The 60,948-nt window shown below is 50.4% G+C and overlaps 3 protein-coding genes and 1 long non-coding RNA gene across 4 annotated transcripts; 1 reads left to right on the forward strand and 3 right to left on the reverse strand.

Moving 5' to 3' along the window:
• Positions 1–5,864: 5,864 nt before the first annotated feature.
• Positions 5,865–36,649, reverse strand: LOC126022750 (uncharacterized). The gene is made up of 3 exons (XR_007500275.1): positions 36,567–36,649; positions 6,107–6,150; positions 5,865–5,894 (listed from the first exon to the last, which is right to left on the reverse strand). It is a non-coding gene; the product is annotated as an uncharacterized LOC126022750 (long non-coding RNA).
• Positions 11,753–15,376, reverse strand: LOC126022749 (vitamin D3 hydroxylase-associated protein-like). The gene is made up of 5 exons (XM_049783742.1): positions 15,060–15,376; positions 14,166–14,279; positions 13,717–13,860; positions 12,207–12,340; positions 11,753–12,052 (listed from the first exon to the last, which is right to left on the reverse strand). The coding sequence occupies exons 1-5, from the start codon at positions 15,246–15,248 to the stop codon at positions 11,842–11,844; spliced, it is 792 nt and encodes a 263-aa protein (XP_049639699.1). The 5' UTR covers positions 15,249–15,376; the 3' UTR covers positions 11,753–11,841.
• A 1,475-nt stretch (positions 36,650–38,124) lies between the features above and the next one.
• On the reverse strand, positions 38,125–55,758 carry LOC126021986 (vitamin D3 hydroxylase-associated protein-like). Its single transcript, XM_049782872.1, has 13 exons — positions 55,456–55,758; positions 55,208–55,328; positions 49,392–49,470; positions 49,017–49,119; positions 48,348–48,362; positions 48,127–48,267; positions 47,686–47,829; positions 46,066–46,199; positions 45,707–45,913; positions 44,111–44,151; positions 43,562–43,686; positions 38,660–38,785; positions 38,125–38,226 (listed from the first exon to the last, which is right to left on the reverse strand). Exons 1-13 carry the CDS (start codon positions 55,756–55,758, stop codon positions 38,125–38,127), a joined length of 1,641 nt encoding a protein of 546 aa, XP_049638829.1.
• On the forward strand, positions 55,742–58,480 carry ALG10 (ALG10 alpha-1,2-glucosyltransferase). The gene is made up of 3 exons (XM_049783739.1): positions 55,742–55,939; positions 56,510–56,707; positions 57,371–58,480. Exons 1-3 carry the CDS (start codon positions 55,757–55,759, stop codon positions 58,406–58,408), a joined length of 1,419 nt encoding a protein of 472 aa, XP_049639696.1. The 5' UTR covers positions 55,742–55,756; the 3' UTR covers positions 58,409–58,480.
• The last annotated feature ends 2,468 nt before the right edge of the window (positions 58,481–60,948 follow it).

Consider the following 60,948-nt stretch of genomic DNA (forward strand, 5'->3'; position numbering starts at 1 on the left):
TGAGCACTCAGAGAATGCTAAGGGTTGTGTGAGCAACGTGTGAGGAAATGTGTGCTCTGAGGTCTTTAGGCATTGCTGCCTTCTCTATGTCAGATCTGCATATGCCATAAATGTTTGTGTACAAGGAGAAACAGAAGAACGACCCTGGGGTTACAATCTGGCAGAGGGCAGGAGGCTTCCCTAGTTGCTGACAGAGGCTGCCACCACAGATTCTGCGACTGTCTCCCAATTGCCTCCCATGTGCCACAATGCAGTTCCAGAGCCTGCAGGTCATTCCCAAAACCCACACATTTCTCGATGGCTCAGGAGCACCTCTGTGTGGGGAGATGAGGTACTGGAGCCACAAGCTGCTGGCCTGGCCAGTTCTGGCTCTGAGGCGAAGGAGAGAAGCGCCTGCCAAGACTTATTTTCCTCTCGCTTGACCCCTAGGCCACAAATCACACAAGTCTGAGGAGACCAGCAGGGAGTGAGTCCTCAAACAGGGTCTCAGGAAGTGGGCAGGGATGTTGAAAAAGGCCCCAAATGGTAGTTTAAGAAATCACCGGTTATGGGGTCAGAGAGATAGCACAGCGGCATTTGCCTTGCAAGTAGCCAACCCAGGGCCTGAGGTGGTTGGTTCGAATCCCGGAGTCCCCTATGGAGCTATTTCTGAGCAGATAGCCAGGAGTAACCCCTGAGCACTGCCAGGTGTGGCCCCAAAACAAAAAAAAAACAAACAAAAACAAACTAATCACGATATGGTGCAATTAGGGAAATAACTACACTAACAACTATCATGACAATCTTAATATGTGAGAGAAGTAGAATGCCTGTCTCAAATACAGTCAAGGGTTGGGAAGGAGGGAGGGGGACATTGGTGGTGGGAATGGTGCACTGGTGAAGGGGGGGTTCTGTTTATGACTGAAAATATTAAACAAAAACAACAATCAAAACCAAAAAGAAGGGCCCGGAGAGATAGCACAGTGGCGTTTGCCTTGCAAGCAGCCGATCCAGGACCAAAGGTGATTGGTTCGAATCCCGGTGTCCCATATGGTCCCCCGTGCCTGCCAGGAGCTATTTCTGAGCAGACAGCCAGGAGTAACCCCTGAGCACTGCCGGGTGTGGCCCAAAAACCAAAAAAAAAAAAAAAAAAAACCCATATGATCATATCAATAACAAAAAAAAAAGAAAGAAAGAAATGACTGTAGTTAGAGCCTGTCATCCAATAAACAAAGAGGAAACGAGTTTCTTAGATTTCACCTTCCTTGACTTTGAAAAGAAGGTTCTGGAACACTGAGAGTGTGTGATGCTATGAACACCAGTTCTAGAAGGTGAGGAGGAGTAGCCAGGATTCTAGCCCCTCTCTCCTGCTGGCCTCTGAGGCCTGTCCAGACCTGCTCCTGCTCCTGGGCCACCTGGCTCCTGGGGACTCCCAGATCCTCACAGACACCCCACTCCTCAAAGACCTTTTCCTCAGGGACCTCTCTCTTCAGGGACTCACCTGAAGTATTTCCTGAGAGTCGCAGAACTGCTGCTGCAGTTCCGCCTCGTCGTCCTCTGTCACAGTGCTCACAGGGACCGTTCCCGCCGGGAAATCCAGCACATTGTAGAGACACGTGTAAGAGCTCAGCCCTAGAAAGATCAATCTCATCAGATTTGGGGAGCTGCCACCCCACCCTACTGCTCTCTGCCTTTTGCGGCCAAGTGACCAGGCTCTGGGGGCCCTTCCTTGGAGACAAGAAGTTGATTTCAGAGAAGCCCCCTAACACAAGTGGGGGCAGGCGCAGCTGGTCCTTAAGCCTCACAGCCCCCAAGGACAGAGTGATATGGCCCTTCATGCCTTCGGAGACCCGGGACCTCCAGGGTCTTCAAATGTTCCTCTCAAATCCACAGAAGTTAGTACCAAATATATATATGGAGGACACAGAGGGGGTATGCACAACACTGAGTTCCAGAAAGTTCTCATGGCAATAAAAGCACAGTGTGGGGACTACTGATGGCGACCAGACTCCCTCCAGAGCAAGGCACCAGGACACAGGGAGGAGTTGGGAACCCAGCAAGATCTCATGCATTGTTTCTGCAGGTGAGAGGGACAGTCCCTGATGTCCTAGTGAAAGCAAAAGACACTAAACTTGTCCAAAGTCAGAATAAGAAGAATACCAAGCCACTTACAGCACAGGAAGAGACAGAGCAGGAAAGAGGAAAGTCCTGGGTTGGCTTTGGGCTGGCCTTGAGCTGGCCATCTTGAGAAAAGTGGACAGACAAACAAGTAAAGATCCAAAACAAACTGCTGAGGCTGCAGGGTACCAAAGTCCATTGCTTTGATAAAAGCAAAAAGCCAAGTGTCATCTGGACTTAATGACATTATCCAAAAAACACTCCCAGCCTAAGAACACTATCCAAGCACATTCAGGGCTTAATAGAATACAAGTGTAACACCATTTAAGCACAATCTGGGCTCAATAATGCTGTTTAATAATAGCTCACCATCAAAGCATGTCATTAGGGATAAGTCTAACAGAATTTATAAGCTTTATGAAAGGGACTGTGTACAAAAAGCAATGGTGAGAATCAATTTGTGTATATGACTCATTATTAGTATTACATGCCCCTCATTCCCAACTTGATTCATAAATTCAAGGAAAGCACCAGATCCCAACAAATAACGTGGGGTCAATTGGCCGATGAAATCTCCAGCAAAACCCTTTGCAGTGCTGACTTACAACTGCAAAACAAAGTGGGTGGCCTGACACAGTTCTGTTTTGAAACATAACATGACACTACAGTGTAAAGGCAGTATGGAACTGGCCAAAGAATAGAACTGTTAAGGGCCAGAGTAATAGTGCATCGGTAGGGCTATTGCCTTTCACGCAGTTGATCCAGGACAGACCTCATCAATGAGCTAGATAGATCTTGACAAGTGTAAAATCCCCCTGGCAGGCGATCTCCAAAGAAACCTATGTTTTCTTTTTTTGTTTTGTTTTGTTTTTGGTTTTGGGCCACACCCGGCGATGCTCAGGGGTTACTCCTGGCTGTCTGCTCAGAAATAGCTCCTGGCAGGCACAGGGGACCATATGGGACACCAGGATTCGAACCAACCACCTTTGGTCCTGGATTGGCTGCTTGCAAGGCAAACGCCGCTGTGCTATCTCTCCGGGCCCAAACCTATGTTTTCTTAACAAAGATCTAGATCTCTCCCTACATCTCTAACATCTTTCCATAAAACTATTTTCCTTCCAAAAAAAGAATTTCCCTCAAAAGACTCACTGTCAAGAGAATGAAAAGAAAGAAAAGTCAGGGGCCAGAGATAGCATGGAGGTGAGGTAAGGCATTTGCCTTTCATGCAGGAGGTCATCAGTTCGAATCCTGACATTCCATATGGTCCCCCATGCCTGCCAGGAGCAATTTCTGAGCCTGGAGCCTGGAATAACCCCTGAGCACTGCTGGGTGTGACCCCTCCCCCCAAAACACACACACACACACACACACACACACACACAACACACACACAAAAGAAAAGAAAGACAAGTCACAGGTTGGACAAAACCTTCACCAAAAAAGACTATTGGAAAAAAAAAACGTTTCCAAAATAGACAATAGGCCTAAAACTCAGAAAGTAAAGGAACAGCCAACTAGAGAAAGGCTGAGAGACCTTAACAGACAGCAGTGGAGATGCCTAGGCAGTGAGTGGGCACTGAAGGAAGAGACAGCCTGGCACAGAGAAGTGCCCAATTGAGAGCCACCAGGCAGGGCTGGGCAAGACACACTCCGATCCCCCTAGCCACCCCCCAGAAACAGCCCTGGGTGGGTAGTGGGGCTGCTTCCTGCTGAGCTCAGCACCATTGCCCATCTGATCTCCTCCTGGGGATTGACCGGAAGGGTGAGAAACCCACTGCAGCTGTTCGTGAGCCAGGAAACTTGGCGGCAACCAAGACACCCTAGAGTTGGTGATGGCCCATGCTGATGACAGTATGTCACTCAGCAGCCCATGCAGGACAGGACACAGCAAAGGTCACCACTGGCTGAGGGACACGGGGTACACAGTAGTGCTTTCTGCAGAGAGGAGCTCCTGAGGAGGCTGTCTCAGTGAGAGGATAGAGTATGTGGATAGAGTATGGGAATGGCTAAGAGGGCCAAGAGGACTCAGAGACAATGAGACACTGGCCACACCACTGAGCTCCAGCACAGAGGCTGTCTTAGAGCTGGATCATGAGGGGCCACAGTGCGGTGACCACTCCGAGGGAAGGAGCACTTCTCAGCTCACAGTGAGTGTTGAAAAGGTGGGCACTGAAAGCTGATTCCTCCCAGTCTTGTCTTCCCAGCAGGCAGCTGCAAATGTCACCCTGGGGCTCTTGGGCACAAGCGGGGAGTAATGAGGCCAGTCCTCAGGTCAGTGGATGAGGGGGGGCGGCAGGCAATGGTGTCCCCTAAGATCCCAAAGCATGTAGAGTCCATGTAGAATCAGAAGCATAGAGGAGAAGCATTTGAAGAAGAGGCGAACAAGAGAAGGAAGACAAGATGTAGGATGCTGAAGAGAGATTTGGAGCAATAGAGGCATGAAGAGCAAACAAGAGCAGCAGGGACAAGTCAGGCCACTGTTCTCTGGCACTCAGACAAGTCCCCACATGTCCCACATTCACGCTGAGACCCTGTCCTCCGTCCTCCTGACTTCCAGGTCAGGACAACCCCCTTGATGGCTCTGGGCCACACTGGTCCAGGGGAGGGAAATGGCTGAGTGTGGCCCCTTACCCACGGGATTCTGGCCAGACAGGTTGAAGGCAGGGGCAGGGCCCGGGCAGAGTAGCACATCCAGCTCTAAGGCTTTCCACCGGCTGATAAACTCATTCTGGAACTTCTGCAGAAAGAGGGGGTAGCCACGTGGCTGTGAGGCCAGAGATGAATTGGTCATTCGGACCTTTTCAAATAGTCATGGGTCACTACCCGGGAGAAGGATGGGTTGGAGCCATAGCACAGCATGGAGGGCCCTGACCTTTCATAAGGTCCACCTGGGTTCAATCCCAGGGACCCTATAGCATCCCCTGAGATACTCCAGGAACGATGACTGAGCACAGAGCCAGGAGTTCACCCTGAACACAGCCAGCTGTGAGCCAGAAGCCCAGAGAGGGGATGTGCACTGCCCTGCACATCACACATCAGGACACTCCAATATCCTCACAACATCCAACCTTAACATCCAAGGTTAAGATGTGGATGTGGTGACTCCAGAGCCTAAGGCAGCAGAGAGGTCAGCGGGCCCCACACACAGCCCAGCCTGGCTGCCCCACTCTGAGCTGAGGAGCCAAGAACACAGATGCCCGGGTCTGGATGCTGCACATAGGATTCCCAGGTACAGAGTGGGGCGCAGAGGGAGGGGCACCTGGGGGCTGTGTAGCCTTCCTAGAATCATGGCCCACACCTCCAAACACTCCCTCTTCCTTTTTAGAGGCACAGCAGTTCTGGGTCTGCTGGGCACCTCCCTACCCAGGCCATGGCCTCCTCCTTACCTGTTTCCCCTCCTGGGGCCCCCAACCAAGCTCCTGCCACAACCTCACAAGGACAGCTTCATTTGAGCCCTAAACCAGCTTCCAGGGGAGGACAAGGACCAGCCTGCCCTGAGCACATCTGTCTGTGAGTGTGTGTGCATGTGTGTGCAAGCGAGTTTGCACACATGTATTTGAGTATGTACATGAACACATGGCCTACACACGTACGTGTTTGTGATGATGTATTATGTAAACTATGCATTGTGTGGTTGCATATGTGATGTGTACTACTTCCCAGGACAGAGCCATGAGATGGCCAGGGAGAAGGAAGGGGCTGGCATGGAGGAAAAGGCTGAGTCAGAGATGTGGAAGGCAGGAGATTCTTCACGCACCTTCACAGCTATCTGATGCTCCCAGAGCTTCTTGACCGACCTAGAGGATACCAGACAGCCATGCTGATGTGGTGAAGGGGTGTGAACAGGTCCCTGTATGGACAGGGGGCCAGAGCAGAGATTCCAGAGAGCAGGTCCCAAAGTGGGATATCTCAAAGCACAGAGTCCCAGAGTGTGGGCTCCCAGAATGGGCGTCCCAGAGAGCAGGATCTCAGAGTGGGGGACAAGAAGCTTGGGGTCCAGAGCACTCACCCCAGGCCATAGCTCTTCTCCATGAACTTGGCCAAGTGCGGGTTCTGGAAGAGAGCAGAGATATGGACACTCTGAACAAGAGAATGGGAGCTGGGATGACAGCCAGCCAGCACCCTCCTTAACTGAAGAGCCCTGAGGCTCTCCCAGGGCTTTCCTGACCCCAAATGAGCCTGAGCTAAGAGGCCACAGGTATCTGAAAACTGACAGGCCCTGCAGGGTCCTTGGCAGGGACAGCCCAGGGCAGGGCAGGGCAGGGGCAGCTGCAGCAATGCAGGAGTCCAGAGAGAGCCAGGTAGGACACTCCAATGGGGCATTGGGAGAGAGGCCATTTTGCAAACCTCATCCAGCTGCTGGCCTGTCCCTTGCATCACTGACTCACTTGGCTGGAACCACATATGGAGAGATGGAAGATCACAATGCAGCTTCTGGTCTAACTCAGTCAAGGGGGGTTGGAGAGAGAACAGAACAGGAAGGAGAAAAGAGCGGGTAGTGGAGAGGCAATAGAGGAGGGAGAGGGAGTGAGAAAGAGAGAGGAAGGAGTGGGGAGTCAGAGAAGGCTTAGGAGAGAGAAGGAACAATGAAGGGCGATAGGGAGGCAGAGAAACTTTCTGGTCTGACCTGAGCCTGGTCAGAGTTTACACCACACACTGGAGGACCAAGATACAAACTTGGGACTTGGCAGCATGGTGCACAGCCAAGGAGAATTCTACCTTCATTCAGAACACTTCAGAAAGGGCTTCAGGCTTTATGACAAGAGGATTGAGAGACACCTCTGAAACCCATGGCCTGATGTCTCTGGCCCAGTCAGAGACAAGTGCAGGACAGTGAGGTGGCGCTTGGCTGTGTCCACCCAGGGACTATCCATGCCTGGGACATGTACTGCTGGGGGAGGACAGAGCTCTGTAAGCATGAGTGTCTGCTGAGTGGGCAACAACGGGGTGCAGACTTGCCCCAGGTCACACACAGAAAAATGGCATGTGCAGTAGATCACTCGCTCTCTCCCTTGCTCGCTCCGCCCAGGGAGAGACCAGCAGCTCCTCTGGGTGTCCTCTTCCTCCCACCAGGAGATTGCCACTCACCCTAAGTCTCTGCAGGAAGATCAGGAATCGCCTCAGGAAAAAGGGCATCCTGCTCATTTCGAAAAAAATCTTCATCGCAGGGCTGACTGTTCCATCTTTCCTGGGGAGGATAAGATGGCAGATACTGCTTCAAGCAGTTTCGGCTCTGTGCCCATGGCTGCTGCCTGCAACATGCCGGATTTCAGCTCGCTATGATTAGGCCCTTACTCAGCACCACTTGTTAGATTTGAAAATTAGATGCCAATTGGATAGGCCAGAGTGACAGTAGAGGATGGGCAGCATTGCCAGATGTGGCCCCAAACAAAAACAAAATACTCATTTCGAGAGACTCCCAATCTGGCTTCGCTCAGAAGCTGCAAGATGCACTTTGCAGATCCTGGGCCAGGTTTTTGCTGCCACCCCCATGCATGGGGTTAGTGCTTGTTGAGCAGAGTTACCTCTGCAAGCACAGAATCTAGGGTGCTGGGGACATGGTCAAAGAGGCAGCTGCATCAAACTAATTCAACTGGGTCTCACAGACAGAGACATACCAGAGTGATACCGACAACACAATGAGCATAAGGCCTGTTTTGTCGAGAGTTTTCCTGACTCAAGAAATCACACTCACTGTCAGATTTTTGTCTGAATAAATGAATTTGTACTTTGGAAAACAAATAGGACATATGACTTCCATAAGGATCTGTGATCTAGGATCATAGGTGTCACTGCTGTCACCAACTGCATGAGCCAGCACCCTCAGTGAGCAGGATGTATCCCTAAGGTCACTCTCTATGCATATACACACCTACATGTGTGTGCATGTGATTAAGGTGTGTGTCCCCACAGTCACTCTCTATGCATATGTGTATACATGAGTAGCTGGTGAGATCGAGTACATCCTAAACTTGTTACAACATGATGGTAACGGCTATGTTGTGTTGTATTTGACTCCATACACCTTTTGTCTTTTTTGGGGGAGGCCACACCCTGTGATACTCAGAGGTTACTCCTGGCTATGCGTTCAGAAATTGCTCCTGGCTTGGGGAACCATATGGGACGCCGGGGACAGAACAGCAGTTTGTTCTAGGCTATCGCGGGCAAGGCAGACACCTTACCGCTTGCGCCACCACTCTGGCCCTTGTCTTTGTTTTGTTTTTTACCAAAATATAATTTTACCTTTTTCTCCTTTTATAGGCTATGCCAATGACAAACTTTCCATGGCTGGTCATAAATGCAATCAGAGACATGGACTCTGAAGGACCCATCACAACATAATGAAAACACCAGTCCCAAACAATGGAAATACTTCAGACTTTGCAAAAGAGTCACAAAGCTAAGAGCCCCTCCCTCCCTTCTGGACTGGATTTCATGACTGGACACACTCTACAAATGTAAAGACATGCTCCATGTACGCGCAAACGTGTATCTGACATGCCATGAACATGCTCAGATATGCCCTACACACACCCAGACACATCCTGACATAATCAAACACAAACCCAGATATGCCCTGACAAGCCCAGACATGCCCTGGACACACCCAGACATGCCCCTGAGTGCTCTCATTGGACCACTCCAGCCTCGCTCTCCCACTCACAAGATGTTCTTCAAGATCTCCAGTCCGTCTGCCATGACACTTCCGTAAAAGAGCTCGAAAGTCATGTACTCTATCTGCAGAACTGGGAAGGAGATGAGCTAGAGAAGAAAGAGGTGACAGCACCACTGTCAGACCTTCCTTTATCCTGGCCGCAATTTTGGGCTCCCACAGCCACTTCCAGAGCTGATCTCAGCAGCAACACCCCGCACCCCAGTCACATCTCTTCCTTACCCTCAATGACCTCCTCACCTCTCACCTCTACCTGACATCCTCACCTCTCCCCTCCGTTGACACCCTCTCCTCCACAGCCTCACTTCCACACCTCATCCGACATCGCAACCCCACCTCCACCTGACATTCCCATCCTTACCACCTGAGCCCCCTCACCTCCAACTGGCTCCTCATTCTCACCTCCGCCTGACTCTCTGGCCTCTGCAGACCTGAGGTGCTGCCATTTCTCCAGTGTCAGGACCTCCCATTCCCCCATGGTGGGCTCCTCCCAAACCCTGTTATGGCCTCGTGCTCAGGGGAGCCCACCTGGTGGCCTGCCCTCTCCAGCAATTCCCGGCTCTGTCGAACGGCTCTCTTCATGCAGGGTAGGGGCTGGACAAAACCATTAAACTCATAGTAGCCTATGCGAAGGGGCTTGGAGCAGGAGTAGAGCTGGTGCCGGGGGAGACACATGGGGAGGAGAGGAAGAGGTTTAGAGTCCACTCTTAGAGCTACTGGGTATGTGCAGTCTCACCACTGTCACCCCACACCACATGTGGTCCCACCGTTCCCCTTGGTGGCTCCTGAGTGCAGGACACCTGTAGCTGACCAACCCAGCCCCTCAGAGAGTGGCTGAGCAGAGCAGGTCCCTGTGTGGACTGGGGCAGGCCTGCCCCCATCCTTGGGTCTCTCTGGGGAGCTCCACACTCCTCATAGCTAAGGCAGAACCCCTTGAAATAAACTGCATGAGATGGATCATCCTAATGTACATGGCAGTGTCATGTACCCATCAGAACTCCTTGACAGAACCCTTGTGATATGGATCATCCTAATGTACATGGGCAGCGTCAGAGTGCATGGAAGGCACTTAGTGGTCCTGAGACTGCAGCTACTCCTGCCAGAATAAGGACTATACATTTTGGGAAACTCCACAAGGTCCTGCTGTGGCTCACCTGGTCATTGAAGGGCAGTGGAGGCACGGTGGGGTCCAAGCGAAACAGCTCGTCACACAGCAGTGCCTGCATGCATAGCACCAAACTGTCCACGTCCCTGGCCATGGGCCCCAGGCTGGTTGTCACTGGGAGAAAGAAGAGAGGGTGGTGGGGTTGGTCAGGAACCCAGACTTGCTCCCTAGAATGCTTGGGGCCTTGAGAGACTACATGACCTCTCTGTCTGCAGGGGGAGGTGGGCTCAAGCCCTTGTCCTTGCATGGCTGCTTTCCCTGTTGGACATATCACTTGGGGTGAGTTCTCAGGGTTCGGCTTCTCCCTCCACCACTCCCTTCATGCCCTCCCAGAGCTACTGCCAGAGAGGAACAGCATTTATACCCCCGACTCTTCATGAGCACAGGCAAGGCCTACATAGACACAAGTTGGGTATCTTGGGGTACAGAAGTAAGCAGCAGCATATAGGGGGATCCACACTTGTTCTAGGCCAGGTCCTGTTCTCTGGACTGCTCCAACATCAACCCCTTACAGAGCAGACAGTGAGGGTGGCTTACCCAACTTCATGCCTGACAGCATCGTTGTCACACCCTTCGAGCTGTAAAACAGGGGTTTTCTGTGTTGGTCTCAGAGAAGTGGGCTAAGTGGGACCAGTTTCCACTAATGACAACACTCAGTTACACAGGTCATCCCTTTGGTCAAGCCTCAAAAATACCTCAGCAACTCTTCAGTCTTGTCTAAGAAGGTTCCGAAAAAGGCTCTGGTACACAGTCCTAAAAGAGCCCCTGAGAGAGACCTTGAGTGAACTGAAAGAGACCCTGAGTGACTTGAGAGACTGTGATAACCTGAGAGACCCTGAGAAAGACCTTGAAATAGATACTGAGTGACCTTAGAGACCCTGAGAAAGACCTTGGGAGAGACTCTGAGTGACTTGAAAGATCCTGAATGACCCTAAGATATCCTGAGAGACTGAGTGACCTTGAGAAACCTTTAGAAAGGCCTTGAGATAGACCTTGTGAGAATTCTTAGTTACCTGAGAGAGACCCTGAATAACTTGAGATCCTGAGTGACCATGAATAACATGGGAGACCCTAAGAGCGACGCTGGGAGACCCTGAGAGAGAACCTGAGAGAGTCCCTGTGAATCCCTGAGAGACACTTAGAGATCTTGAGAAAGATACCGAGAAAGAGCCTGAGAGATCATGAGAGAGTACGCTGAGGAGACCCTGAGACTCTGAGACGACCCTCAGAGAATCACCGAGAGGCCCTGAGAAAGATCCTGAAAGAGATACTGAGAGACCCTGAGTGAGACTCAGAGAGTCTGAGAGAGACTCGTAGAGGATCCTGAGAGGGATCCTGAGAGAGATCTTGAGAGATCCCGAGAAAGAACCTGAGAGATCCTGAGGGAGATCCTAAGGGAAACCCTAAGAAAGATCTTGAGAGAGACCTTGAGAAAGAACCCTGAGAGAGAACCCTAAGAGAAAGATCCTGAGACATTGAGAGAGACCCTGAGAGAAACCCTGAAGGGATCCTGAAAGAGATCTTCAGAGATCCTGAGAAAGAACCTGAGAGACTCTGAGAGAAACCCTAATAGAAACCCTGAGAAAGATCTTGAGAGAGACCTTGAGAGAGAACCCTGAGAGAGATCCTGAGAGGATCCTTAGAGAGTCCATGAGAGGACCTTGAGAGAACACTGAGAGAGACCCTTGAGAAGGAACCTGAGAGCAACAATGTGCAATTCTGAGATCCTGAGAAAGAACCGGAGAGATCCTGAGAGAGATCCTAAGAGAAAATCTGAGAAAGATCTTGAGAGAGACCTTGAGAGAGAACTCTGAGAGAGATCCTGAGAGGATCCTGAGAAAGACCCTGAGAAAGACCTTGAGAGAAATCCTGAGTAAGACCCTAAGAGTCCCTCAGAGGATCCCTGTCACCTTAGCCGGGCACTCGTAGTCTTGAAGCCACAGATCCCGCAGAAGCTGGCAGGCAAGCGGATGCTGCCACCCAGGTCCGTGCCCATGCCTAGGATGGAAGCCCCTGTGGCGATCAGCGCAGCCTCTCCACTGGATGAGCCCCCGGGGCTTCTCTTGTGGTTCTGGGGGTTCAGAGTATTTCCGAAGATAGGGTTGTCACTGTTGTAGCTGAAAGACACCAAGACTCTGGGATCTCTGCCCTCACTCAGGCCTCTCCTCCCTTATTTTCCCCACAGCACCCCAGGTTCTGGTCCCCCAGGTTAGGACTTTTGTGGGTCCCAGCAGCAGAGCTGAGATGGAAGGCAGGGCCAGCCTAGAGCACCTCATCATGGCCTGCGGGATATTGGTCTTGGCGAACACCACAGCCCCTTGGCTCTTCAGCACCTTCACTATCACACTGTCCTCCATGGCAGGACTGTCCAGCAAGGTGAATGTGCCGCAGCTAGATACTTGGCCCTACAGGAGACACAGAACAATGAGGCTGACACCTGAGTCTCTGCAGCCCAATGTTTGGAACACGGGACAGCTAGACAGGACTGAGAAGGCAGCGAAGGAGGGAGAAGAACTTCATGCAGCCCGCTCAGGACTCCCATGCTGGTGCTTCTGCATGTGGTAGGGCCACGCACCTGCCATGGACACATGTGCTTGGACTTTAAAACAACATTTGACCCAACTATTCACACAGGATGAATCAAAGGTCCTGGATGGGGGTGTGGCAGAGCAATAGCACAGCAGGGAGGGTGATTACCTTGCATATGGCTGACCTAAGTTCTATCCCAGGTATCATGGATGGATAGATGGATGGATGGATGGATGGATGCCATCTATCCTGGCACCAACAAGAGAAATTCCTAAGCACAGAGCCATGAGTAACTCCTGAATATCTTCAGATGCGGCCAAAAACAAATAAACAAACAAGATTGTCCTGAGCATGTAGAGTGTCCTGGTATCTGAAGAACTGCCACTGTGCTCTGGGTCCTGAGATGCCAACAGGACCATCCTCATAGCTCTACACACTGTGTCTTGATCCACAGAAACTAAAGATTGGAAGCGGGTCCATGATTTCCCCTGCCCCACACAGTGTGTGGTGAAACTGGTTGCTGCCTAGCCATGTGTCTTCTATTATGCATTATCTTCATTTCCCCTGGACTCACAGAGAACAATGAAATGATTTGTGTTGGGATGATCCTTCTTTGGTGAGATTATCTGGGCCTTGTTCTGTGCTTACACCCTTCTTTAGTACCAAAATACAGGTGTCCACAGAGGTTACCATCAGTCAGGTCATGGATTACCCAAGTGTTGGTGCAGAGGGCTCAGGGTGCCACATACTCCCCCGGCAGGGTACAGACCCTCCCTCCCTCTCCTCTCTCTTTGGGCCTCCCTAGACTGTTTTCTGAGAGATGAACTTGAGAAATGTGGGCCGAGGTTAGGACTGACTTACCTCAGGTCAAATTTGATGAATCTCCTGAGGAACCAGTAGGAATGAGAGGGACCTACAGGAGAGCAACTGCACTACCTGAGTCAACAGCCACCCTACCTGCTGAAGTGAACCTGGGATGCAAGAGAAGCAGAGCTGAGAAGCTCTTGCTGATGGGTGGGAGCATGGCTGTGAGATGGCGGGAGCTGGTGGGAGATTGACTGGGAACTAGTGGGAACTGATGGGAGTTGGTAAGTGCTGGTGGGAGCTGGTGGGAGCTGGTGGAAGCTAGTGGGAGCTAGTGAGAGTGTGGTGAGAACTGCTGGTGGGAGCAGTGAAAGCTGGCGGAACTGGTGGGGATGTCTGGAGAGCAGGGCAGCAGGCAGCGGGAGCTGGCATTGCAGGATTGGCCCACCTGGCACTGGTAGCTGTCCTTGAGGCTGACGGGGATGCCATGCAGGGGTCCACGGTGCGGCCGCTGCTGCAGTTCCTGCAACTGCTGTTCCCAGCCAGGCATGAGGCCAGTGAGGCAATTCAGCTCTTTCTGTGCCTGCAGGACCTGCCAGCCCCAGAACCGGTCAGACCCAGAGCTGGACAACATGGGAGGGACACTGCCCTTCCCACCCCGTGCTCCTGCAGGTCTGTCTGCCCCAGAGCTTGCACCCTTCACAATGCCCAGTGCTCAGGGATATGGTGGCTGAATGGTCTCTCTCCCTTCTCTCCTGCACATCCCATCATGTAGGGAGCAGCTTTGATGATTAGAATGTACATCCTCTCCCCAGTAGCCTCGCCCTGTGACCCTCCACCAGGCAGCTGCAGGACCCCAAAGAGGTAAGTCATGCTTGGGCCTCCTTGGAGCCTCACCTGCTCCATGTAGCTGTATACCACAAGCTCCGGGCTTAGGGCCCCCTTCTGAAGCTTCTGTGTCAGCTCCAGCAGGGACAGGGAGACGACAGACTCAGCACCGATATTGGGGTGCTGTGGAGACAGACACACAGATGTCAGGAGACTCAGGGTGCTGCGGGGACAAACCCAGACATCGGGTGCTGTGGGATGAGACACACAAATATGGTGTTGCTGGACAGACACAGATGTTGGGGCTCACACAGATGTTGCGGTGCTGGAGGACAGACACAGATGTCAGGGTTCTGCAGGGACAAACATGATGGGGAGACACAGAGACATTGGGGAGATATACAGACATTGGGGTGCTTCAGAGAGAGAGAGACGGGGATGAGGAATAAGGTGAAAGGATGGAGTGTGGGAACAGTATGAAAGTGGGTGAGGGAGGATGTGGGAGGGGGTGGAGGTGGGTAAGGGCAGGTGAGGGTGGCGCTTCAATGGTCCCTGGTCCCATCACCATTCTATAGATGATGATTCACCAAGTGGTGTCAGGACTGTGGAACTACAGAGTTCCCATGAGAAAGGCTGGAAGGATCACCCCAGGGACCCAGGGCACACAAGATAGGCCAGCACCCACACACCCTAATCCCTCCTTCCTGCCCGGACCTTCCTCTTTGTTGGACCCTTCTTTCTGTCCCCTCCTTTCTTTCCCCTCCTTTCTTTCCCCTCCTCCCTCCTTCCCCTTCCCCGCCCTATCCTCCCTTCTCCCTGCCTCCTCCTCCCTGTGCCTTCTTTCCTGTCCCCTCCTCCTCCCTCTTTTTCCCTTCCCCCTCCCTACTCCCTCCTTACCCCTCACAACAGTGGCCCCAGTCTGCAGGGTTAGCCCTCGGTGGGGGGTGCAAGGACAGGGCCCACCTTTTGCCAGAAGGTCTGCACTGCAGCCTTGGCCTGGCACAGCTGTTGCTCCAACAGGCCCCTGGCCCGGGCAGCCTTGGCTTCCAGACCTTTCCTCCAGGCTCTGCGGCGCAGCAGGAGGACAGTGCTTAGCACGCCCATGGTCAGCACCAAGACACAGAGCCGCTGTTGTGCATCTGACCCCAGCATGGCCACAGGGACGAGCTCACTGGAAAGCCTAGCACACACGCAGTGTCAGCGAATCTCGCAGGGTCTCATGCAGCCAGGCCAGATCACCCTAACACTGGGATACCTGTCCTGGATGATAGGCAGGGTCAGTGCTCTTCTCCTGCCAGTGCCCCTCCCACACCAACAAAACCCCTCCCACAGAGGAGGAGGCCGGATAACTGGGCTCCCTGGACTGGCAGAGACACTGACAGCCAGTCAGCAATGGGCCAGTCAGCAACGGCAACCTCTGGACCTAAACCAGGGGATGCAAAGGAAAGGGTGGAGAGCACATGTTCAGATATGTCTGAAATGTTTAAAGGTTCACTAGCTCCTGACCCCAGGGTCCATCCCACAAGTGTAGCCTGAAACAACCAATGTTTGGAAATGTTTGGAATGTTTTGTTGCTGTTCTCTTGGTTTTGGTTTCTTGAGACACACTTGGCCGTGGTCAGGGGTTGTTCTCAACAGCTGGAGCTCAGGGATGAGTCCGTAAAGTCGGGATGGGTGTCTTGCAGAGGGCTGGGCCCTCTGGCAGCTCCAAGCTGAACTGAAGAGGCCCCAGTGTAGACCTGGAACTGCAGAAGGGCCAGTGTAGAGCCTAAACAAACCCTCTGACCCCACAGGGTCATCGATGGCCTAGCTCTTTGGTGCTGTTTCAAACCCTCACAGTGACTGTAAGCAACACGTCTCCCCTGGCGGCACAGAAAACTGAACTGTGTAGACCAGAGCTGCCCTGATCACTGCCCCATGACTGGGGAAAACTGAGGTGACCAGGCAGGAGGCCAGGCGCTGCTCTGAGCAGAGGATCTGAGGCTGAGAAAGCACAGGAGGGTCAAAGTCTCCAAGACAGGGCATTGGGTCTCCCCCCAAATTTCACCTTTCTCAGCCTCTCAGCTGGACCCTTTAACCCTTTAACCCCGCATGACAGCAGCTGTGCCCAGAGATAGCAGAGGGGCCCTGCAGCCAGGCAATGAAGGAAAGTCCATGTGCTGCCTTTTGCAGTAGCCAGCCTTTCTCTAGGGCCTGGCCACCAGGCTGTCTGCCTTGTCCCATCTCCTGCTTCCTACTGTGCTCAAGCAACATCAGGCAGGAACCCAAATAACATGTGGTTTGTGCATGGCCCACTGCCCAGCAGAGCCAGTGGGGCACAGATCAGGGTGGCAGGAGGTGTGGGCTGGCCACCAACACTCTTGTATGGATAAAGGAAGAGACAGGTGGGAGATGAATGACAGAGAACAGATGACTGATGAATGACCAGTTAGTGAGCTACCAGTGATGGAGATAAGACAGTGGATGGTTTATGATAAGACAAAGGGTAAAGAGATCCTGAATTCTTAAGACAATATTAAGAAAATACATCTTTAAATAATTTTTTTGAATAATTTTAAATTACTGTGTAAAGTTGTCTTTATTTTGTTGTTGTTGTTTTTGGTTTTGCTTTTGGGCCACGGCTAGCAATGCTCAGGGGTGATTCCTGGCTCTTTGTTCTGGAATCACTACAGGTAGTTCTCAGGGGACCATATGAGATGACAAGGATGGATGCATGCAAAGCAAGTGCCCTACCCACCAGCTCTGGTGTTTACTTAAAATAAAAAGAGACCAGGCAAAGGGCTGAGCACTTGCTTTGCCTGCAGAAGCCAGGAGTAGCTCCTGAGTACTTCCAGGAGTGCTCCCCAAAAAGGGGGAAGGAGAGAGAGGAGAATTCTAAGGCCAAATCAGACCCCCAAAATACTCGTCTTAGTTCTTTAAGATCTGGAAGAAGACAGACTTGGAAAATGAGTATCTGTCAGTGGAAAGGGAGGAGTTTTACCTGGTGTTCATCTTTGAGGAACAGCATGCAAAGGAGGGCTTACTGTGAGCCAATAGTGGTAGGCCTGCTGGAGGCGGCTTCTTTCCTACAGCCATCAGTGCGATTTCGGTGAATCCACTTTCAGGAGAGTGGGTTGCACAGGTGGCGAAATATGAAATATGAAATAATGAGACCACACAAAATACATTGTAGAGGGACCCGCGTCTGCAATAGACTTGAGACAATTTTACTTTTCAAGCTGGTGACATAAAGCACGTTTCTGGTATGCAAGGTATTTCCATGATAACAAAAGGCAGAGAATCTTAGGAGGAACAACACATGGTACCAGGCCCTAAATATACCTATCAAAAACTAGCCATACAGGTGAAAAGAATCCCAAGGGAAAAGGTAAGGAAGTGACATGATTCTTATGACAAAGGAAGAGAAACTTGTTTTGCTACAATTTGGGGACTAGCCCACAGCAACTAGCAAAGAAAATAAGAACTGTTTGTTTACCAACTAGCCGGTTTGCATTTACACTGACCGTTTAGAAATGCAAATGTATCTGGCCAGGGGTGAAACTGACTGCAGACTTTGGTGCTGAAAATTTCCGAGTCAAGACTGAGGCCTGTCATTTTGCCTGTATTTTTGCAAGGAAGAGATAGTAAGAAAGAAATTGGAATGTCGCTATTATGCCATGAATATCAAAAATATTGTCAGTAATCCACGTAGGGGGTATAACTAACGTCCACCGACAGGCCTACTGACTAAAATATTTCTTGGGGAAAAAAAATCAACTCACTGCACAGCAAAGTCAATAGACACATCTGGTGGGCTTGCTTCCCCTATATGGAGACATCTATACTGCATGCCGTGACATAGACCGGATGATCTGAGTCCAGTCCCAGGACTGGATGTGGGTATCCTTCCCCAAAACCCACTAGGAAGAGCCTGGCATGGACGGTCCAGTACACCTTCCCTTAAATACAGCTCCGATCCACCCACACCCTGCCAGCTGCCACACAAGGAGCCTCCTCCTCCCCCCGACAGGTAAGTGGCCCCTCAGGGTCTGCACATGGGATCTCCTTGGCCGTGATCCCCTCGCCTGAAGCTGGCCTCTGACCTGTGGCTAAAAAAAAAAAGTATTCTCTGAGGATCCAGTAATGAGACCACGACCCTCAGGAAACACAAATTTGTCTCAGTGTCAGATGCAAACTGCACACAGATCAGCACCTCGAGTGGGCAAGGGTGAACGTGGAGCACCTCCAGGGGTAGACAGGGGCAAGAACTCTCTCAGGTAGATAGGGGCAAGCACTCGTGAGGATCACTCACAGAAGTGAGCATGCCTAGGACTAGACTCTGCTTCTGCACGAAGCCTCTCAGTACTATACTGTGCAAAACCCTCATAGTTTGGGTCCTTTTAGCTGTGAAATCTCTCTGAGCCATACCTTGGCTCATGCTAACAGACCATCCCAGCATATCCACTCCCAACTGAGCACAGAATCCCAATAGAAACACTTTCCTGTTTTTCATGCCAAACTCCAAGCTTCAATCTGGGCTTACTGAGCTACCCAGTCTGTCTTCAGTATCCTGCGGATATCTGCACTGGTGAGTCACAGCTCTTGGGTCCCTATCCTATCCTATCCTATCCTATCCTATCCTATCCTATCCTAAGCCATCCTCCCCACCACCTTGACTTTCTTCTTCAAGAGTCACCAGCCCTTACCACCTGTCTCCAGATCAGGTAAGCACAAGACACGATTCCTTCTCAGACATCTAACTCTGGATATTCATTAACAGAAAAGAATGTGGTGTGGCCATCGCTGAGCCTTTGGATGACAGGCTTAATACAGATACACATAATGGAAAATGCCTTGTCCTTAGGGATCTTAATCTATCAGCTCCCTGCAGAAGGCAGGAAGAGTTAATGAATGACATGGGGTTTGTTGGAAAATTGTTAGGTACAAAGATGCCTCCCAGGTATTAACACAGTTGACTTTCCCGCAAGGAGAAGTTTACAGAGGTAAATGTTGAAGGGGGTAAAATGCCAACCATGGATACCTAACCCAGGCTGATTCCTAACAAACCCTAGTCCCTGATGTCCGAGCCAACAGAGCAGGGGACACTCTGCTCCTGACGCGTGTGCTGTTCAGCAGGCAGCTTCTTTCCACCATGTACATCTATTTGATTGCTGGGTAGGTAACTGGCTCACAGGAAGTGGGAGGAATGGAACTGAAGACTTCTGGATTCCTCTGCCTCTTGCTCTTCTAATTAGCATTTCATTTCATTTCAGGTGAACACTTTGGTGAGCACTATTGGTGAGCACTATTCTGTGGGTGAGCACTCTTCTGTGGGAGGGGGTTACTCCATCCTGATGGACACTGATTGCGAAATAAAATGTGGTCTGGCTCAAGTGGCCGACTTGAGCTACAGGATCTCTTAGTTTGTGCTTTCTCGGGCCTAGACAGTAGCTAATGGGGAGAACTAGAGAAGCCTCTTAGAGAAGTCAGTGCAGCCCAGTGCCAGCCAGAGACACTGTAGGGCTCATGTACAGATCCCTCCTCGATAGGGTCAGCCTGGGGCACTGCTCTACATCTGCTCCCCAAGGGCTAGCAAGGCCCCTGGTGCTGGAAAAGAAGAAGCAAAGGCACAATTTCCCTAGCCCACTGCAGGAGCCCCATCAGGGCTGGCACTCCATTCATGCCAGATAAAATGGAATGTGTGGTTGGGCTTCTGGCCAAGCTGGACTATCCTGAGTCAGTGACCGTAAGCCGGACATTTGGCCCTGCGCCCTGCCGCAGGTGGCCTCGCGGTGCTGCTGGGTACAACCTAATGATCTTTGGGGGAGCCCAGATTTCCCTCTGCTGTGCATGTGTCCGACTTAGAATGAGGACCAGGGGACGGGGCAGAGTGTCCAGTGCATGCGTGCGAGGCGCAGCAGGCACCACTGGTTGCAGGGTATGCGGCCTCCTCCCCCGTTCCTGGGCAAGCTCCAGGTATACCAAGGTGGAGTGTGGCTGCGGGCATGCAGGTGCCCTGGATTACAGGCCTCCTGCTGAACACGCAGACCCACACCTCCCAGTGCATGAGAGCCCCAGGAATCAAAGCAAGAGGCAACTGGAGGGCGCAGGCCTAAATCTCAGAGTTGGTGCCCACTGCAGGGCAAACGACAGTGGGAACCGCTGGAGTCTCCGCCCTGTGAGTCCCGAGGAAGCACGTGACCCAGGCCACGCCCACCAGTTCCAAGGGATCTCCCAGAACTGAGTCCCATCTTCCCTTTCAAGGGCTCGGCGTTCCTTCTACGCATGCGCACGGGGCTCCCAGGCGCGAGGCGGCAGCGCCACCGTCTGGCGGCGCACGAAATCGACGCGCTCCTTGTCGGCGGGGCGTCCCTCCCGCTAGGCTTCCGGGTGCGTCCTTGGCGCGAGCCTCAGAACCGCCTCTTTTGACGTCTTGACCAATGGGTGCTTCCCCGACAGCGCAGCCTCCGGTGCATGCCGGAAGTGGTCCCCGGGAAACTGCGCCCGGCTTTCCCGGAATCCCAGTCGAGTGGTTCCGGTCGGCCTCACTACCCGGTGCGGGTGGTTGCCCGCTCATCTGCTGCCGTGTGGCGCGTGCTGCGGGGCGGCCATGGCGGCGTCCACGGCGTCGCTGGAGGATGTGGGTGCAAGTGTGGTACCCTGAGAGAACTGCATCGAATAGATTGTATTCCCCACACATGACCTTGCATTCAACGACGGACACTCCCACACACTGGGCATGTTGGAGATATGCAGGGCTACCCTGGGCTGTCCCTTACATCTGCAGTTTTGCTTGGCCTTGTTCAGCTCACAAGGGTATTGGGGGGCCTTGGGGCCTCTCTGGGAAACTCTGACAAGATTCCAAGGGAAATTTTGAGACTGCAGGTTCAGGATGAACAGTGGCCAGCAGCCCAGCTTGGGACTTGCGTGGGCATCTCAGGAGCACAAGCTTAGATTCTTGGTGACACCATCAGGGCATGCTGGGTCAGGCTTCTTTTCCCACTTTGCTGTCCCTGTCATCTGATGCTGTGTGCTTCATATGCTGCCAGGACTTCACTAAGAAGCATGGCCACCAGGCCCAGCCTGGGAATGTCTGGGGAAGGGCCAGTGAGCTCTGATTTCAGGCACCCGCACCCTCCTGGAGTTTTATTGGGGTGCTTCCTATAATATTGAAAAGACATGCACACCTGCTATATTAAACACGTGTGTAGCTGCAAACATGCTAGTCAAAATAGATTAAGGGTGCATTTCAGGCATGAGACACGTGGAAGTTGTTTTGGGGTGAGACTGAGTTGGAGACAGAAGGGCTAGGAGTAAAGTGACTTTGTCAGATGGTGCATTTGTGGGTCACTGGGCTGAACTCATCCATCCTTAGCAGCCAGAGACCAAGAGAGTGGGAAATGTGGACCTGCACGGTGGCTCACTCTCTGGCCCTGAGTAGTGTGCAGGCAACGGGCCGGATAGAGGGGGGGCCCTGTGCACACCATGCATGGATCATTGTGGTTTCTGGGACCTTTCCCTACAACCTGTGTGGGGTCAACCCCAAATATAGGGGAGGGGCTGAGAGGCTCAGAGTGTGGCCCGGTACATGTGTTGGGGGATAGAAGGCTACACCGGCTGTGTCCCCTGAGGTGCCTGTCTTGCCTGGCAGAGCTTCCATACAGGTCACTCGTATGTCCCTTTGTCCACCAGCAGGGCAGTGGCCTGGGAAGTTTTCTGCTCCCAAGTGAAATCTGAGGCTGCAGGATGGAATCTGTTAGGGCCAAGGAGCAAGTCGGCGAGTCTCAAGCTTTACTGGCCTGAATGGGGATTTGCTGAGAGCACTGATGGTGAGTCCCAGGGTCTCCCACTCAGCCTTGCTCGACAGGGCCTGCTGTGTGTGACCTTGGGCATCCATGGGCACAGGACTGAGCTTGCAGGCAGAATTCTGGCCAGGGCTGTCAGCACAAGATTTCCAGACCAGACAGGGACAATAGCACCTGCCTTTTGATCTCTCAGCCCTTGACTGCATCCTTCCCAACCTGCCTGCTGTTTCTTATCACAGAAGTGTGGGTATACTTGTCTATGGAGTTCTCTCAGCCGCTTGCTGAGTGAGCAGGAGTGGCTGGAGGACGGAATGGGTTGAGTTGGGCTAGTGCATGTTGTGGGACCCCACTGCCCTGCCATCCCCCACCCACTGCTGCATAGATGGGACCCACTGTCACCCTAGAAGCACTGTCAAGGCATCTGGTTGGTTCAGGGGCCCTATTTCCTCTCCTGGACACCGGGCACGATGACAGGGGTGCTGGCACGGGGACACTCCTGGAACCCGTTGGGCAGATTCTCAGGATCCCCCCCAGCACCAGTCTGAACCCATCGGACCTATGTCCTGTGCCCTATGCCATGCCCCAATATGTCCTATGTAATGTGTCCTATGCCCTGTGTCCCACGTTGCATGCCCATGACATCTACCAATGCACATGTGTTCTGTGTCCTGTGCCCTGTATCTTATGTGCCCCATGTCCTGTGCGCCCCTGGGTGTGAGGTCTTGTCAACTCAGGAGTGTCTAGGACAGGATGGGACTGAAGGCCCCTCCCAGTTCCTCCACTAGGGGGAACTTTCGCCTCTTCACCTGGCCATCTATCACCCCTGGCTGCAGCATCTCAGATTGTTCCAGGTTCAGGATTTTTACCCTCTTTAACTGTCAGTGGCATTCCCAAAGACTCTGGGCTCTTAAAGCATATCCATTAGGCTGTTGGTGAGGAATGCCCCATGACATGGGGTCGCTGGAAATTCTGCAGCCTTTTCCTAGCCCCCTTTGTCAGAGCTGTTGGAAATGACTTGGTTCTCCTGGTTCCCTACTGGCAGCACCAGGCAGATCCATATGGCTAAGTGTGACCTGGCTCTTCTGTTGCGCCAAGGCCTCAGCAAAGCTCCATGTGAGGAAAGCACAGCTAGTGCAGGCTGAGGCCAAGCCTGGGCAAATTGACATGCAGGCCTTGATGCAGGGCTCTGAAAACGTCCCCTGACTTCACGTTCAAGTTGCTTCCCTCACCCTCTCACATATCAAGGAAACTCAAACAGAAGTCCAAGTCAAAGGGCACGTTTTTCCGCAGCTCTGACAGACCCAGAAAGCCGTCTAGAGGCGCTTCATAGGCCATGAAGCCACAGTGATAAGAGCCACAGAGATCACGGCTGGGCCCAGCAAGCAGGGGCCCTTCCACGTGAACTGTGCCATGGCCTTGTGTTTCTCCCCTGGGAGGCAGTGACCGCCTCGTGAGTCACAGGCTGTTTCCAGTTAGTGGCCAAGTGGAGGGTGGCAGAATGCTGGCTGTATGAGAGAGACAGAGCCGGCACACTAGGGCAAATGCTGCCTCACAGCCTGGGGGGTGGGGATCTTCCCAGAAATGGGCTAGAGGGGCTGGTTTTAGGGAGCTGAGTCCAGAGGAACCTTCTAGAATTGGAGGATTCCCTTCCTTTGCTGATGAACCTGCAGGTGTGATGATGAGCAGTGAGCAAACATGTCCATTAAAATGCTGAGGAGGACCCAGGCCCTCAGGGAAGGCCTCAGGCACCCTGTCAGCCTGTGCTGCATCCTGGTCTCCAGGACCACTATGTGCGCATGGCATGGGATGTGAGTGTAGTGGTAGATGTGTGTGAGGAATGAGGCAGATGAATGTGCAGGGTTGAGGAGTGCCAGTGGAAGTGCAAATATGAGCAAATGTGATGGTACAGGGGAGATGGGGACAGTGACATGCAGATGTGATGGTGCAGGTGTGATGATGAAGATGCGTGGGTGTAGTAATGCAGATGTGCAGGTGTGATGATGCCGGTGTGTGGTGGTGCCTGCACGATGATTGCAGGTGTCATGCAGATGTACAGGTTTGGTGGTTCAGGTGTGATGCCCGAGTGTTGCTGCAGGTGTGGTGTGTGCATGATGATTGCAGGTGCATCTGCAGGTGGGATTTCCAGGACTTTGGATTGTAGACTTACTGTGGTCAGTGTTTGTTAAGAGCAGGAGGCGTTTAAGATGAGTCTACTCATGGGCCAATCATCTAAAAGGATATAAGACATGACTGTTGTGTATGTAAACATTTCAATGGGATTATTATGTTACTGACCCTACCCTGATCAGTGATTGTGCCCTACCCTAGGGTGTGACCTGGCATTCTGCTCCCACCATGGGGTGGTACCTGATTCTGGGGGATAAAAGCAAGGGTCTGTGGAAGGCAGGGGGCTTTTTGGCTGGAACTGATGCTGAGGCTTTTGGCTTCAGTCTTGTCCTCCGAATAAAGCTAATATTTTCACAAGCCTGACTGTCTACTAGCTGTTTACCTGCCACTTCACCTCAGAATCACCGGCTGAACAGGGTGACAGATGCGTGCTCCAAGCTGGAGGGGAAAGACCTTATCCTCCATGCCTCCATCAAGGACTGACTTGCAACCATGATCAGAACTTAAAGGTACCGTCTGGTTCCCTCACTCCACACTATGCAGTCTTAACCCCCCATTGTCAGTCCTGCATTGTAAAGTGATACATCTGGAGGCCCCCTTCTGATCTGTGAGAGGGGCAGATCCAACTCATCTCTGCACTGGGAGCTCTGACCTCTGCAGGGACAAATCCTCTCTGCTGATGATGGGACCTTTGAATTGTGAGAATCAAAGCTATTAGCATTTCAAATCACGGATTTAACTGGATTTCTCTTCATCTGGTGAGTTCTGTGCAATAAAACACCACCAAGCGTGAGACTAGGTGTGATTAGCATTAGTGGAATTGAGCTTTAAATCCCAGCCAGCTGATTTCTGGAGAGAACATGGGCCTTAGAAGACGCCTTTTTCACTGATCCTTTGTCTTCAGTTTGTTCGCAGAACCCTGTATCACTCCAGTTTCTTTATAGGACATAGGTACATGCCATACATACACAGATAAATGATCAACAGCAAACACCAAAATGGAACTGTCAATTGGTGAGAATCCGAGCTGGTCTGTTGCAAAAACTGCAAGGCTGCAAAGGATGGGGTGATGTGCCCAACCAGGGACACCAAAACCAGGAGAGAGAGACAGACAGACAGACTGAAGGCTGCAGCTGCGGAGAGGGCCATGGAAGGGCTATAGGTTCAAGCTTTGAGAGAGAATAGGGATAGAGATGAGCCAAGCAATATCTCCTGATGGTTTATCTCTGGCCTCCTGCAGACTGGCAGGCTCATCTCCAGAATCTACCCTGAGAAGCACTGGGCTAGAGATAGTTTCTCATCTTATTATGGGAAAGGGTCCAACCCCAGCATCACAAGTTCAGATCAGATTCTTTAACTGGCAAAATAGTACATTTATGCAGAAAATGTAGGATGCTACCCTTTTCTGACCCAGCTCCTGGACCCACCCCTTCGAGGCCAAGACAATCATCCAGTCTCAGGAAACTGGGTCAGGGGCCAGTCTCGGGCCCCACAAAATCAGGGAACTTATTCAGTAATGATTCAGCTTCCCAGTCCAGCCCAAGAGATTCCACAGCATAGACTCATTAAAGCCCGCCACTTCAGGATTCTGTGTTCTTCATATTCTCTACCCTGAAGAACTAACTATAATACCAGCTCAGTGCCCTTACGAGGTAAGATTTGGCATAAAAGGGCCAAATCCTTCAGAAGCTCTGGGCTTGATAATAGGGAGAGGTAGTCTGACTCTTAAAGGTATTTCTGTTCATCTGGGAATTATAGATTCTGACCATGTTGGAGAAATAATAGTTTTTGTTTTTGTGCGAACAGTTTAAAAAGGAAAACATAACTCATATTTTATTACAATTTTTTATGTTATGCATGGCAAATCAGAATGCATCAGAGAAGGGATTGTTGGAAGAAAAACTCCTGATGCTTCTACTAATCCCTTAATAGCTTTTACCACTAAGCTTAAAGAAGAAAATTCAGTGTTACCCCTTGAAATTCAGGGTAGGAAGTTTGAAGGAATGTTTGACTCTGGCGCTGAAGTTTCTATGATTGCTTTAAAACATTGGCCCTACCATTAGGCCTTGCAAGGTATATCTTATAGCCTGGAGAGAATAGGTGGTGTTTTGCCTCCAACATCGGTCCATCAGAGCACTGGGTTTTTGAAATGTTTGGGACTGGAAACCCAACAGACTGTTTTTCTACCACACATAGCTCCAGTTTCCTTGAACCTCTGAGTGCATAATTTTCTAAAACAATGGAGGAGAGAATATTGCATCCCTTTTCCAACCCCCTCCAGCCCACCAGCTCAGAAATTTTACTTTTATAATTGGGGCCACTGGGTTATAGCACCTGGCACTCATTCCAATTGAATGGTGATCTAACAATGTTCCAATCTGGGTTCCCCAATTGACCATGAATACCATACCATGAAGAACTTAGTTGATAAGCAGTTAAGACTGGAGTACATTGAAACCTCCTTTTCTGAATGGAAGTCCCCGATATTTGTAATACAAAAGAAATCAGGTAGCTGGAAACTGTTATCTGATTTAAAAGCTGCCAATTCATCCATAGTTTCTATGGAGAAATTACAGAATTGCCTTCACCAGTAGCCATCCAAAAGACTGATCTTTTATAGCAATTGACTTAAAAGACTTTTTGTATATTTCCAGTTACCTAGAAGACAGAAAGTGCTTTGCCTTTTTAATTCCTTCTCAACAATAGAGCCCTCATGCAGTGGTTTCAATAGACTGTATTGCCTTAAGATGGCATATTCACAATGTGTCAATATATTTGTTTGTTTGTTTTGGGTCACACCCAGCAGTGCTCAGGGATTATTCCTGGCTCTGCACTCAGAATTGCTCCTGGTAGGCTTGGGAGACCATATGGGATGTTGGGATTCGAACCACCATCTGTTCTGAATTGGCTGGTAGCTGCTTTGGAATCTAAATGTTAGTTTGAGGATAGTTAATCTCAATGACTTTATAGGAAGTTCAATCAGATGTCAATATGACATCTTCAGAATATTGTTAATCTAAAAATGACTGGGCGTGACTTTTTTGTTTTTGTTTTGAGGTCACATCCAGCAGCACTCAGAAGTTACTCCTGGCTTTATGCTCAGAAATCGCTCCTGGCATGCTCGGTGAACAATATGGGATGCCAGGATTCAAACCACCGTCCATCATGCAAGGCAAATGCCCTGCCTCCATGCTATCTCTCCTGGCCATCCCTGGTCATCACTTTTTAAAAAAACGATTTATATATGATTTCTAAAACTGACCTATGATGAGGGTTAGTGCTTTAACTCAATTTTACAAAGGAACTGAGATATTCTAAAAAGTTAGAGAACACTTTTTATAGATCTGATCATTTAAAAATCTATGTACATAAGTCATCTCGTTTGAAGATAAACAGCACCATGAGGCCTATTTAATTTGAGTCTCAGTTTACAGATGAGGAAATAGAGGATTATGTGTAAAGTGATACTGGGCCAGTTGCTAACTTTCTTGTGCCTTAAATTAGCCACAGTCCCACAAATGCCTGATTCGGAACCCTCCCATGCTCTTAAACACATTTAGACCACTTAACATCTTCATGGCACTGACGAATCTGCCAACGCTGTGTCCAGCTGATCTGGATGTCTGCCACATGTCAAAGAAGCCATATGAAGAAAATGCATATGGTGGCTAGGGCCATAAAATAAAGTTGAATAACTCCTAAAACTTAAACTGCCTGTGGATCATTTCTCTGTCATTACCTGCAACCTACAGACCCACCAGCCAAAGGGGCTACAGGCACTGGGCTGAGCCGAGAAAGACTTCACTTCCAACCCTAGGACTCAATATTTTAAACAACACTGGAGTGCTAATTTTTCTTCTCTATGCCTGCTCCCAAACTGTTCAAAAGTGATGATAATAACCATATATCTTCCTAAATTGTTGTGAAGACTAAAAAAGAAACTAAATAGATACAATTGCCTGGAAGTTAGTAGTTCTTAATAGGAAATTAGCAGCTAGTTCATTGATTCTTTACACATGTTATTTATAAAAGCTAGAAGATTCTAAAAGATGCCCCTGACATGTTGCTGTCCCCTGGTATCTCTTGACCAGAGCCACCATTTTAATTGGAGATTGTCCAGGATTCGCAAGAACGTGTCCTCTCGAGAGAATTTGTCCTCAAGCATAGTCATGCGTTTGATAGAGGACGGAGGAGGAGGATCAGCTGGGCTTGGCTCTGAACAAGCAAAGATGCACAGATATACAGGCTCATAGATGCTCAGACACAGAGGTATACAGACACAAGACATAGACATACAGATGTACAGACATACAGAAGTAGATATACAGAGCACAGAAGCTCAGATGTTCTTGTCTCAGCCCTCTTCTAGTGCTCTGCAAGGCTCAAAGCCCCCATTCCAAGCACGAGGCTGTATGGCACTTTGGGGCCCAGTCTCTGAAGCTCCAAGATGCAAATGACCCAAACAAAATTATTTCAGAGGGCCCTGGAGTTTGATTTCAGCAGTTTATTAGCCATTATTTGATCATTGTTCCCCACCCCTCCAAAATAAAACCTCTCTTTACAGTCACAAAAACTGGGTTAGGGAGAGGGAAAGGGAGTGGCTGCTGGGAGGAACCCCCTAAATGGCTCCTATATAGAGCTGTGAAGGATTTATCCCTCAGATGCAGAGACCCGGTTCTCCAGGCCTGTGGCCTCCCGAGTCAGTGTCTCCACCTCCTTCATGAGGCACAGGGCTTTCTCCTCCTGCCACGGCAGGGCCACACATTGTACAGACACTGGGAGCCCCACACCGCCGGCAAACACCTGCATGCAAAAGTTGACACAGGTACTTGCCTCAGGGAGCCCCAGGATGAGTGTCTCCCTGTGCAGGGAACACCACAGAGAGGGAAGAAGGCAACTCCTGCCTCAGCTTCTCCAGGGATGGGCCCTAACATTGGCCCAGCACCTCCCTGCACTGTCCTGCCTCCAGTGTTGCCCTCCTGCAGGCTCTCTGGCCTGGCTGTTTCTCCCCACCTTTGCCTGAGCTTTATTTCCCATTTGGTTTTCCCAATCTGGGTATCGCTTCTGGCATATTTACTCCAGGAGCCTTCTCATAAAGACCACTTTGAGCCTTTAGTTTCTGAGTACAGCAGCAGGTGATAGGACTTTTAACTAATTTAAGCCTGGCAATATCTCAGGACCCTTTGCAATGGAGGCTCTAAGCGTGTTTTGACACCTTCTGAGCTCACCCTTTCCTGCACCTGATCACCAGCAGTGTGGAGCCCTCATGGACACAGGAAAAGTGAACCCAGAATTGCCCAGTCCCCTCCTGCTCTGAGCTGGCCGGATGTGGACACCAAACAGTCAGCATGGGTAGTCACTTCCCGTGGGAGCTCAGCATAGAGCTGGTTTCTCCAAGGAGACTGAGCACTCAGAAAGGGCTAAAGGTTGTGTGTGGAATGTGTGAGGACTTGTCCACTGCAGGGTCTGAGGTATTTACACATTGCTGCCTTCTCTATATCAGATCTACACACTCCATACTGTTTCTGTACCAGAAGAACTACTCTGGGGTTACAATCTGGCAGAGGGCAGGAGGCTTCCCTAATTGCTGACAGAGGCTGCCACCACGAGGTTTCTGGGACTGTTCCCCCCCATTCCCACCCCCCCATGTGCCATGATGAAGTTCCAGAGCCTACAGGTCACTCCCAAGACCCACTTAAACCCAGACTTTTCTCTATGGCTCAGGAGCACTTCTGTGGGGAGATGATGTACTGAAGACACAAGCTGCTGGCTTGGCCTGGCTCAGAGGCAAAGGAGGGAGGCTCCTGCAAAGACTTATTTACCTCAGGTATGACCCCTAGGCCACAGGTCACACAGGTCTGAGGAGACCAGCAGGGAGTGAGTCCCCAAACAGAGTCTCAGGGAGTGGGCAGAGCAGTTGAAAAAGGCCCCAAATGGTGGTTCAAGAAATGACTGTATGGTGCAATTAGGGAAATAACTACACTAACAACTGTTATGACAATCTTAGTGAGAGAGAGAAAGAGAGAAGTAGAATGCCTGTCTCAAATACAGGCAAGGGTTGGGAAGATGGGAGGTGCCATTGGTAGTGGGAATGTTGTACTGGTGAAGAGGGGGGGTGTTCTCTTTATGAGTGAAAAAAATAAAAACAAAAACAATTAAAACCAAAAAGAAAAAGAAAACCATATCATCATATCAATAACAACAAGAACAACAAAAAGAAATGAGTGTAGTTAGAGCCTGTCATCCAGTAAACAAAGAGGAAAGGAGTTTCTTAGATTTCACCTTCCTTGACTGTGAAAAGATGGTTCTGGAACTCTGCGAGTGTGTGATGCTGTGAACCACCAGTTCTGGAAGGTGAGGAGGGGTACCCAGGATCCCAGCCCCTCTCTCCTGCTGACCTCTGAGGTCTGTCCAGACCTGCCCTTGCTCCTGGGACACCTGGCTCCTGGGGACTCCCAGATCCTCACAGACCCCCACTCCTCAAAGACCTTTTCCTCAGGGACCTCTCTTCTCAGGGACTCACCTGAAGTATTTCTTGAGAGTCGCAGAACTGCTGTTGCAGCTCCGCCTCATCCTCCTCTGTCACAGTGCTCACAGGGACTGTTCCCGCCGGAAAATCCAGCACATTGTAGAGACACAAATAAGAGCTCAGCCCTAGAACGATCAATCTCATCAGATTTAATGAGCTGCCACCCCACCCTATGCTCTCTGCCTTCTGTTGCCAAGTGACCGGGCTCTGGGGGCCCTTCCTTGGAGACAAGAAGTTGATTTCAGAGAAGCCCCCTAAAAGAACACAAGTGGGCAGGCACAGCTGGTTCACAGGCTTCACAGTCCCAAGGACAGTGTGATGCAGCCCTTTACGGCTTCAGAGACCCAGGACCTCCAGAGTCTCCAAGTGTTCCCCTCAAACCCAAGAAACTTAGTCCCAAATACATATGAAGGACACAGAGCGTGGATGCACAGCGCTGAGTTCCAGAACATTTCTCATGGCAAGAAAAGCACAGTGTGGGGAACACTGACGGTAGCCAGACTCCCTCCAGAGCAAGGCACCAGGACACAGGGAGGAGTTGGGAACCCAGCAAGATCTCATGCCTTGTTCCTGCAGGTGAGAGGGACAGTCCCTGGTGCAAAAGACACTAAACTTGTCCAAAGTCAGAATAAGGAGAGTACCAAGCCACTTCTAACACAGGAAGAGACAGAGCAGGAAGGAGGAAAGTTCTGGGTTGGCTTTGGGCTGGCTTTGAGCTGGCCATCTTGAGAAAAGTGGACAGACAAACAAGTAAAGATCCAAAACAAACTGCTGAGGCTGCAGGGTACCAAAGTCAATTATATAATTAAATAATATTGTATTATATGATCATATATATTATTGTATTATAATATATAAGATATGATCTTATATAACAGTATATTACGTTAATTATAATTAATTAATGATTGTATGATTAATGATATGTTGATATATATTGTTTTTATATATTCATATTTTATTATTTTGATTTCAGTTTATTTTTATCGTTATTAGTATTACGTGCCCCTCATTCCCAACTTGATTCTTAAACTCAAGGAAAACACCAGATCCCAACAAATCACTTGAGGTCAACTGGCCAACGAATTCTCCAGCAAAATCCTTTGCAGTGCAAACCTACAACTACAAAACAAAGTGGGTGGCCTGACACAGTTCTGATTGAAACCCAATAGGACACTACAGTGATGAAGGCAATATGAAATTGGCCAAAGAATAGACCTGTTAGGGACCTGGGTGATAGTAGGGCGATTGGCTTTCACATGGCTGACCAAGGACAGACCTCAGTGAGATCCTTGGCATCTCATATGGTCCCCCAAGCCAGGAGTGATTTCTGAGTGCATAGCCTGGAGTAACCTCTGAGGGTCACCAGGTGTGGCCCAAACACCAAAAAGCCAAAAAAATAAATAGACCTGTTAATGAGTAAGAAAGATAGAGTTGTGAAAAAGTGACTGGCCTTTGAAAGAACAAAGACAAAAAAAATACAGAAAAAAATCTTTCCAAAAAACAGTGCTCAACTCCAACTCTAACCTGCAAACATGTTCCTCACTGGACCAAAATTACCTTAAATAACAAGCAATATAAAATATGAATATTTTAAATATAAATATAAAATATATTATTTCGTGCCTGCCAGGGGGATAGGTAAGCTTGAGAATGGGTGGTAAACAGGGGACAATGGTGGAGAGAATATTACATCGGTGGTGGGATTGGTTTTGGAACTGATGTATTATGAGCATGTATGTCACATAGGGTCTTTAAATAAAGAAAAAACGTTTTTGATTTTGGGCCATACCTAGTGGCACTCAGGAATTGCTTCTAGCAAGTTCAGATCTTATGGGATTCTGGGAATTGAACCCACGTCCAACCTGGATAAGCCACATGCAAAGCAAATGCCCTACCACTATGCTATCACTCCAGCCCCTAAAGTAGTTTATTTTTTTTATTACCTTAAAATAGACACAGTGTGAAATTAAAAAGAATAAACTCTTGGAAGCAGAGCAGTGGCTGGTTAAATTCAACACCAAACCATCAATGAGCTAGATCTCGATCAAATGTAAAATCCCCCTGGCAGGCGATCTCCAAAGAAGCCTATGCTTCTTAACAAAGATCTTGATCTCTCCCTACAGTCTCTAACATGTTTTAATGAAACTATTTTCCTTCCAAAAAATTTTCCCTCAAAAGACTCACTGTCAAGAGAATGAACAGAAAAACAAGTCATAGGTTGGACAAAACCTTCAACAAAAAACACTACTGGAAAAGAAAGTTTCCAAAATAGACAAAAGGCCTAAAACTCAGAAAGTAAAGGAACAGCCAACTAGAGAAAAGCTGAGAGACCTTAACAGACAGCAGTGGGGGGATGCCTAGGCAGTGAGTGGACACTGAAGGAAGACACAGCCTGGCACAGAGAAATGCCCAATTGAGAGCCATCAGAAAGGGCTGGGCAAGACACATACCCCTTCCCCTAGCTATCCCCCAGAAACAGCCCTGGGAGGGAAGTGGGGCTGCTTCCTGCAGAGCTCAGCACCATTGCCCATCTGATTCTCTCCTGAGAATTGACCGGAAGGGTGAGAAACCCACTGCAGCTGTCGGTGAGCCAGGAAACTTGGCGGCAACCAAGAAACCCTAGAGTTGGTGATGGCCCATGCTGATGAAGGTATGTCACCCGTGCATGGCAGAACACAGGCAAAGGTCACCACTGGCTGAAGGAGGCAGGGTACACAGTAGCTTTCTGGAGAGGGGAGCTCCTGGGGACGCCACCTCGGAGCTAGCAATGGCTAAGAGGGCCCAGAGGACTCGGAGACAATGAGACACTGGCCATGCCATCAAGTGCCAGCACATAGGATACCTTAAAGCTGGACCATGAGGGACCACAGTACAATGACCACTCGTGGGGAGGGAACACTGCTCAGCTCACACTGGGCGTCAGAAATTGTTCCCCCACAGTGTCAGGAAGGTGGGCACCGAAAGCCACTTCCTCTCAGTCTTGTCTTCCTGGAAGGCAGCTGCAAATGCCACCCTGAGGCTCTTGGGCACAAGCGTGGAATACTGAGGCCAGTCCTCCGGCCAGTGGATGGGCCGGGGGCCGGGCCATGGTGTTCCCTCAGGTCCCAGAGCATGTAGAGTCCATGTAGAATCAGAAGCATAGAGGAGAAGCATCTAAAGAAGAAGAGAGCAAGGGAAGGAAGACAAGATATAGAACGCTGAAGAGAGATTTGGAGCAATAGAGGCATGAAGAGCAGACAAGAGCATCAGGGGCGAGTCGGGGCTGGCTCAGGACACTGTTCTCTGGCACTCGGACATGTCCTCACATGTCCCACATTCATGTTGAGACCCTGTCTTCCTGACTTCCAGGTCAGGACAACCACCTTGATGGCTCTGGGCTACACTGGTCCAGGAGAGGGAAATGGCAGAGTGTGGCCCCTTACCCATGGGAATCTGGCCAGACAGGTTGAAGGCAGGGGCAGGGGCAGGGCAGAGCAGCACATCCAGCTCTAAGGCTTTCCACCGGCTAATGAACTCATTCTGGAACTTCTGCAGAGAGAGGGGGGTAGCCACGTGGCTGTGAGGCCAGAGATGACTTGGTCATCAGGACCTCTTCAGATAGGCATGGGTCACTCCACGGGAGAGAAAAGCTGGAGACATAGCACAGTGAGGAGGGACCTGACTTTGCATAAGGTCCACCTGGGTTCAATCCCCAGGACCCCATAACTTCCCCTGAGATCCACCAGGAGTAATGACTGAGCACAGAGCTAGGAGTCCATCCTGAACACAGCCCGGTATGGCCCAGAAGCTCAGAGAGGGGAAGCCATATACTCAGGTATGTACTGCCCTGCCCATCACACTTCAGGAGATTCCAATGTCCTTAATATCCAACATCCAACCTTAACATCCAAGGTTAAGATGTGGATGTGGTGGCTCCAGAACCCAACATAGCAGAAAGATCAGCGGGCCCCACACACAGCCCAGCCTGGCTGCCAAGTCTGAGCTGAGGAGCCAAGAACACATGCTCCCTGGTCTGGATGCTGCACATAGGGTTCCCAGGTACAGAGAGTGGGGGCAGTAGGAGAGGCACCAGGGGCTGTGCAGCCTTCCACTGTACTGAATCATGGCCCACACCTCCAAACACTCCCTCTGCCTTCCTAGAGGCACAGCAGTTCTGGGTCTGCTGGGCACCTCCCAACCCGGACCATAGCCTCCTCCTTACCTGTTTCCCCTCCTGGGGCCCCCGACCCAGCTCCTGCCACAACCTCACAAGGGCAGCTTCACTTGAGCCCTAAACCAGCTCCCAGGGGAGGACAAGGACAAGCCTGCCCTGAGCACATCTGTCTGTGAGTATGTGTGCATGTGTGTGCAAGCGAGTTTGCACACATGTGTTTGAGTATGTACATGAACACATGGCCTACACATGTGTGTGTTTGTGATGATGTTTTATGTAAACTATGCATTGTGCGGTTGCACATGTGATGTGTATGCATACATGTGCGTGTGTGTGTGTGTGTGTGTGTGTGTGTGTGTGTGTGTGTATGTGCAGCTGCTTCCCAGGACAGAGCCATGGGCTGGACAGGGAGAAGGAAGGGGCTGGCATGGAGGAAAAGGCTGAGTCAGAGATGTGGAAGGCAGGAGATTCTTCACGCACCGTCACAGCCGTCTGCTGCTCCCAGAGCTTCTTGACCGACCTAGAGGATACCAGACAGCCATGCTGAGGCGGTGAGGGAGTGTACACAGGTCCCTGAATGCACAGGGGGCCAGAGCAGGGATTCCAGAGAGCAGGTCCCAAAGTGGGATATCTCAAAGCACAGAGTCCCAGAGTGTGGGCTCCCAGAATGGGCGTCCCAGAGAGCAGGATCTCAGAGTGGGGGACAAGAAGCTTGGGGTCCAGAGCACTCACCCCAGGCCATAGCTCTTCTCCATGAACTTGGCCCAGTGAGGGTTCTGGAAGAAAGCAGAGATATGGACACCCTGAACAAGAGAATGGGAGCTGGGATGACAGACAGCCAGCACCCTCCTTAACTGAAGAGCCCTGAGGCTCTCCCAGGACTTTTCTGACCCCAAATGAGCCTGAGCTAAGAGGCCACAGGTGTCTGAGAACTGACAGGCCCTGCAGGGTCCTTGGCAGGGACAGCCCAGGGCAGGGCAGGGGCAGCTGCAGCAATGCAGGAGTCCAGAGAGAGCCAGGTAGGACACTTCAATGGGGCATTGGGGGAGAGGCCATCTTGCAAGCCTCATCCAGCTGCTGGCCTGTCCCTTGCATCACTGGCTCACTTGGCTGGAACCACATATGGAGAGATGGAAGATCACAATGTAGTTTCTAGTCTAACTCAGTCAAGGAAGCAGTGGGGGGTTGGAGAGAGAACAGAACAGGAAGGAGAAAGGAGGGGAAGTGAGGAGGGAATAGAGGAAGGAGAGAGAGAGAGGGAGAGAGGAAGAGGGAGAGAAAGAGAGAGAGAGAGAGAGAGAGAGAGAGAGAGAGAGAGAGAGAAGAAAGAGTGGGGAGTCAGAGAGGGCTTGAGAGAGAGGAGGAACAATGAATGGAGGTAAGGAGGAAGAGGAACTTTCTGGTCCGACCTGAGCCTGGTCAGAGTTTACACCACACACTAGAGGACCAAGATACAAACTTGGGACTTGGCAGCATGGTGAACAGCCGAGGAAAGTGCTACCTTTCTCCACAGCACTTCAGAAAGGGCTTCAGGCTTTATGACAAGAGGCATGAGAGACCCCTCTGAAACCCACTGGCCGGATGTCTCTGGCCCAGTCAGACAGGTGCAGGGCACTGAGACGGCACTTGACTGTGTCCACCCAGGGACTGTCAAAGCCCTGGGACATGTACTGCTGGGGGAGGGCAGGGCTCTGTAAGCATGAGTGTCTGCTGAGTGAGTATCAATGGGGATGCAGATTTGTCCCATGTCACACACGGAAAATTGGCATGTGCAGTAGAGCACTCCCTGGCTCTCTCCCTTGCTAGCTTGGCCCAAGGAGAGACCAGCAGCTCCTCTGGGTACCCTCTTCCTTCCACCAGGAGATTGCCACTCACCCTGAATCTCAGCAGGAAGATCAGAAGTCGCCTCAGGAAAAAGGGCATCCTGCTTATTTTGAAAAGAGTCTTCAGCCCAGGGCTGACCATTCCATCTTTCCTGGGGAGGACAAGATGGCAGATAGAAAGCCAGATACTGCTTCAAGCAGTTTCAGCTCTGTGCCCATGGCTGCTGCCTGCAACGTGCCAGCTTTCAGCTTGCTCTGATTCAGGCCCTTTCTCAGCACCACTTGTTAGATTTGAAAATTAGACGCCAATTGTATAGGCCAGAATGACAGTAGAGAATGGGCAGCATTGCCAGATGTGGCCCCAAACAAAAACAAAATACTCATTTCTAGAGACTCCCAATCTGGCTTCGCTCAGAAGCTGTAAGATGCACTTTGCAGATCCTGGGCCAGGTTTTTGCTGCCACCCTCATGCATGGGGTTGGTGCTTGTTGAGCAGAGTTACCTCTGCAAGCACAGAATTTAGGGTGCTGGGGACATGGTCCAAGAGGCAGCTGCACCAAACCAATTCAACTGGGTGTCACAGCCAGAGACATACCAGAGTGTGGCCAACAACAGTCTTCAAACCAAAGAGCATGAGGTCTGTTTTGTCCAGGGTTTTCGTGACTCAAGAAATCACACTCCCTGGCAGATTTTTGTCTGAAGTAAATGAATTTGTACTTTGGAAAACAAACAGGACATATGACTTCAGTAAGGATCTGTGATCTAGGATCATAGGTGTCCCTGCTGTCACCAACTGCATGAGCCAGTACCCTCAGTGAACGGATGTATCGCTAAGATTACTCTCTATGCATATACACACCTACATGTGTGTGCATGTGATTAGGGTATGTGTCCCTGCGGTCACTCTATGCATATACACACCTATATATACCCATATATGTATATGTGTATATAAATGAGTAGACAACTATATCCTAAGCTTGTTACAACATGATGGTAACGGCTATATTGTGTTGTATTTGATTCCATATGCCTTATTTATTCATTTATTTACTTTGGTTTTGGGGCCACACCCAGTGGCGCTCAGGGGTTACTCCTGGCTATGCACTGAGAAATCTCTCCTGGCTTGTGGGACTGACCATATGGGACGCTGGGGGATCAAACCACTGTCCATTAAGGCAGACGCCTTAATACTTGCACCATGCTTCAGCCCCTGTCTTTATTATTTACCAAAATATAATTTTACCTTTTTCTCCTTTTATAGGTTATGTCAATAACAAACTTTTCATGGCTAGGCATAAATGCAATTAGAGACATAGACTCTGAAGGACCCATCACAGTATAATGGAAACACAAGTCCCAAACAATGGAAATACTTCAGACTTTGCAAAAAGAGTCACAAAGCTAAGAGCTCCTCCCTCCCTTCTGGACTGGGTTTCATGCCTAACACACTCCACAAATGCCCAGACATGCTCCATGTATGCACAGATGTGTATCTGATATGCCATGAACATGCCCAGATATGTCCTGAGAAGCCCAGACATGCCCTGGACACACCCAGACATGCCCCTGAGGTCTCTCATTGGACCAGTCCATCCTCAATATCCCACTCACAAGAGTTCTCTTATGGTCTCCATTCCATCTGCCATGAAACTTCCATAAAAGAGCTCGAAAGTCATGTACTCTATCTGTAGAACTGGGAAGTGGATGAGCTAGAGAAGAAAGAGGTGACAGCATCACGGTCAGGCCTTCCTTTATCCTGGCTGAAATCTTGGGCTCCCACAGCCAATTCCAGAGCTGATCTCAGCAGCAACACCCAACACTCCACTAACATCTCTCCCTTACCTGCCACCCTCACTGACCTCCTCACCTCTCACCTCCATTGACATCCTCTCCTCCTCAGCCTCACTTCCACAGGACCTCATCCAACAACCCCCCTCACCCTCTACACCACCGCCATCTGACATCCCCATCTTCACCACCTGAGCCCCCTCACCTCCAACTGACTCCTCATTCTCACCTCCACCTGACTTTCTGGCCTTAGCAGGCCTGAGGTGCTGCCATTTCTCCAACATCAGGGCCTCCCATCCCCCATGGTGGACTCTACTCATACCCTGTTCTGGCCCTGTGGTCAGGGGAGCCCACCTGATGGCCTGCCCTCTCCAGCAATTCCTGGCTCTGCTGCATTGCTCTCTTCATGCAGGGCAGGGGCTCGAAGAAGCCGTTAGACTCATAGTAGCCTATGCGCAGGGGCTTGGAGCAGGAGTAGAGCTTGTGCAAGGGGAGAAACATGGGGAGGAGAGGAAGAGGTTCTGAGTTCACTCTCAGCGCTACTGGGTATCTACAGTCTCACCTCCATTACCCCACACCACACATGGTTCCACTGTTCCCCTTGGTGGCTCCTGAGTGCAGGAGGCCTGCAGCTGCCCCTCGGCTGGTGGCTGAGCAGAGCAGGTCCCTGTGTGGACTGGGGAAGGCCTACCCCCATCCTTGGGTCTCTCTGGAAAGCTCCACACTCCTCATAGCTAAGGCAGAACTGAAAGGGTTAAGAGAAATTGTAGCTAAAAGTCATAAAGTCAAGTTGAATTATGTGCTCCGTTTTTCTCCTGACCAAGCAGAACTGCCCCTGTCACCATCTGCTTTCTAGGATTCACCGGCCAAGGCACCTTTAGGCCCAAGGACCCCTGCAGTTTGCAGGCGCCTCCGACCCCCCTTGAGGCCCTGACAACCTGGCTATCAATTTCCGCAAAACTTCATTGGAATTCTGTAAGTGTGGCGCCAGGGAATTGTATGGTGTAAATTAGAATGTATGTGTATCATCATTTGTATAACTGATAAGATGTAATGGAATGATCTGAAAAGTATAAAAACTGCTCTGCCCTGAACTTGGGGTTTGAGATGGCTCCTTTTTGCGCTCGAGCCCAGGGATGCTTGAATAAAAGCCTTGCTGTCTTGGACCACTGCCTCTGCCTCTTCGTTGTGTAGCACCACCTGTTTGGGCTCTCATGGGCCCCATCATTTGGAGGTCCCACCGAGATATGAGGTCGACACACATTGAGAAAGAGTGGTCTGGAACAGCAAGTACCAGGTTGGCACCTCTTTTGTCTTGCCTGTCTCACGTTTTTTGTATGTCTTAGTGTGATCTGTGTGCATGAATTTAAGAATGCTGATCGAGGGCTAACAGACGGATCCAGGAGGTACGATTGGAACACGGGTGGCTGTCTACATGGGCCTTAACTGTCTGGTGGACTGTGACCGACAGATGTGTCGCAGGATCACAGGCCACACCCTGGGGAACACTCCAGGAATTCTGGAGGATCAGGGACGCATGGATCCCTCATATCAGGTATATTCTGAATCGGTGACTTTGTTCCAATCCGGGCAATTCCATAGGGAATTCTCTGATTTATAGGTTTCTTAAAATGAAAAATTGATGGGTAATGTTGCAAATGATTATGATTAAGCTTTCTGATTTGGTTCTAATACATTATAAGTGCCACTCACCCATAAAATTTCAGGGAAGGGAGGAGGATTATCAGAAACTTTTACAAGTTTAAAACAGATTCCAACAGCATTGTAATGTGACTATAATGTGAATCTTTATGTTTCTATTAAAAATCAATATTGCTTTTTAAAGTTGAAACTGTAGAAAATGTTGTGGTTAGCATTTTGTTAATATTGTTAATCTTGTGAACACTTAATATTGTTGAGATTCCTAAATCTAGATAACAATGTGAAAATGCCTAGATTGTGTTTACTAAGTGTACTATGAGAGAACCGGTTCCTGTCAGATGGAAGTGTTTCTAGCAATTTTTAATTGGGAAAAAAAATAAGGGTTTAAGTATTTGTATAAAGTTTAGACCCTTTAAAAATGGAGTAAAATCAGTCTTATTCTATATTTCTAAGACTTTACAACTTAAGTTACTATAGTGCTTGAATTTAAAAAGTAATAGTTATTCTTCATTACACTTGGCCTATTTATCATTCGCTAAAGTTGTATGGTCATGCAAAGCCTAAAATCACTTGGTAATTTAGATCTAAGATAAATGTTTGGGGCACTGTCATAAATTTGGCATTTGGATTAATAAAGAGAATCAACAGGGTTGTTTTGTAGTAAACCTATGACTAGTAATAAAGCAGTAAGAGATGGTGAGGAAAATTTGAAAAAAACTGCTAACTGGTATGCCTGAAATAGTTACAGAAAAAGAACTATCTTGGATGGTGTTCTAAGTTATTAAGGAGAACAAAGTAACTAAATTTGTGAGGAAAGGTCATGTCTTGAAATTTATAATTCCTTTATATTGCAAACTTGAAAATCTATGAAGATAATTTATGTTTTATATTGATCTAAGAATTGTGTCAATCTGGCATAGTGGAATTTTAACATGGAATACTTATAAGCTTAATGAGACCATAGCTTTATTTAATTTTTATTAAATGTTGTTTAAAAATCTTGTCTCTTCCAAACATGAAGAGGAGTGGGACAGGCGACATATAGGGAATTTCTGCACAGAGTGAGATTTCCACAGCCATCCACAAGATCATCATACTGAACTGACCAACTCATCTTAAAGTCAGCCAAGCCTGAGTGACCGTGACATGATAAACCTGCTGTGTCCCCACTCTATCCTCAGAAATTCTCTGTAAGTAATGGAGGTGCCCCAGATGGAGATTTCTCCAGCATCGCTGTATTTATGCAAACAAAAGGGCGAAAAGTTATTCAAATATCTGGCAAGGTACAAGGTAAAGGTGAAGAGGAAAAACTATTTTTGTAGCTGATTAAACGCATTCTAGTGGGCCTAACTTAAAACCTACTTCTTTGAAGTAACTTATGTGGAAATGTTCTTATTGGTTGTACTAGACCAGATCAAAATTGTAAATTTAAGCATTACTCAGTAATATATGAAGTAACTCAGAGCTGTGTTTATTGACAGTGCTATGATGCTTTGATTTCTGTTGTTTAACTTGTATTATTATTACAAATAATAAGGGCAGCTGAACCATTCAAGCTGTACCATTTACTGCTCTAGGACCTGATTGGGTTAAGTAGTATTCCCTTGTCTAATTAATCTGGTACTTTTCAGGTGTTAAAACTGCTGAAGTAAACCAGTTAACTGCTCTTTTAGGGTAACATAAGATTCACCCTATCTAGAAATGAAGACTACAGTCCCTTGCCAGCCTGAAGTAGCTTCCGAAAATTAATCTTCAACCACATTCCCTTTAATGACTTATTAGGGTGGCGAAATCTTTAGGGAAAACATGGAGCAGAATAGTAATCAGGAAAAGCTTTCAGAGAAATAAGGGGAAAGAAGGGCCACAGGAACTCAATGAGCCAAGTTGACAATTGGAAATGACACTATGCCTATCTACCTCAGAGGTTGGAGCAGGTAGCAAGAATAAACCGACACTGACATTTAACAAAGATGGCTGGTATAAGAAAAGAAGCAAAAATTATGCTTCCCTTGGTAATGTTAAGGGTAAGAAAATTATTACTAGGTGTAAGATTTCTTCACTCTGTCTGACCCAGTATAGGAAAGGCAACTGGAGTTTAGGGCTCTATGTTGTTCTCCCCAACCCCAACAGCTATTTAAGTTGCAGGATTGAAGAGGAAGCAGGAACTTCCTTTTCTTCATGGTGAAATCACAGCCTGAATAAGAAGGAAACCTTACAGATCCACCTGACTAAGATGACAGAACAGAACAGAAGGCAGACAGTCCTGGTGTTCCAGCAGCAGTGACTGTAATGACCGCACTGCGACTAGCAAGAATGACACCCTTTTACCCAGACTGGATGGGGGGGGGGGGTTGTGGGTCAGACTGTCACCATGGGGATTCCTCCCCTAAACTTTGACTTGGTGTGATTTGTTTGGGAATCCGGATATACTCTACAAAATTTGCTCCTACTGAGGTGTAAGTGTTAAGAAAAGTAAATACCAACCAACCCATGGGCTTGGGATCTAGGGTAGTTAAGAATTCTATGGCACATTAAGAAAAAGGCTGGGGGGCCCGGAGAGATAGCACAGCAGCGTTTGCCTTGCAAGCAGCCGATCCAGGACCAAAGGTGGTTGGTTCGAATCCTGGTGTCCCATATGGTCCCCTGTGCTTGCCAGGAGTAACCCCTGAGCATCACTGGGTGTGGCCCCCCCAAAAAAAAAGGCTGGATAAGCACTACAAAGATATTGGTTCGATAAGTCACCCTGGTTAACTACACTGCTATCAGCCCTAGCTGGTCCCATGGTCTTATTCCTTATCTTACTAATAGTAGGGCCCTGTATAATTAACAAGCTGGTTGAATTTGTACAACACAGAATAAGTGCAGTGAAACTGTGGGTCTTAAAATAACAGTACCAGATGGTCCCTGAGTTCGAGCATATGCTCTAGGATTAGAACTTTCTTTAAAAATAAAGAGGGGTATTAAAGGGTTAAGAGAAATTATAGCTAAAAGTCATAAATGTCAAGGTGAATTATGTGCTCCATTTTCCTCCTGACCAAGCAGAACCTCCCACGTCCCCATCTGCTTTCTAGGATTCACTGCCCCCAGGCACCTCTAGGCCCAAGGACCCCTGCAGTTTGCAGGCACCTCCATCCTCCCTTGAGGCCCTGACAGCCAGGCTATAAATCAATCTCCACGCAAACTTCACCAAAATGCATGGTGCCAGAAAAGGGGATGTATGGTGTAAATTAGAATTTATATATATCACCTTTTGTGTAACTGATAAGATGTAATGGAATGATCTGAAAAGTATAAAAACCTGCTCTGCCCTGAGCACAGGGTTCAAGACTGCTCCTTTTTGCAAGCCCAGGCATGCCTGAATAAAAGCCTTGCTGTCTTGGATCACTGCCTTTGCCTCTTTGTCGTGTAGCACTTCAGGGTTTCGGATCTCACGGGCCCCATCAGAAAACCTTGGCAGAATCCGTGTGAAATGGTTCATCCTAATGTACATGGGCAGAGTCAGAGTGCATGGAAAGCAACTGTGGCTGCAGCTACTCCTGCCAGAACAAGGACTAGACATTTTGGGGGACTCCACAAGGCCCTGCTGTGGCTCACCTGGTCATTGAAGGGAAGCGGAGGCACGGTGGGGTCCAAGCGAAACAGCTCATCACACAGCAGCGCCCGCATGCACAGCACCAGACTGTCCACATCCCTGGCCATGGGCCCCAGGCTGGATGTCACTGGGAGAAAGAGGAGAAGGTGGTGGGGGTGGTCAGGAGCCCAGACTTGCTCCCTAGAATATTTTTGGGACCTTGAAAGACTACATGTCCTCTCTGCAGGGAGAGATGGGCTCAAGCCCTTGGCCCTGCATGGCCTCTTCCCCTGTTGGATATATCACCTGGGGTGAGTTCTCAGGGGTTCAGCTTCTCCCTCCACCACTACCAACATGCCCTCCCAAGGCTACTGCCAGAGGGGAATGGGATCTATACCCCCGACTCTTCATGAGCTCAGGCAAGGCCTACATAGACACAAGTTGGGCATCTTGGGGTACAGAAGTAAGCAGCAGCATACAGGGGGACCCACACTTGTTCTAGGCCAGGTTGTTCTGCTCTCTAGACTGCTCATCATCATCCCCTTACAGAGCAGACAGTGAGGGCGGCTCACCCAACTTCGCGCCTGACAGTATCGGTGTCACACCCTTCGAGCTGTAAAACAGGGGTTTTCTGTGTTGGTCTCAGAGAAGTGGGCTAAGTGGGGCCAGTTTCCACTAATGACAACACTCAGTTACACAGGTCATTCCTTTGGTCAAGCCTCAGAAATACCTCAACAACTCTTCAGTCTTGTGTAAGAAGGTTCTGAAAAAGACTCTGGTACACAGCCCTAAAAGAGCCCCTGAGAGAGATCTTGAGTGAACTGAAAGAGACCCTGAGTGACTTGAAAGACCCTGATAACTTGAGTGACCCTGAGATAGATACTGAGTAACCTGAGAGACCCTGAGAAAGATCTGAAGAGAGATTCTGAGTGACTTAAGAGATCCTGAATGACTCTAAGACAGGGGTCTCAAACTCAATTTACTTGGGGGCCGCAGGAGGCAAAGTCGGGGTGAGGCAGGCCGCATAAGGGATTTTGCTTACCGAATATTCACAATAAAAATCGCATTAGTAAGAAAAAAATCGCAAAAAATTGAACGGAACTGCTCGGGGTATGCGAATGTTTAATGCGATTTTTATTGCGATTATTCAATAGGCGAATAATCGCGAATACTACAGTATTTGAAGGCTGGCCGCGGGCCACAAAATGTTGTACGGCCCGTACAACAATGTTGTAATGGCCCGTGGGCCGCAAGTTTGAGACCCCTGCTCTAAGATATCCTGAGAGACTAAGTGACCTTGAAAAACCTTTAGATCCCACAGAAGCCTTGAGATAGACTCTGTGAGAATCCTTAGTTACTTGAGAGAGAACCTGAATAACTTGAGATCATGAGTGACCCTGAATAACATGGGAGACCCTAAGCGAGACCATGGGAGACCCTGAGAGAGAACCTGAGAGAGTCCCTGCGAATCCCTGAGAGATACACTAAGAGAGCTTGAGAGATATATACTGAGAAAGATTTTGAGAAAGAGCCTGAGAGATCATGAGAGAGAAAGCTGAGGAGATCCTGAGAGGGACCCTGAGACTCTGAGACAACCCTAAGAGAAACACCCAGAGAGACCCTGAGAAAGATCCTGAAAGAGGCACTGAGAGATCCTGAGACATCTTGAGAGACCCTGAGAGAGACCCAGAGATTCTGAGAGAGACTCTTAGAGGACCCTGAGAGATATCCTGAGAGAAACCCCGAGAGAGATCCTGAGAAAGAACCTGAGAGATCATGAGAGAGATCCTAAGAGCAACCCTGAGACTGATGTTGAGAGAGACCTTGACAGAGAACCCTGAGAGAGTCCATGAGAGGACCTTGAAAGGACGCTGAGAGAGAACCTGAGAGACCCTTGAGAGGGAACCTGAGAGCAACCCTGTATAACTCTGAGACCCTAATAGAGATCATGAGAAAGATCCAAAGAAAGACCCTGTGAAAAAATTCTGAGAGTCCCTGAGAGATACTTCGAGAGACCCTCAGGGAAACTGAGAGAATTCCATGAGGGAGACCCTGAGAGAGAGACCCTGAGATAGAACCCTAAGAGAGATCCTGAGAGAGACCCTGAGAGAGACCTTCAGAGAGATCCTGAGTAAGACCCTAAGAGTCCCTCAGAGGATCCCTGTCACCTTAGCCGGGCACTCGTAGTCTTGAAGCCACAGATCCCACAGAAGCTGGCAGGCAAGCGGATGCTACCACCCAGATCTGTGCCCAGGCCCAGGATGGAAGCCCCTGTGGCGATCAGCGCAGCCTCTCCACTGGATGAGCCCCCGGGGCTTCTCTTGTGGTTCTTGGGGTTCAGAGTATTTCCAAAGATAGGGTTGCCACTGTTGTAGCTGAAAGACACCAAGATCCTGGAATCTCTGCCCTTACTCGGGCCCCTCCTCCCTTTTCCCCACAGCACCCCAGGTTCTGGTCCCCCAGGTTAGGAGTTTTGGTGGGTCCCAGCAGCAGAGCTGAGATGAAAGGCAGGGCCAGACTAGAGCACCTCATCATGGCCTGCGGGATATTGGTCTTGGCGAACACCACAGCCCCTTGGCTCTTCAGCACCTTCACTATCACACTGTCCTCCATGGCAGGACTGTCCAGCAAGGTGAATGTGCCGCAGCTAGATACTTGGCCCTACAGGGGACAAGGAACACCGGGGCTGACACCTGAGTCTCTGCAGTCCCATGAGTGGAACACAGGATAGCTAGACAGGACCCAGAAGGCAACAAAGAAGGGAGAACTTCGTGCTGCCTGCCCAGGACTCTCATGGCGGTGCTTCTGTATATGGTGGGGCCACGCACCTGCCATGGACACATGTGCTTGGACTTTAAAACAACATTTGACCCAACTATTCACAGAGGCTGAATCAAAGGTCCTGGATGGGGGTGTGGCAGAGCAATAGCACAGCAGGGAGGGTGCTTACTTTGCATATGGTCGATCTGAGTTCTATTCCTGTACCATATATGTATGTATGTATGGATGATGGATAGATGGATGGATGGATGGATGGATGGATAGATAGATAGATAGATAGATAGATAGATAGATAGATAGATAGATAGATAGATAGATAGATAGATAGATAGATAGATGCCATCTATCTGGGCACCAACAAGAGAAATTCCGAAGCACAGAGCAATGAGTAACCTCTGAACATATTCAGATGTGGCCCAAAACAAATAAACAAAATTGTCCTAGCATGTAGAGTGTTCTGATGTCTGAAGAACTGCCACTGTGCACTATGTCCTGAGAAGCCAACAGAACCATCCTCATAGGTCTGCACACAATGTCTTGATCCACAGAAACTGATTTGGAAGTGGTCCATTATTTCCCCTGCCCCACACAGTGTGTGGTGAAACTGGTTGCTGCCTAGCCATGTTTCTTCAAGTATGCATTATCTCCATTTCCCCCTGGACTCCAGAGAGCAGTGAAATGGATTGTGTTGGGATGATTCCTACTTTAGTGAAATTATCTGGATCTAGTTTTGTGATTACACCCTTCTCTAACACCAAATGCCAGGTATCCACAGAAGTTAACGTCAGTTAGATCATGGATTACCCAAGTGTTGATGCAGAGGGCTCAGAGTGCCACATACTCCCTTAGCAGAGCACAGACGTTCCCTCCCTCTCCTTCTCTCTCTTTTAGCTTCCCTAGACTGTTTTCTGAGAGATGAACTTGAGAAACTTGGGTCCAGGTTAGGACTGACTTGCCTCAGGTCAAATTTGATGAATCCCCTGAGGAACCAGTAGGAATAAGAGTGACCTACAGGAGAGAAGTTGAACTACCTGAGTCAACAGCTCCCCTATCTGCTGGAGTGAACCCGGGATGCAAGAGAAGCAGAGCTGGGAAGCGCTGGTTGATGGGTGGGAGTGTGGCTGCGAGATGGTGGGAGCTGGTGGAAGATTGACTGGGAGCCAGTGGGATCCAGTGGGAGCCAGTAGAAACTGGTGGGAGCTAGTGGGAGCCACTGGGAGCTGTTGAGAGCTGGTAGGAGATGGTAAAAGCCAGTGGGAGCTAGTGAGAGTGTGGTGAGAACAAGTGAAAGCTGGTGGTACTGGTGGGGATGTCTGGGGGAGCAGAGCAGCAGGCGTCAGGAGCTGACACTGCAGGGTTGGCCCACCTGGCACTGGTAGCTGTCCTTGAGGCTGATGGGGACGCCGTACAGGGGTCCACGGTGCAGCCGCTGCTGCAGTTCCTGCAGCTGCTGTTCCCAGCCAGGCACGAGGCCAGTGAGGCAATTCAGCTCTTTCTGTGCCTGCAGGACCTGCCAGCCCCAGAACAAGTTAGGCCCCGGGCTTGACAACATGGAAGGGACACTGTCCTTCCCACCCCTGTGCTCCTGCAGATCTCTCTGCCCCAGAGCTTGCACCCTTCACAATGCCCAATGCTCAGGATCTGGTGGCCGAACGGCCTCTCTCCCTTCTCTCCAGCACATCCCATCACATAGGAAACAGCTTTTGATGACTTTGATGACATCCTCTCCCCAGTAGCCTGGCCCTCTACCAGGCAGCTGCAGCACCCCAAGAGCTAAGTAATGCTCGGGCCTCTGCTGGGTCCTCACCTGCTCCATGTAGCTGTATACCACGAGCTCTGGGCACAGGACCCCTTCCTGGAGCTTCTGCGTCAGCTCCAGCAGGGACAGGCAGACGATGGACTCAGCATGGATGTTGGGGTGCTGTGGAGACACAAAGATGTCAGGATGCTGCGGGGACAAACCCAGACATCAGAATCCTGTGGGTGAGACACACAAATATGCTGCTGAACAAAGATGTTGGGGCTCACACAGATGTTGAGGTGCTGGGGGACAGACACAGATGTCAGAGTTCTGCAGGGACAAGCAGATGTTAGGGAAACACACAGCCATTGGAGTGCTCCAGAGATAGTGAGACAAGAATGAGGAATGAAGTGAAAGGATGGAGTGTGGGAACAGTGTGAAAGTGGGTGAGGAAGGATGTGGGAGGGTGTGGGGTGGGTAAGGGCAGGTAAGGGTGGCACTTTAATGGTCCTTGGTCCCAACACTATTCTGTAGGATGATGAGTCACCAAATGGGGTCAAGACTGTGGGACACACTGCAGAGTTCCCCATGGGAAAGGCTGGCAGGTCCGCCCCAGGGGACCTGGAGCTCTCAGGACAGCCCAGAACACACACACACACACACACACACACACACACACACACACACACACACACACACACCCTAATCCCTCCTCCCTGCCCTGTCCTTCCTCTTACTTGCACCCTTCTCCCTAACCCTTCCTCTCTTTCACCTCTTCCCTCCTTCCCCTTTCCTGTCCTATCTTCCCTTTTCCCTGCCCCCTCCTCCCTGTGCCTTCTTTTCTGTCCTCTCCTCCTTCCTTTTCCCTTCCTTCTCCCTAACCCCTTCCTGTCCCCACAACAGTGTCCCCAGTCTGCAGGGTTAGCCCTGGGTGGGGGTGCAAGGACAGGACCCACCTTTTGCCAGAAGTTCTGCACTGCAGCCTTGGCCTGGCACAGCTGTTGCTCCAACAGGCCCCTGGCCCGGGCAGCCTTGGCTTCCAGAACTTTCCTCCAGGCTCTGCGGCATAGCAGGAGGGCAGTGCTTAGCACGCCCATGGTCAGCACCAAGACACACAGCGGCTGTTGTGCATCTGACCCCAGCATGGCCATAGGGATGAGCTCACAGGATAGCCCAGCACACACACACAGTCAATGAATCTTGCAGGATCAGCGAGTCTCCTGCAGCCAGGCCAGGTCCCCGTAACACTGAGACACCTGTCCTAGGTGACAGGCAGGGTTAGTGCTCTCCTCCTGCCAGTGCCCCGCCCAAGCCCCCCAGACCCCTCCTACAGAGGGGGAGATCCAGATAACTGGGATCCCTGGACTGGCAGAGACACTGAGGGCCAGTCGGCAATGGCAACCTCTGGACCTGAAGCAGGGATACAAAGGAAAGGGTGGAGAGCACATGTTCAGTTGTGTCTGAAATGTTTAAAGGTTCACTAGCTCCTGACCCTGGGGTCCATCCCACAAATGTAGCCTGAAACAACCTATGCTTGGAAATCTTGTGGAATGTTTGGAATGTTTTGCTGTGCTTTTGGCTTTGGATTTTTGAGCCCCACTTGGCCATGCTCAGGGGTTATTCCCAACAGCAGGAGCTCTGGTATGAGTCTGTAAAGGCGGGATGGGTGCCTTGCAGAGGGCTGGGCTCCTCTGCCAGCTGCAAACTGAACTAAAGAGACCCCTGTGAAGACCCTAAACTGCAGAGGGGCCATTGTAGAGCCTGAACAAAACCTGTCCCTCTGTCCCCACAGGGTCACGATAGCCTCACTCTTTGGTGCTGTTTCAAACCCTCACAGTGACTGCAGGCAACACTTCTCCCATGACCACACAGAAAGCTGAACCGTGTGGACCAGAGCTGCCCTGATCACTGCCTCATGACTTGGGAAAACTGAGGTGACCAGGCAGGAGGCCAGGCGCTGCTCTGAGTAGAGGAGCTGAGGCTGAGAAAGCACAGGAGGGTCAAAGTCTCCAAGAGAGGGCACTGGGTCTCCCCCCAAATCCCACCTTTCTCAGCCTCTCAGCTGGACCCTTTAACCCCACATGACAGCAGCAGTGCCCAGAGATGGCAGAAGGGCCCTGCAGCCAGACAATGAAGGAAAGTCCATGTGCTGCCCTTTGCAGTGACCAGCCATTCTCTAGGCCTGACCACGATTCTCTGCTGCCTGCCGTGTCCTGTCTCCTCCTTCTCCTGTCTCCTGCTTTCTACTGTGCTCAAGCAACATCAGGCAGAAACCCAAATAACACGTGGTTCATGCATGGCCCACTGCCCAGCAGAGCCAGTGGGGCACAGATCAGGGTGGTAGAAGGTGTGGGCTGGCCACCAACACTCTTGTATGGATAAAGGAAGAGACAGGTGGGAGATGAATGACAGAGAACAGATGACTGATGAATGACGAGTTAGTGAGATATGGGTGATGGTGATAAGACAGTGGATGGTCAATGATGAGACAAAGGGTAAAGAGATCCTGAATTCTTAAGACAATATTAAGGAAATACATCTTTAAATAATTTTATTTTTTTAATAATTTTAAATTACTGTGTAAAGTTGCCTTTATTTTGTTGAGGTTTTTGTTTGTTTGTTTGTTTGTTTTTTGTTTTGCTTTTGGGCCACGGGGTGATTCCTGGCTCTTTGTTCTGGAATCACTAGAGGTAGTTCTCAGGGGACCATATGAGATGACAAGGATGGATGCATGCAAAGCAAGTGCCACCCACTGTACTATCTCTCCAGCTCTGGTGTTTACTTAAAATAAAAAGAGACCAGGCAAAGGGCTGAGCACTTGCTTTGCCTGCAGAAGCCAGGAGTAGCTCCTGAGTACTTCCAGGTGTGCTCCCCCAAAAAGGGGGAAGGAGAGAGAGGAGAATTTGAAAGGTCTGGCAGTCCAGATAAGAGACGATTACTCGGGCAAAAGCTCAAGTGGGTCTTTATTTCTGGCCGGTCAGGGTCTACCGCTGCTGTGTGCCTGTAAAAGGACAAAGGTAAAAGACTGTGGCGTTCTACATTTCTTCTTATATACTATAAGGGGGAGGGGGTAGTGACGACTTCCTTAGAGGCGAGACATCAGCCAAGCTAATAGGAGGCATTGGTGGGTGTAAGGTACTGAGGTAGTGACGACTTCCTTAGGGGCGGGACATCCGCCAAGGCAATTCGAGGTATTGGTGAGGGCGAGTAGTGAGGTAGTGACGACTTCCTTAAGGGCGGGACATCTGCCAAGGTTGACTTCCCTTTTCAAATTCTAAGGTCAAATCAGACCCCCAAAATACTTAGTCTTAGTTCTTTAAGATCTGGAAGAAGACAGACTTAGGAAATGAGTATTTGTCAGTGGAAAGGGAGGAGTTTTACCTGGTATTCATCTTTGAGGAGCAGCATGCAAAGAAGGGCTTACTGTGAGTGAGTAGTGGTAGGCCTGTTGGAGGTGGCTTCTGTCCTACAGTCATCAGTGGGATTTCGATGAATCCACTTTAGGGAGAGTGGATTGCATGGGTGACGAAATATGAAATATCAAATAATGAAACCACACAAAATACATTGCATAGGGACTCGCATCTGCAATAGACGTGAGACAATTTTACTTTTCAAGCTGTGACATATAAGCACAGGGGTAGTGAACAAGTTCGACACAAAGAGCCAAAATTTTAAACTGTGAGAATCAGAGAGCCACACCACACAGTGACCTGCCAAAACAGACAAACACTCACACAAAAGCATATAATTTAACAATATATTATATTTATATATATTTAACATATAATATATTAAACACATTGCATTTTGCCATTTTGAGTGAGGGGCAAAATCCTGCAGTGCTGGTGAAGTTGTGCTGTGTCCTCCACACTCAGAACTAACGGTCATATGTGACCCAAAATGTGCCACATGGGTCCCCAGCTCGCTGTCCCGTGCAGTTGTTTCCGAGGGATGGGAGACGGGACTCTGCGCTTGGAGATCTCTCCTCAGAGGTCCGTCCCCTCCTCAGAAGCAACAGAACAAAATCCAAACTTGGCAAAGAGCCACAGTATACAAAGTAATGAGAAGAGGCAAAGAGCCACATTCATTTTGGCGGGGAGCCACATGCATCTCGAGAGCCACATGTTCACCACCCCTGTATAAGTACGTTTCTGGTATGCAAGGTATTTCCATGATAACAAAGAGTCTTAGGAGGAACAACACATGGTTCTAGGCCCTAGAATATGCATATCAAAAACTAGCCATACAGGTGAAAAGAATCCCAAGCTAAAAGGTAAGGAAGTGACATGATTCTAATGACAAAGGAAGAGAAACTTGTTTTGCTACAATTTGGGGACTAGCCCACAGCAACTAACAAAGAAGATAGGAACTGTTTACCAACTAGTGGGTTGCATTTACACTGACCTCTATGCTTTTAGAAATGCAGATTTATCTGGCCAGGGGGTAAAACTGGCTGCAAACTTTGGTGCCGAAAATTTCCCTGAGTCAAGACTGAGGCCTGTAATTTTGGCCTGTATTTTTGCAAGGGAGAGATAGTAAGAAATTGTAATGTCACTATCATGTCATGAATATCAGAAATATTGCCAGTAATCCACATAGGGGGTATAATTAAAGTCCACCAACGGGCCTGCTGACTAAAATATTTGTTGGGGAAAAAATCAGCTCACTGCACCAGGAAAGTCAACAGACACATTTGATGGGCTTGCTTCCCCTATATGGAGACATCTATACTGCATGCCGTGACATAGACCGGATGATCTGAGTCCAGTCCCAGGACTGGATGTGGGTATCCTTCCCCAAAGCCCACTAGGAAGAGCCTGGTGTGGATGGCCCAGTACACCTTCCCTTAATTACAGCTCCGATCCACCCACACCCTGCCAGCTGCCACACAAGGAGCCTCCTGCTCCCCCAACAAGTAAGTGGCCCCTCAGGGTCTGCACATGGGATCTCCTTGGCTGTGATCCCCTTGCCTGAGGCTGTCCTCTGACCTGTGGCTAAAAAAAGTATTCTCGGTCTCTGAGGATCCAGTAATGAGACCACGGCCCTCAGGAAACACAAATTTGTCTCAGTATCAGATGCAAACTGCACACAGATCAGCACCTCGAGTGAACAAGGGTGAACACGGAGCACCTCCAGGGGTAGACAGGGGCAAGAACTCCCACTGGTAGATAGGGACAAGCACTCGTGGGGATCATTCAGAAGTGAGCACTCCTAGGACTAGACTCTGCCTCTGCATGAAGCCTCTCAGTACTATACTGTGCAAAGCCCTCATAGTTTGGGTCCTTTTAGCTGTGAAATCTCTCTGAGCCATGCCTTGGCTCATGCTAACAGACCATCCCATCATATCCACTCCCAACTGAGCACAGAATCCCAGTAGAAACACTTCTCTGTTTTTCATGCCAAACTCCAAGCTTCAATCTGGGCTTACTGAGCCACCCAGTCTGTCTTCAGTATCCTGCAGATATCTGCATTGGTGAGTCACGGCTCTTGGGTCCCTATTCTATTCTATTCTATTCTATTCTATTCTATTCTATTCTATTCTATTCTATTCTATTCTATTCTATTCTAATCCATCCTCCCCACCACCTTGACTTTCTCCTTCAAGAATCACCAGCCGGGGCCAGCAAGGTGGCACTAGAGGTAAGGTGTCTTCCTTGCAAGCGCTAGTCAAGGAAGGACCGTGGTTCAATCCCCCGGCGTCCCATATGGTCCCCCCAAGCCAGGGGCAATTTCTGAGCGCTTAGCCAGGAGGAACCCCTGAGCATCAAACGAGTGTGGCCCGAAAAACCAAAAAAAAAAAAAAAAAAAGAAAGAAAGAAAGAAAAAGAAAAAAAGAATCACCAGCCCTTATCACCTGTCTCCAGATCACATAAGCACAAGACATGATTCCTTCTCAGACAGCTAACTCTGGATATTTATTAATAGAAAAGAATGTGGTGTGGCCATCGCTGAACCTTTGGATGACAGGCTTAATACAGAAACACATAATGGAAAATGCCTTCTCCCTAGCAATCTTAATCTATCAGCTCCCTTCAGAAGGCAGGAAAAGTTAATGAATGACATGGGGTTTGTTGGGAAATTGTTAGGTACAAAGATGACTCTCCAGGTATTAACACAGTTGACTTTCCTGCAAAGAGAAGTTTACAGAGGTAAATATTGAAGGGGAAATATGCCAACCATTGGTACCTAACTTAGGCTGGTTCCTAAAGAACCCTAGTCCCTGATGTCCGAGCCAACAAAGCAAGGGACTCTCTGCTCCTGGTACATGTGCTGTGCAGCAGGCAGCGTCTTTTCACCATGTACATCTAATTCCTGGGTAGGTAACTGGCTCACAGGAAGTGAGAGAAATGGAACTGAAGACTTCCAGACTCCTCTTGCTCTTATTAGAATTTCATTTCATTTCAGGTGAACACTTTAGTGAGCACTATTCTATGGGAGGAGGTTACTCCATCCTGATGGACACTGATTGCAAAATAAAATGTGGTCTGGCCTAAGGGACTGACTTGAACCACAGAATCTCTTAGTTTGCGTTTTATGGGGCCTAAACAGTGGCTAATGGGGAGAACTAGAGAAGCCTCTTAGAGAAGTCAGTGCAACCCTGTGCCAGCCAGAGACACTGCGGGGCTCATGCACTGGGGCACTGTCCTACATCTATTCCCCAAGGGCTAGCAAGGACTCTGGTGCTTTAAAGAGGAAGCAGAGTCCAAATTTCACTAGCCCACAGGATGGGGCTCATCAGGGCTGGAACCCCATTCATACCAGACGGAAGGGAAGGTATGGGTGAGCTTCTGGCCAAGCTAGACTGTCCTGGGTCAGTGACCATAAACCGGACACTTGGCCCTGTGCCCTGCCGCAGGTGGCCTCGTGGTGCTGCTGGGTACAGACTGATGATCCTTTGAGGGGGCCCAGGCTTCCCTCTGCTGTGCACGTGTCCGACTTAGAAAGAGGACCAGGGGACGGGGCAGACTGGGACCTTCGAGTGTCCAATGCATGGGTGGGAGGAGCAGAGGGCACCACTGGTTGCAGGGAGTGCGGCCTCCTCCCCCCTTCCTGGGCAAGCGCCAGGTGTACCAAGGTGGAGTGTGACTGCGGGCATTCACGTGCTCTGGATTCCATGCCTCCTGCTGAGCACGCAGACCCACACCTCCCAGCGATCTGGAGCCCCGGGGACCAGGCCAAGAGGCAACTGGAGAGCGCAGGCCTAAATCCCAGAGGCGGTGCCCGCTGCTGGCCAAAGGAGAGCAGGAACCGCCGGGGTCTCCGCCCTGTGAGTCACGAGGAAGCACGTGACCCGGGCCACGCCCACCCGTTCGCTGGGATCTCCCAGAACTGAGTCGCATCTTCCCTTTCGAGGGCTCAGTGTTCCTTCCACGCATGCGCGCGCGGGCTCACATGCGCGAGGCGGCAGCGCCACCGTTTGGCGACACTCGAAATCGACGCGCTCCTTGTCGGCGGGGCGTCCCTCCTGCTAGGCTTCCGGGTGCGTCCTTGGCGCGAGCCCCAGAACCGCCTCTTCCGGCGTGATGGCCAATGGGTGCTTCCCCGACAGCGCAGCTTCCGGTGCGTCCCGGAAGTGGTCCCTGTGAAACCGAGTCCGGCCTCCCCGGAAGTCCCAGCCGAGTGGTTCCGGTCGGCCTCGCTGCTGGGCAGTCCCCGTCTTCTGCGGCCGTGCGGCGCGGGCGGCGGGGTGGCCATGGCGGCGTCCACGGCGTCGCTGGAGGGCTACTACTTCTCGGCCGCGCTGAGCTGCACCTTCCTGGCCACCTGCCTGCTCTTCTCGGCCGTCAGCCGCGCGCTGCGCGAGCCCTACATGGACGAGGTCTTCCACCTGCCGCAGGCGCAGCGCTTCTGCGAGGGCCACTTCGGCCCCGACCAGGTGGTCCGGCGGGGGGCGGGCTCCTAGTGCGGGTGCAGGTGCGGTGCAGGTGCAGGTGTGGATGCAGGTGTGATGCAGGTGCAGATGTGTGGATGCAAATGTGGATGTGAATGCAGATGGGGTGTAGGTGGTGATGAGTGCGGGGATGGGTGTAGGTACCGGTTGGGTGCAGGTTGGAGGTGCAGGTGTGGCTGTGGGTACAGTCGTGGGTGCCAGTGTCAGTCTGGATGTGGGTGCAGGTGCATGTGCAGCACAGTAAGAGATAGCCCAGTGGGAAGGGTGTTTGTCTTGCACATGGCCCATCAGAGTTCGATCCCTAGCATCCCATGTGGTCCCCCGAGCCTGCCAGGAATGTTTTCTGAGTGCAGAACCAGGAGTAACCCCTGAGCAAAGAAGGGTATGGCCCCAAAACAAACAAACAAAAAGTGGGTATTGAGAAAAGTAAAGAAGGGAGAGAGAGGAAGAGGTTTTCCCTACCTATCCCTCCTCTGTGCGGGGAAACCCACCCCCACCCCCTTCGCACACAAGAGTGACATGGATGCCCAGGTCTCACCCGGATCTTGTTTGTAGTGGGACCCGATGATCACAACTCTGCCCGGCCTGTACCTGGCATCGGTGGGTGTGGTGAAGCCAGCCGGCTGGATCTTCGGGTGGCCTGAGCACGCTGTGTGCTCTATCGGGATGCTGCGCTTCATCAACGTGCTCTTCAGCGCCGGCACCTTCTACCTTCTCTACCTGCTGCTTCGCAAGCTGCAGCCCAGGACTAAGGTGCGTTCCTGGGCGGGCCACATGGCTGCTGCTCTTGATCAAGAGTTGGGGCCGCTGGGCTGCTCCCGTCTCTGTGCTGGGTACTGGGTGCTGAGACAAACCCAGGTGGTGCCGGGATCTGAAACCACCTTCATACAGAGCCTGGCTCAGCCCATGGAGCATTTCCCAGTCTGGACAGAGTTGTTCAGTGCAGTGGGGTCAAGAAACATCTACTTGCCTTAGTATTCATTGTATCTGTAAAGAAAATTGTCAGTGCCTGAATTTCTTACTGGTGTGTGACTTTCGAAAGCAGCAATGGCTTGCACAGGCCAGTTTGGTAAGTCTTTCTGGTACCTGTTTTGTTTACACAAGAACATCCATTCCTTTGCTTGGAGGGTTTGTGTTTTCTGTGGGAAATGTTGTAGAGGTGGAAATGCAGGCCGGACGCCCTCACTATGGATCTGTCCCTGTGTCTTGGGCTGGAGCCATGTGGATCATACTTGGGCTCACTGGCCCCCTACTCACGGGTGTCCCCAGAAAGCTTCTCGGAAACGTAATTGGCAGAAATGGATCACTAGTCTTGGATCCTATTTAAGAAACCCCAGGCTCTGGCTCATCAACTCTGTTGGCAACACTTCCCATGTCTGTCCTGCATCACTCACCGGAACTATCTCTCCCTCCCAGGCAGCCTCAGGCATGCAGCGTGTCCTGTCTACAGTGACCCTGGCCATTTTCCCCACCCTCTACTTCTTTAACTTCCTCTACTACACCGATGCAGGCTCCGTGTTCTTCACGCTCTTCGCCTACCTGATGTGCCTCTACAAGAACCACAAGACAGCAGCCTTGCTGGGCTTCTGCGCTTTCATGTTCCGCCAGACCAACATCGTGTGGGCCGCCTTCTGCGCAGGCACCGTAGTGGCCCAGCAGCTGGCAGAGGCCTGGGCCACGGAGTTGGGGAAGCGCAAGGAGGGGCGGCCACACTCTGAGCTGGCCGCACCGTTGTACTTCCTCGTGACTTTCTGCACGCGGCCCCAAAACTTGCAGTCGTTGCTGTTGCGGGTGTGGCCCTACGTGTTGCTGGGGCTGCTCTTCTGTGTCTTCGTATTCCTCAACGGTGGCATTGTGGTGGGTGACCGCAGCAGCCACCAGGCCTGCCTGCATGTACCGCAGCTCTTCTATTTTTGCGCGTTTGCCTTCTGCTTCTCCTCCCCACACCTGCTGGTGCTTGGCAGGCTCCGGGCTTTTGTGGGCCTGGTGTGGCGGCGGTGCGGCACCTGTGTGCTACTCATCCTGCTGGGCCTGGCAGCCGTCTGGCGTTTCTCCTACGCACATAAGTACCTGCTGGCCGACAACCGGCACTACACTTTCTACGTCTGGCGGCGGCTGCTGCAGTGCCACCCAGCCGTGCCCTACCTGCTGGTCCCTGCCTACCTGTTTGCTGGCTGGGCCCTGGCCGACGCGCTGCGGTCCAGGTCTGTCTTCTGGAAACTGGCCTTCTTCGCCTGCCTGGCAGCGGCCATAGTGCCACAACAGCTCCTAGAGTTCCGCTATTTCATCCTGCCCTACCTCATGTACCGGCTGCACGTGCCCCCGCCGCCCATGTCCAGGCTCGCCTGTGAGCTGGGTTGCTACGTGGCCTTGAACTTTCTCACTTTCTACGTCTTTCTCCACAAGACATTCCAGTGGCCTGGCAGTCAGGATGTGCAGAGGTTCATGTGGTAGCGTGGACCAGGCTTGGGCTCCTGATCTGGTGTCGGTGCTACTGCCATCTCCTCAGGAGCACCTCTGAGTGCTACCTTCACCCAGGCACATGGGTGACTTTTGGGCTAGTGCACATGATGTGGGAGGGCCCGGAGGGGCCAACGGACACAAGTGGCACATTAGTGCTGCCTGCTGTGGACTCAGCTCCCATTGGTCTCTGCCTGTGTTTCTCTGAAGCAGCAGTGTGTGGCCCCTTTGAGCATTCCTGTGCCCACAGAATTGTCTCTTGGCACTTCAGTCGCAAGGCGCAGTAGACTTAGAGATGGGAATGTCCCCATTTCAGCTCATGTTTAGGCACCAAGTTAATTATTTTGGGTTTTTTTTTTTTATTAAGATTTTTGTTAAGAACTGTGAAGTGTTTTTCATTCATTTCTAACAGAAAATATACAAATGGCCAAAGATAAGTGAGAATCACCTTTATTTCGCTGTGCTCAGGACTCGTGGTGCCAGAGATAGAATCCAGGTCAGCCACATGCAAAGGAAGTGCCCAGCTCACTCTGCTATCACCCTGGCCCTGAGAGAACTGCATCGAACAGATTGTATTCCCAACATGTGACCTTGCATTTAATGACGGACACTCCCACACACTATGCATGTTGGAGACCTGCAGGGCTACCCTGGGCTGTCCCTTGCAGTCGCAGCTTGGCCTTGTTCTGCTCACAAGGGCGTTGGGGGCCCCTTGGGGCCTCTCTCGGACCCTCTGACAAGTTTCCAAGGGAAATTTTTAGACTGCAGGTTCCTCTCTCGAACCCTCTGACAAGTTTCCAAGGGAAATTTTTAGACTGCAGGTTCAGCATGAACAGTGGCCAGCAGCCAGCTTGGGACTTGCGTGGGCATCTCAGGAGCACAAGCTTAGACTCTTGGTGACACCATCAGAGCATGCTGGGTCAGGCTTCTTTTCCCACTTTGCTGTCCCTGTCGTCTGATGCTGTGTGCTTCAGATGCTGCCAGGACTTCACTAAGAAGAAGCATGTCTGCCAGGCCCAGCCTGGGAGTGTCCGGGGAAGGGCCAGTGAGCTGATTCAGGTATCCGCACCCTCCTGGAGTTGTATTGGGGTGCTTCCTATAATATTGAAAAGATATGCACACCTGCTGTATTAAACACTTGTGTGGCTGCAAACATGCTAGTCAAAATAGATTAAGGGTGCATTTCAGGCATGAGACACGTGGAAGTTGTTTTGGGGTGAGACTGAATTGGAAGCAGAAGGGCTAGGAGTAAAGTGACTTCGTCAGACGGTGCATTTGTGGGTCACTGGACTGAACTCATCCATTCTTAGCAGCCTGAGACCAAGAGAGACACATCTTTTGAGTGGGAAGTGTGGCCCTGCAGGCTGGCTCACTCTCTGGCCCTAAGGAGTAGCATGTTGACAACAGGCCGGACAGAGGGCCCCTGTGCACACCATGCATAGATCATTCTAGTTTCTGGGACCTTTCCTACAACTTCTGTGGGGTCAACCCCCAAATATAGGGGAGTGGCTGGAAGGGTCAGTGTGTGGCCCGGTGCATGTGTTGGGGGATAGATGGCTACACCGGCTGTATCTCCTGAGATGCCTGTCTTGCCTGGCAGAGCTTCCACACAGGTCACTCCTGTGTCCCTTTGTCCACTGGTGGGGTAGTGGCCTAGGAAGTTTCCTGCTCCCAGGTGAAATATGAGGCTGCAGGATGGACCCCAGTAGGGCCAAGGGGCAAGTGGGTGACTCAGGGCTCTACTAGCCTGAAACGATGATTGCTGAGAGCACTGATGGCGAGTTTCAGGGTCTTCCACCAAGCCTTGCTCGACAGGGCCTGCTCTGTGTGGACCTCGGGCACCCATGGACACAGGACTGAGCTTGCAGGTGGAATTCGGGCCAGGGCTAGGTAGAACAAAATATCCAGACCAGACAGGGACAGCAGCACTTTTGGGCTTCCAGCCCTTGACAGCATCCTTCCCAACCCGCCTGCTGTTTCCAGTCACAGAAGTGCAGGTATACTTGTCTATGGGGCTCTCTCGGCCGCTTGCTGAGTGGGCAGGAGTAGCTGGAGGAGGGAATGGGTTGGGTTGGTCTAGTGCATGTTGTGGGACCCCACAGCCCTGCCACCCCCACCCACTGCTGCACGGAGGGTACCGGCTGTCACCTTAGAAGCGCTGTCTGGGTATCTGTTTGGTTCAGAGGCCCCATTTCCTCTCCTGGACACTGGGCAGGATGACAGGGCTCAGGATCCCCCCAGCACCAGTCTGAACCCATCAGACCTGCGTCCTGTGCCCTATTTTGTGCCCCAGTATGTCCTTTGTAGTGTGTTCCACATTGCATGCCCATGACATGTGTCACACACACATGTGTTCTGTGTCCTATGTCCTGTGCGCCCCTGGGTTTGAGGTCTTGTCAGCTCAGGAGTGTCCAGGGCAGGGTCGGACTAAAGGCCCCTCCGAGGTAGTTGCTCATGTCTCTGCCTAGCCCCACCAGGGGGCGCCCTTGCCTCTCCTCCCAGCGACTTCTCAGCCCTGGCTGCAGCATCTCAGA

Source organism: Suncus etruscus, chromosome 11 (genome assembly GCF_024139225.1).
Source record: "Suncus etruscus isolate mSunEtr1 chromosome 11, mSunEtr1.pri.cur, whole genome shotgun sequence".
In the NCBI taxonomy this organism is placed as follows: Eukaryota; Metazoa; Chordata; class Mammalia; order Eulipotyphla; family Soricidae; genus Suncus; species Suncus etruscus.

Coding starts and splice junctions, on each gene's coding strand:
- LOC126021986 (XM_049782872.1), bottom strand. CDS start 55,758: ATGGCCACCCCGCCGCCCGCGCCGCACGGCCGCAGAAGACGGGGACTG. Junction 44,152..45,706: donor ACTACGAGTGCCCGGCTAAG/GTGACAGGGATC, acceptor CCTGTTTTACAG/CTCGAAGGGTGTGACACCGA. Junction 43,687..44,110: donor ACTGTCAGGCGCGAAGTTGG/GTGAGCCGCCCT, acceptor TCTTTCTCCCAG/TGACATCCAGCCTGGGGCCC.
- LOC126022749 (XM_049783742.1), bottom strand. CDS start 15,248: ATGCTGGGGTCAGATGCACAACAGCGGCTCTGTGTCTTGGTGCTGACC. Junction 13,861..14,165: donor TATACAGCTACATGGAGCAG/GTGAGGCTCCAA, acceptor TGGGGCTGGCAG/GTCCTGCAGGCACAGAAAGA. Junction 12,341..13,716: donor AGGACAGCTACCAGTGCCAG/GTGGGCCAATCC, acceptor TGTCTCCTGTAG/GGCCAAGTATCTAGCTGCGG.
- ALG10 (XM_049783739.1), top strand. CDS start 55,757: ATGGCGGCGTCCACGGCGTCGCTGGAGGGCTACTACTTCTCGGCCGCG. Junction 55,940..56,509: donor GCCACTTCGGCCCCGACCAG/GTGGTCCGGCGG, acceptor TCTTGTTTGTAG/TGGGACCCGATGATCACAAC. Junction 56,708..57,370: donor AGCTGCAGCCCAGGACTAAG/GTGCGTTCCTGG, acceptor TCTCCCTCCCAG/GCAGCCTCAGGCATGCAGCG.